Here is a 72089-nt window from a genome sequence, read left to right as displayed (position 1 = left end):
GTCCAATTGTTGATTTGAACCATCCATAAGATGGGGCCTACCTTTGGTTCCCATCTCTCTAAAAAATCACTTTAATATAACTCATTAATCAATTAATAGAAAATGAACAATTCGTATTTATTATTCTAAAAAATAGCCAATCTATGATATGGAACCTTCATTATGTGAAGGCCACCTCTCATTATTTATCCTCTTAAAAATCATTTTGATCAGATGATTCTAATCACTTATTAACAGCTGAGAGAAATGGATTATTTCGTATTTCCTATGGTAGAAAAAAGTTTTGACTATCCATTATATGGGTTCCACTTTTGATTTCCCATAGATATCAAAAGTTACCTTGATTAGATGATGCTAACTATATGAGCAACGGCTACTAATACTAACATTTTGTTGAGGGTAAAGGTCCATATTCATTATCTTAGAAAGGGATATTAATTTCTCATCATGTTTAGTTATTGATATTAACATTTTGTTGAAGGTTAAGGTCCATTTTTAAACTTATTTTTAGAAAGTTCTTGATTTCAAACTTCATATTTAAAAGAATTAGTTTTTTTTTTTGATAAGTTCATGATTTATGCTCTTTTAATAATTGGAAAATTGGTGAATTTAATCATTAAAGAAAAGCAAGCACACTTGTTGGCGCTCGTTTTCTTTCCTATCAGCGGTGTGCCAAAATTGATAAAGTGAATTGATCCAAACTGATCAACTTCGACCCCAAGTGTCGAAATAAGCAGATATGTCCAATAAGAATGTATATGACCAGATTCTGAGAAGATCAATCGCTTACTCAGCCACTCGCATAATTTTTATAATGATCAAGCGATAATCGGAGGGTGGGATTCTTCCTCCGAAGATGAGTTGTTTTGTGTCTTTTATAAGAAAACACTTATTAAAATATTAGTGCAATCAAACAAAAGAAAAAACTCACAAATGGTCACTAGGACCGACTACAAAAATGTATCTCTTAAAAGAACTGCTTGATATTGGATAAGGGACAAATCCACATATGAGCATAAATTTAGATTACTACTAAAACTTATAACTAAGAATGACCGCTATTAGATTATTTCTACTCTTAGAATAAGCTAAGATAAAAGATAAATTGATAGATTTGTTTGGTTCGATTTATAAATGATTGATTATTCTTATGTAGATTTTCACTTCTATTTATAAATTTTTGCTACACAGCTTATACTTCTAGATATTTCCTCTATTACTCCAACGATTACAATAGTAGAAAAGTCTTTCTGTACATCTTTTTTTTTTTTGTTACTTTTTTTCTTCCTAACTGTTTCTCTTCTTTCTGCTAAGTTTTGTTCCATTTTTTGGCCGTTCGCTCCGCTTACACATGCATTTTGGCCGCTCTTTTCATTATTGGATTTCTCTCGGCCACTTATTTTGCTTCCATACGCCTATCAGCCACTCGTTCCATTTTTAGACACCTCTCAACCGCTCGGTCTGCTTTTTGACATCTCTTAGCCGCCTCCTAGATGCCTTTTGGTCACTTAATTTACTTTTGAATACCTCATTGCTCTATGTTTTATCATCCTACTATCTGTGATTCCAAAGTATCTATAGAGATCTTTAACATGTTATATATTTCCCTTTCTATAACACATGCCATTTTCAATTGGATTTCCAAGAACGATTAAAAATGGGGTATAACAACACTAATTACATAATTTATGAACTAAGTCATTCTTGATTTGACATTTGTTGAAAACTTTAAAAGGATAAAGGACCCATGTTGAAAACTTTAAAATGATAAATGAAAGGTCTAAAAGAATGTGGATAGAAATAGTAACAAAAGACTTGATCACCGATGGCTTGATTAAAATTATGAAGATAGTTAAAAAAAGACTGAATGACTAATGATCTCACAAAAATGATGACCCTTGATAGAGTGGAATGGCTGAAAAGAATTTATGTAGCTTAATCCAATAAGTTGGGATACGACTTATGTGATGATAATAGTGGTAATGGCCACCATGAATTCAGCAATTAAAAAATTATCAAATTCATGAATTTGGCCTCCATCTATTCACAATTTTTTTTTGAAATGTGTGAGATGGGTCTCACATAATCTTTAGGATCTCTTGCTCCCATGTAAGAGTGGATAGGATCACCCACATGTAAGATCGGTAGTCCATTGATCTAAATTGTTGCTCATCTGAACCATTTGGTGCCTTAAAGAAATGTCTACGATCAAACATCCCAACCTTTAAATATGTACCTTTCTTGATTAGAAATGTAAACTCTTCTTGCAGTCTCTTTTTTTTTTTTGTCAACTATTTATTTGTTTAAATTGATGGAAGGGCAGTGTTGTCCAATCTTAAGGATATCCTTGGCCATCGATCCCTTTCTTGGAGCCTGCTTTTGTCCCATCTATGAGATTCTTGGACAGCCCTTTCCCTCATCAGATAGATTATCAAATCAACAATTTGAATCACCAAATCATGTGCCAGACAAAAAAGGAATAGTGCTCACCTGACAACTACAGTAATTGGATAATTCTACATGGCCACTCAAGTTAAGGAGCCATTTGGATAGGAGGAATTGAGAGTGAATGGGTAAGAGGTGTGTTTGAAACGAGATTTAGAAGTAATCATTGTGAAATGCGTTGACTTTTTTTTTTTAGTTTTTGGGAGAGTCACATGAGTAAATAAAAGTATTGTTATGCTTCTTATCTACCATACACGTGGCATGTTGGTGATACTCTAAAATAATCCAATTATCAAATGGATCACTAAAATCACACTAATAAAATTATTGAAACCGTCCAAATGTCGGCCATCTAAATGGCATTTAAAAAGCATTGGCAAGTTACTTATTTATGATCTTTATATATTTGTGGTCCACATGAGGTTTAAAATTTCTCTATTTTTATCCAAAGTATATATTTCAATGGTCTTATTATAATCATTCTGTCAAATATTACATATGTTCTAATGCATTTTAATTCTTCTCAATTCACAAACTCCCAACACAAGCCTAAAGGGTTTTTTTGCCCTTCATTTTTACATGCACGTGCACACACCACATGAGTACTCATTCCTATTCTCAATGTTAAAACAGAGTCTATCTACCACTGAGCCATAGAGCCAAACCCAGACCTAAGAGTATATGGATAGTCAATATATATTTCAATAACTATGTACGGATGCATGGAACTGGTGTGTATCACTCTCCTTATGCGGAGGAGGATTGGGATTTAGTCTTATCACTAGCATTTGGTTGACACCCTAAAAAACTATACATTAATGCACAAATCGTTGGGAATTATTTATTTGGATATCATCTGTAACTTATAATACCTACATTTAGTTCCATTATAAGAAGGAAATCATAGGTATGGAATCTAATGACAATCTCAATGATTGGATCATTGATCTAGACAATTCATCATGTGGTCCTATCTTTGGTTAGCTGTCCTTCTCAAAATCACTATAGTTGGGTTATTCTAGCAGCCCAATCAATGACATGGGAATAAGTAATTTATATTGACCATACTACAAATGATGTTAGCACTAATTTGGATCTCTATGATGTGGGCCCACCTTTGATCTTATCTCTCTTAAAAGATCGCTTTTTTAGTTTGATGATCCTAACCATTAAAGTGTAATTCCTACCCTTGATTGCCTGCCTCCAGCCGATTTGATCAACCATATGTTTTTTTTATTAAATATGTGGGGGTATTAATCTGATAATTATAGTGAGACACATTTGTTGGATGGATTAGATGTCTGACACATATCATATGATCTCACAATTCTCATCTCACTACTTCTAAAATAAAAGTGAATGACAGCATTTATGTAAGAAAACTTCATTTTCTCGGCACATTTCTTTAGTACAATCCATATTCCCAAGGAAATATATTGTAACAATCTCTTTTGATTTTGCCTCTTAAACCATTCAAAGATAGATTCTACGCCAAACAATGAAAATGACCCTAAAAAAGCACTGCCACCTTCAGTTCCTTGTGTCATTTTCTCGGTACAATCAGGATTCCCAAAGAGATATGTTGGAATATCTCATGTTGGTTTTATCTCTCAAACTATTAATTGATAGATTCCACTTCAAACAATAAAAATTGAAAAAGATTTTTATTATTTTTATTTTTTTGGTGACTACTTGTATTGTTTAGATAGTAATGGGACAATTATTATATTTTTTAATACAATAAACTAAGTGAGTATTAGGAGAGGAACATGGGCTTTTGGTTTCTATCCAAATAAAAAATTAAAAAACTGAAATCCATATTTCATTAATTTTGTTAGGAGTGACTATTATATTTTTTCCTTACCTTATTTTTAGACCATGCTTGGTTTTTTAATTTTTGTGTAACTTAAAGTAAATAATCTACAATTATTATTTATTAATATTTGTTTAAACAAGAATCACGACTCATAAATCAAAAATTAAGTACACTTGTAAAAAAAAGTAAGTTATATATATATATATATACTAATTATACTTTTACATTATAAAACTACCACCTTTTTTCAGTGATGCCATCTAAAATAAAGTAGTCAAATGTAAATAATGTTATCACACCATTATATGAATAAATAATGGTTATTTATTTCGGGTTGTTTATCATTGTAATTTTGAAAACAAATACAACCTTGAGGCTTTTTTTTTTTTTTTTTTAAAAGTTGGATTAAATGAGATGGAATTGTATTTGGTCCAATGTAAATTTAATGGGTGTTTGAAAATGCTAGAAGTAGGGTTGTACGCGAGTCAAGCTAGCTCGAAAAGCTCACTCGACTCAACTCGAGTCAGCTCGGATCGACTCGGCTTGAAAGGCCGACTCGGGGTGAGTTAAGCTTCTTTTCTAAAGCTCGAGTTGAGTTTGAGCCAAGTTTGACCATGGTGCATTTCAACTCGACTCGACTCAAATAATATATTTATATTATATTAATATTAAATATAATATATATATATATATATATATATATATATATATATATATATATATATATATATATAAGTTAAAAAATATATATAAGTAAAACTTAAAAGTTTTTACTAAAAACTAAAAACTATAAAGTAAAAAACCTTGCCCGGCCGTCTGTCCCCATTCCCCTCTTTCTTTCTCTTACCCTACTGAGCACGAGCAGCAGCTAGCCAGAACGCCGCACGGCCGCGGCCCGCATGGCCGCACCCAGCACGGCAGCTCACAGTCTCTGCCCCTCTCTGCCTCTCTTTTCTCTCATTCTCCTCATTTTTCTGAGCAACTCGCGCCCAATCCCGATTCGGTGACTCTTCTCAGGCTTGCTCAACCTATTCGGCCACCACAAACAAAGGTAGGTGAATGTGATTAATGTTGTTGTTTTTTTTTTTTTTATTTGAATATGTATATCAAATTATCAATATATTATTGAAGATTTTGTTTTTTTTTTTTTAATGTATATCATTATATGATTGGTAGATTAAGTCGGGTTGGGCAATGAGTTGGGTTAGGTTGAGCATTGGATTTGAGTCAGGTAGGGGTTTGGGTCGGGTTGGCGCTGGGTTGAGTCGGGTTAGGGTTTTGGTCGGGTTGGCACTGGGTTGAGTCGGGTTAGCGTTTTGGTCAGGCTTAGGGTAGGGTTGAGTCGGATTGGGCAAACAAGCTCGACTTAAACTCGAGGTAAACTCAACTTAACTCGAACTCGACTCGACAACTTTGGCAAACAAGCCAAACTTCATTGTTGAGCTTGAGCCCGAACTCGAGTAGAGCATGGACTAGCCAAGCCAAGCTTGGCCCACCGCAACTCGACTCGGCTAGGTGTACAGCCCTAGCGGGAAGGATGGGATTAATCCACGTACCATCTAGTCCAACAGGAGATCCCAAGTATACAAGCATGCTCTAAGGCTAGTGGCCTATATCTCTTCCCTCCATAATCTGCATCCCTTAAAATCCACTCTACATCCCAAACATCAAGCTGATCCAAAAAAACAGGTGGGCCACAAGCAAAGAACATCTGGGATGGGGACACCCACCATATTTTGTATATGCCATCCATTCCTTCATAAGATGCACCCCAAAAATCATGATGATCCAAAACTCTGGCCTACCTGAGTTTGGGGTTCCAGGAAGAACATGAAATGGGGCAGTTGATGGACGGAGCCGATGTCATCCACACATCACAGTGGGCCCCACACATGTAGTTCTGGAATAAGCTTACACTCCAAAGTCTAATAACTTTTGGTTTTCTTAACCACAGATATAAATTGGGCCCACAATCTAAACTGTTAAGTTGAGTTAATTGTGCCACGTGTAAATGTTCTGGTGCTCGTGTACCATCCATCACACTCCGGCAGAGTAGAAAGGATCTTTCTAAGTATACGTTAAATCGCAATCGCGTCGGTCTGATATAACTGTATTAATGACATGCTTCTATTTCCAGATACTTCTCCTGCGACCGCCCGCCCTTCTAAGCTCCAGCTATCCATCAGAAAAAAACAGAAATTTGTACGGCTGGCGTGCTCCCATCGTACGGACACACGTGCGAATACATGTTGGGGGCAGTGCCGTCATTTCACAGCACGCTAAGTGGATCTGTTTTCTTTTCGGGCGACTCGAGCGCGTTACTTTCTGTCAAGTCGCTCTCGTCGGTCCCTACCGTTACGAGCTCTTGGTTCGCGCCCACTGGACTCTTGTTGATGGTTCACCACCATTTTGAGAATGGTGGGGGCTCATTTCCTCGGACGTGGGATTTTCGTGCGGCTATCTAGACCGTCCAAATCGGAGTTCGTTTTGTGGATTATGTTTTTAAAGTCAAACGATGAAGCAATCCCAGCCATCCAGTTGGTCGCAGTTAAATGGCTAGAAAAAAATAATCAGGTGGTTGTTATTGGCTTGTCATGTAGTACACAATTGCATACTTCTGCAGAGCCCACCATGATCTATGTCTTATCTACACCGTTCATCTGTTTTATCAGCTCATTTTAGTACATGATCCCAAATTCTAGGCATATCCAAAGTTCAAATGGGCCACACCACACAAAACAGTGAGGATAGTGACATACACCGTTGAAACATCCCAAAGGCCCACAGTGATACTTATTTGTCATCCAAGGTAACACAGAAGTGGGGAGATGGGGTTTGGCCAGTGATGATGCCACTATCTAGGTGGCTAGTAGTCCGTGCTATATGGGTCCACCATGATTTATATATTTTATCCACGCTGTACATCCATTTTATATATATCATTTTAATAATTGATCCCATCAGTCAATGACGCATATCAAAATCTCAGCTAGGGCACACCGTGAAAACACAGTAGTAAGAACATCAATCATTAAAAACCTCTTATGAGTGTAATATTTATTAGACATCGAACTTGCCGATTACCCCATAGAAACTTAGATGAAGGCAAAAAATCAAATATCCTTGATCCAAAACTTTCATAATCCTAAAATATTTTTAAAGGTGAGAGTTCAGCCAATATTATAGCCCATTTGATATTTTGATTTACTTCAATTATGAGTTCATAGCATAAAATTATAAGAAAAAATGAATAGGAAGCATAGATGAAACACATACATTATGTTAGGATCCATGAAGGGCCGATCACTCTGGCCATTGGCTAATGTCATGGGGAGTAGCCAATCCATTCCCTGGGAGATTGTGTAGAAAAATAAAGGTAAGACAAACATGATCAACTTCATCCAAAACCTAATTTCCTATTTTTCAACTGTGGGCATTCAATTCCCACTGTTTCATGTGATGTGGTCCACTTGAGCTTTGGATATACTTCAATACGAAGTTTATGTTTGAAAATGAGTGGAAAAATGGATGGACGAGAGCATGTATAAGAATCATACATAAAGGTGAACCCCATATAGCTTACTAAGGCCTCGTTTGGCCGAGTGGATTGAAAGAGATTAAATGGAATTAGGGTGGATGGCATGGATTTCTAGGTAATGATGGTGTTGTCAGTGGATTGTCATGAGATCCATGGGATTGCTATATCCAGTCTGTTTGGCACGCCCAACCAATTCTGGGATTAAACCTTCCCATCCCTTCCAATCCCTCAAACCAAACACGTCTCAGGCAAATTTGAACGGATTAGGGTGGATTGGATGGGATTTAAAGGTAATGATGGTGTTGTCAGTGGATTGTCTTAAGATCCATGGGATTGGGATCAGATCACCGACTCTGTTTGGCATGCCCGGCCAATCCCGGGATTTAACTTCCAATCCCTTCCTAAGGGCCAGTCGGATTGGAAGGGATTGGATGGTATTGGAAGTTAAATCTTGGGATTGGCTGAGCGTGCCAAACAGAGTCGGTGATCTGATCCCAATCCCATGGATCTTAAGACAATCCACTGACAATACCATCATTATCTTTAAATCCCATCCAATCCACCCTAATCCGTTCAAATTTGCCTAAGACGTGTTTGGTTTGAGGGATTGGAAGGGACGGAAAGGTTTAATCCCGGGATTGGCCGGCGTACCAAACAGACTGGATATAGCAATCCCATGGTTCACAAGACAATCCACTAACAACACCATCATTACCTAGAAATCCATACCATCCACCTTAAATACCATTCACTCCCTTCCTATCCACCATGCCATCCACCCTAATACCATTCACTCCCTTCCTATCCACCGTGCCAAACGGGCCCTAAGCAGGTTGCACCTAGTACGCAATCTGCAGTCTATCTAGTATGATTCTTGGGCTACGTTCCATCTGTAGCTGGGTCAGAGATTTGGTCGGCCTGGATTTTCACGAATCTATGCCATGCCATATGTACGGCTGAAAAGTGACCATCATTTTTCAAAGGGTGCTGGACCAACACAGGATTCTTAGTTCTTGTTTTCTTTTCTGGCACGCGCATCGAGGTCCACCGACACGTACTTCCGTACGTAATTCCGAAGGCGCCCCCTTCGAGCTTCGTTCCAGAAGGGCTTGTTCTAACGTGCGCCGGTGGCGGTGCCGATTAATGGTATGAAGGCCCGGTATAGGGAGTCGTAACGGCGAGGCTCCGAAACCGCTACGAGCCGATACGTGGCTGTTACGTTTTCAAGTAGAGATGATGAGCCAGTGGGATATGTGTATGGAAAGCTACCCATGCACATGGTTTTACTTAGGGCCTGTTTGGGAGCGTGGATTTGGAACCCCCTGAATTCGCAACCCCCAGGATTGGCAATCCTCTCGGTGTGTTTGGCACCCTGGAGTGTGAATCAACTTTAATTCAAAAATACCTATACATGGTATATTTACGGGGGTTTGAATTTAATTACTAAATCAACTTTAATATCCCCAATTAGTGAGATATATAATTTTTGACACTATGGTTGTGATAAGCCCGCTAAAATATATGCTTTGCCTAAAAATGATGAAATTCCAAGTCTCAGATGGACCGCAAGCACAAGATCATGTTCGAGTGACTAACCAACGATTTTTAACCGTTGATTAATATGGACAATGTTTGAAAGGTGCTGGACAATATTTGGACGGTGCTGATCTACATGAACAATGTTTGGACGGTGCTGATCATCATTAGTGGGCCATGTGCCCAGTAGAATGATAGTGTACAGTGACATACATTTATACCTGCAACTATTGAAATGATTTTAGGTGTAATCCAAGCTCTCACCTTAGGATTACAAACCCTCTCAAAGAGGGGATTGGGAACCCCCTGGATTGGCAATCCCCATTTGCTTTATGCTGCCAAACAACCAAGGGGATTTGAAACCCCCTCTAATCCCCTCCAATCCAAGGTGCCAAACGACCCCTTAGATTCTTTAGCATCCTTATCGGTTTATCTGGACCGTCCATTAGGTTTAGTCCACTCTTCCTGGGGTGCCTTGTAATAATTAGATTAATCAGATGATCTGAACTGTTCATCAATTGCAGGTGGAAATGGATGGACAAGATCACTTGTAGAAGATAGGTCCAATCGTATTTCTTGCAGAATAACAAAAGAAGAGCAGACTGGATCTAATGGACGGTCCAAAACGAGCGTGTGGGCGAGAAGCATGTGTCATCCATTGGGCCCACATGCTAAGTCGGTCTGATGATTGGAGCGACCTATGTTCTCGATGCTCCTACGTATGGGCATATTCGAGAACAACCTCCCTACTCTGGCGAACGATAGATGATACGCAGGCAGGAAATTAGTTACAATTTGCACACGTGGTATACAAGTAGTTCAAATTAAAATGTCTAAATTATGAATCCTAGTTCATCAGATGTATCATGAACCAGATGCATATGACCGTCGGATTGGTGGATATTCATTGGACGGTTGAAATTTAAAAATAATAATAATAATAATAATCCTATCACTGCCTGTGAATCCAACCCGTCCAAAATGCTGGCCCCACCATGATATATCCGTACATAAAACTCAGCTACCAACGGATATTCATTGTCTTTATTGTGTGGCCTGCTTGATGAGTTGATCTGGCTGATTTTTGTGTTGCGGATCCTCATAACGAGGCAAACCTATTGGACGGTCAGGATTTCGCATACACATGACATGTTTGAGTTTATCAGCTGGTTAGACCGTCATTTATCTACGTATAGAGCATTTTTAGTAGGACTGAAAGTCGGGCAGGTTGGGTTGGATTGGTGCTCAACCCTAGCTTGACCCAAGGTTCCTATACCTCAACCCAAACCCAACTCAACCCAACATCAACCCAAGCCCAACCCAAGCTGGCTCAGCCGGGTTGGTTGGGTAGATATATGCTAATATTTTCATTATTACATTAGTCTATCTTATTTTTTGTACCTATAATTTTATTAATTATTTATGTAGTTATTTATCGTAAAGAAGTTTAATTTTTCTAAACAAAAAAGCTAATATATAGGACAACTACTTTAAAAGTTGCATTGTGTATCAAGCAATTTATTTAGAAGAGAGAAATCTAGCGTATCTTGTTAGCTTGAGTCATCGGAAATGACATGAACCAATGAAACCCGACGGTATTGAAATTTCCTATGCCTTCGACATAGACGATCCGCATTCAATTATAATTAATTTATAAGGAACTTATATATTGACCAGGTTCAGGTTAAGTCGGGCAACCCAAGATCTCAACCTAAGCCCAATCCAAGTTTTACCAGGTTAGTGTTTGTATGGCCCAAGCCTGAGACCAAACTCGATACATCCTACCTAAACCCAACTCAATGTTGGGTCGATCACGGGTCGGTTGGGTTGAACCTGTCCAACTTTCAACCACAATTTTAACTCATCCATGTTTCAACTTTCAAGCATGGATTGCCGACTCGTCCGAGTCGACTTTGACTCAGTCCACTCCAATCCGGGTCATGAGTTTGCTCAACTCAATGTGTTACCCTCGACTTGGGCAAGCCACGACTCTAACTCGGGATTGAAAGACTAGGGCTGAAAGCCAGGTGGGCTCAACTCTAGCCCAACCAAGGCTCTTATACCTCAACTCAACCCAACCTTAGGTTGGGAATTCTCAACCCAAGCCCAACCCAAGCGGGCTTGGTCAAATTGGTCAGGTGGATACATGTTAATATTTTCATTATTATATTAGTCTATTATATTTTAATATACATTATATTTTTATATTTATGATTTTATTAATTATATTTGTAGTTATTTTCGTAAAGAACTTCATTTTTTTTTCTAAACAAACAAGCTAAAATACAAGATAACTGCTCCTTTAAAAGTCATTTTGTGTAGCACGCAATCTATTTGGGACAAAGAAATCCGACGTATCTTGTTAGCTCGAGTCATTGAAAATGACGTAGACTAATGAGACCCAACAACATTGGAATTTCCTATGCCTTCAACAAAGACGAACTACATTCAATTATAATTTATAACTTATATATCCATCGGGTTCAAGTTGGGTTGGGCTCGAGTTTTATCAAGTTGGTGTTTGTATAGCCCAAGCCTGAGACCGAATCCAATACATCTTGCCTAAGCCCAACCCAATATTGGGTTGGTTGGGTTGAACCCACCTGACTTTCAACCCTACAAATGACTTTGTTCAACCATGGTTTCAAGTGGGGCTAAAAGTCGAGCTGGTTCAACCTGACCGACCCATGACCGACTTGACATTGGGTTGGGCTCAAACAAGATGTATCAGGTTTGCTCTTGGGCTTAGGCTATATAAACATCAACCCGATAAAACTTGGGTCGGGCTCAAGTTGAGGTCTCGGGTTGCCCAACCCAACCTGAACCCGATATACAAGTTACTTATAAATTATAATTGAGTGCAAATTGCCTACGTTGAAGGCATAAGAAATTCCAATGCCGTCGGATTTCATTGGTCCACATCATTTCCGATGACTCAGGCTAACAAGATATGCTAGATTTCTCTCTCCCAAATAGATTGTGTGCTACACACTACGACTTCGAAAGAAGTAATTGCCCTATATTTTAACTTGTTTGTTTAGAAAAAATAAAATAAATTTTTTTTACGATAAATAACTATATATATAATTGATAAAATCATAAGCACAAATAGGGGTGTATGTCGCTACTAGTTGACCTGAACTCGAACTCGGCTCAGCCCGGTCCTCGAGCCTGATTGGCCAGCTCGGCTCGGTTTGGTCAGCAGCTCGGGCCGAGTTCGAGCCAAGATCGAGCCGAGTTCGCCATCGAGGCATTTTCATAAACACTTGAACTGCACCTTCAAAATTTCATTGTATTTGAGATAACAACAATGGTTTTACAGGTATTTTATCAAACACTTTCTAAGCAACATAAAAAATCAAGAAAAAAACGGTGTTGGTTTCATATACATACCACTAGCCACACTTCTTTGAGTCATTTCATCAAACACTTGGTGAGCAACATCAATATCAAAGTAACCGAGTCACCAAGCTTGTTCGATCCGAGTTCAATTCGAGTTGGGATTCGATCCGAGTCGAGTCAAGCTTGAGCAAGCTCAAACTCGGTTCTAATTTTTTTTGAGCTAAAAAAAACACCTCAAACCGGGTTGAATCAAGCTTTTTTGAGTCGAGTCGAGTCGAGCAAGCTAACCAAGCTAGCTTGGTTTCTGTACACCCTTAGGCACAAAATATAATACTTGTACTAAAAATATAATAGACTATTGTAATAACAAAAATATTAGCATGTATCAACTTAACCAACCCGATTAATTTGACCAAGGCCGCTTGGATTAGGCTTGAGTTGAGAATTTCTAACCTGAGGTTCAGTTGAATTGAGTTAGAGTCGAGGTACAAGAACCTTGGATTGGGCTAGGGTTGAGCACCAACCCGGCCCAACCCGCCTGACTTTCAACCCTAGTTTCAAGTGACGTGAATTGCCTGCAACCAGCCCACCGAGATGTTTGTGAGAAATCCATCCGGTCCATCCATTTTGCCATCTAAATTTAGTATATAAGCCTAAAAATGAGCCAGATCTAAAACTCAGGTAGGCCACATGATGGGAAAAAGTAGGGAGGAAAATGACTATCATTGAAAATCGTGATGTTTATAAACCATCCAAACGATTCATAAGGTTATTCCCACTCGATCTCATATCCTAGATGAGGTAGCAAAACGGATAGACATGGTGGATTTCTCACAAACATCACAGTAGGCCCCACCTAGCTTCCGATTGTGTACCATATGACTCAAAACTATACGGTACAAATTCATGGACGCATGTAAACGTATTGCACTAGAATGATCTACTAATACATCTACTGGATGGTTAAGGTGAAAACTATTGAACTGTCCACATCCAATCAGCAGATGTCCATTAATCAAAGGTCAAGATCGTTCGATCAATCTGATTGTATGTTTATTGACTTTCTACATTGGGTCCCATCATTTGGACGGCTAATCTTGACTTACGTGTAGACCGTACATTTCTGAGTCCATGCGCGTGCACCGCCAAACAATGTGGCGGGCCCAACGAGTAGACCCGACAGCTGGGCTCAGGAAGAAAATGTAGGCCCGTATGTTAACGGGCTTGGCTCAGGCCTTGCCTATGATCCCGTAGGCCCGGCCCAGTCCCTTATTAAAATTGTCAAGGGTATTTTTGTAATTTAATTATGTACAATGGGGCCCGGATGACAAATAAACATCACTGTGGGGCCTAGGAAGGTTTCAATGGTGGACATCATTATTCCCACTTTTCCTGTTGTGTGGTCCACTTGAGCATTGGATATGATTCAATTTCGTGATCATGCCCTAAAATGATCTGGAAAAACAGATGTACGGTGTGGATAAGACACATAAACCATGGTGGGCCACAGTTTACTTAGCACGTGGTACGCAATCCATATGCTTTTGGTATTTGATATGATTTTCTTGTTTTCATGCATTGTCATTGGTCCACATCATTACTGAAGTTATCAGCACTACTGCATTAAATGCAGTTTACGATGATGTGGTTCAATCACATTGCAACAATAGAAAAATCCTGTTGGAGACAAGCATAAGATCCAGATTCATATACAAATACACTCCTCCCAAACACTCACATTGATTCATGCTCCCATGCGAAAAAGAGCATGCCAGTCTCCAAATTACAACGTACGCAGTGGGAAAATGTAACTGCAACTGGGTTCATCTCACGCTTTCCAACTAAAGAATCAAAATTCAATTCGATGGTGCATCCAAACATGCCCAAGAATAAGAAAAAAATCATTTTACAAAACAGCCTATATTGCTGCTTTCACTTCCATTTCAACTGTCTCCTTGACTCCCCCAACTCTGCTATTATATGGAAATAGCTCATTATGTCAAACTAAAGAATTGAAATTCAATTTGATGGTACATCCACACGCACCCAAGAAAAGGAAAAAAAGAAAAATCATATTACAAAACAGCCTACATTGCTGCTCTTACTTCCATTTCAATGTCTCCTTAACTCCCCCAACTCTGCTATCTCGAAATAGCTCACTACATCAAACTAAAGAATTGAAATTCAATTTGATGGTGAGCATCCAAATGCGCCCAAGAAAGGGGGGGGGAAAAATCATATTACAAAACAGCCTACATTGCTGCTCTTATTTCCATTTCAATGTCTCCTTAACTGCCCCAACTCTACTATGTGGAAATAGCTTCTGGGCATTACTTGTAGTAACTGGCTTTGATGTCTTTGTAAGCCTTTTGAATGCTTTGGCTGGGTCGAGACTCGGCCTACTCAACTCGGTCGGAAATGGCTTCTTATCTAGAAGCGGAGGCGGCGGCACAATGATGTTGGTGTTGTTGTTCTCGTAGTCTCCTAAGGAGGACCCACTTCTTCTTTCTCTCCTTCTCTTGATCTCATGAAGCGAGTCAGCTCCACGTAGTAGAGCGGACGGTTGGCTCATCGGACGGTTGATTGAGTCCGAGCTCCTCAGAACCAGCAGATCAGTCCCATTAATGGACTCGATGTGCGGGACAGATCTTCTGTCAATTGGGGTGGATTGTAAAGTGGGATGCGGCAGTAGCATAGACTGATGTTGATATTGCTCTTTCAGCTTGTTTTCGAGGTCTGTAATCTGTGTAATGGATAGAAATACAAGTTAATATGTGTATGGTTTCTTTCATTTCTCCAAGAGAATCGAGAGGGCGGGCCATTTGAATGCAACGACCCATTGTCGTATGATCACAGATTCTTATCATTGTTGTTACTTGTGAAGTAGTGTAGCATAGACTGGTTACTTGCTGTTTAACACTATCGATGCCATCGAAGGTCCCATCAAGCGCGCAGAGTTGCATAAGTGCGCAATTTGTTTCCTATTCTGGTTGGGTAATATATCTACCGGGTGTAATCGGGATTAGGGCTTCCTAAGGTGTTCGAATCAGAAAGATCTACTCTCTCTTGTAATTTTGCTTTCATAGTGCCATTACTCATCGCCTTGTGCCATGGTTTTTTCCCGCATGGGTTTTTCCACGTACAATTCGGATTGTCTTCTTGTTGTGTTTGTTTGTGCAATTGCAATTACTTTGCTTGATTCTGCTCCGTGTGCATCCACGAGTCCCAACAAACACAACTTTAGTAGGGATCAAGGCCATTCCCACCATAACATGGCAGGAAAATCAACCTCGTCAGATCATCATGCGAATTGCACATTGGTAAATTTTCAACCGTCTGTTTATTCATGCTGAGTGACCTGCCCAATGAACAGACTGGTCTTATGATATGGACACAGTGGGTCCCATCTAATGAATGGCATGGATCTCTCACACACGAGCCACAAATTGTAAGATGGGGTCTAAGCTCCTCAGGACATGTTTGGGTGTCAGCCTGGAATGATTTTCCTGGAAACAGATTTTTGTAAAAAGCATTTTTTGATAAATTAGTTTCAGAAATCTGATTTTATCTCAAAATGCTTTTGTTTGGGTGTCGACAATTCCCCTCTTTTGTTCACATGAAAATTGTTTTTTTGAAGTGTCACCCAAACACTATGATTGTGCTCTCCATTTGATGGAAATCAACTAAACTGAAATTTCCAACATTTTTAAGTGGCATCCAAACAGGCCCTTAATTTGCATTAAGGCATATATAACAGAAGTTAGTCGTAGCTTTTTCTTAACCGATAGTTGTCATAGCAGATACCTTTTGTTGTAGAATAATAGATTCTGAATGTTGTTGCTCTTTCAGCTTGTTTTCGACCTCCTTGACCTGTGTAACATGTAGAAAACCAGTTAGTACTTGGATCAATGTCATGGTTTTATGACTCGGATGAGTCGGGGACAATCAGATTCGGACCCGATCTGGTTTGATACCACGAAGGTGAGTCATGACTCAAACTCAGGGCCGTACGAGTCGGGTCGAGTCACCAAGTCTTTTAACCATGATCGCCATTTGACAATGAGAAGAAAAGAACAGAAACTAAGTCAGTACTCGTATCATGGGCTCCATTATGGAGGTATCATGGAATGGTTATGATTGTGTTTTTTCAAGTCATGAAGGCAGGGATCAAAGGCCATTCATCAGGTGGGCCCCACTGTAACAACATTGCAGGAAAATCAACCTAGTCCATTCATCATCTGGTCCAAACATTGGTCAATTTTTCACCCGTCCATTCTTCTCATGCAAGTGCCCTACCAAACGACCAGACCAGCCTTATTTTAGACCTTAATATGCACAAAATGGGGCCCATCTCATAAATGGCATAGATCTCACACACATGCCACACATTGGCACATACAGAGTAGTACTTGTAGGATGGATTATGAGTACGGTCACTCTTTTAGCTTGTTTTCAAGTTCCTTTTATATGCAAAAGATATATAACAGTAGTTCTAGCCCTTTTTTAACTGTTGAGATCATCATAGCACTTACCTTTTGTTGTAGAATAATAGATTCTGAATGTTGTTGCTCTTTCATCCTGTTTTCGAGCTCCTTCACCTTTGTAACATATACAAACTAGTCAGTACCGACGATTGTCGTTTTTCGATGAGAACAGATGAATATAAACTAGTTAGTACTCTGATATAGCACACATGCAGCAATCCACATGGCTCAATCATAGGCTCCATTTACGGATGGAGATCTTACAAACTGATGATCTCAACCGTCCCAATTAGTGGCCATTAAATGGGAGCGGATTAGGCATTACCCTTACCATGTGGGGCCCACCTTGATGAATATGTTGTATATCCATGCCGCCCATCCACTTTTTCATCTGATTTTAGGATTTTAAGCCAAAAACTCAAGTAGATCCAAATCTCCAGTGGACCAAACCTCTGGAAAAAGCGGTGAATGAGCATTAAAATCTTTTTATAGACCACAAAAGTTTTGAATCAAGCTGTCTTTGTACTTTTCTCTTCATCCAGGTCTGATTGACCTTATCAACAGGTTGGATGGCAAATAAACATTAAGAATCTGCTTATGGTGGGCCCTGGGAAGTTCTTAACGGTGGGCCTTCAATCGCCACTGTTTCCTGTGATGTGGTCCACCTGAGATTTGGATCTGCTTAATTTTTGGGACGATATCCTAAAGTGGGCTGTAAATACAGATGGGACAGCATGGATATACAACACATCATCAAGGTGGGCCCCACGGTAAGGTTAACACCCACTACGGTGTTACCCAGGTAACACCTTATCCGCTCCCCCCATCAAATGGGCACCTAAAAGAAAGTGGCCAAAAATCCAAATTTTCAATGTGGTAAAATCAGATTGTTAAGTTCATCCAATTAGACAGTCTTAAGTCATGGGACCCACTACAGATGGAGATTTTACAATACAAATATCTTAACCATCCAATACTTCAAAAAGAAAATAGTCGCGATTCAAAAATTCAACAAGCGAAATCAGATGGTTAAGATCGTCTGATCAGTTCGATTTTTGGGACCAGATTTGGGCAGCCTGAATTGACATACATGCATGTTATATGGTCGATGAGTTCCAACCGTTTTGAATATGCACACCGTAGTTTTCTTCTTAAGCACTAACCTTATGTTGAAGAGAAAAACACATTTCTTCCTTCCTTTTCAATTTCTCTGATACTTGCCCGAACTGCCTCTCTGATTGGCTCTGCAAGTCCATCTTCAACTCAATCTGACCTTCAAGATCTTTGATCTTTCATTCCAAACAGACAAAAGCAGAAATGATCATCAGCAGCTATATATCACTATATACTGGTACAAAACCTCAGTGTTTCGCGCATTACTACGAGAAATGATCCAGTGCTCTCTCAGAACACTATAAGTTATAGTCATGTGGTTGTATTTACATGGTTAGACAGTCCAATCCATCGATTCAGACCTTTCATTGGGTCCTACACATATTTCATGGGCTACCATGTAAACATCACACCAACCTGACAAGTTTTAACAATTTGATCAATGGCCTTTGATATGGACGGTCAAGATTGATTACAAAAATAGGTCCAATCAACAATTTGATCCATCTACTTGCTACGGACCATCATCAATTGCGTATGATTCTAAAAAATCACTTTTCTTTCATGGCTTGGAAAAAAAAAAAAAAAAAGGATGGCTACAGAAAATAAGGCCAAATCAAGACTGGATTGGATGATCATCACATCAATGTGATTTTTGCATGGTGGCCCGTGAAATGTGTTCTGGACTAAATAGACGGTTCAGATTAATCGATTGAATTATCCAAGCGAACACATGGAAGTAGGAGCACCAGAACTTATAGTGCTATGAGAGCAATGGAGCATTTCTACATTACACTATTACATGTATTAGACTACCTTTTCCTGTTGGTTTCTAATGAATTGATCTTCGCTTCTGAGCTTGTTTTCTAAGTTTAGATTGCGCTCTTCAAGCTTCCGTATCGATTCATCTTTATATCTTGATTCCTGCCTTGCTTTCTCAAGCTTCATGAGAAATATCAAAGCAAAAAAAAAAAGAAGAAGAAGAAGAAGTCAGCGATACATTATAGCTTCCGGTGCGTTTGGTTGCACCAAACTAGACTGATTAATAATGAAATTTCATGATATTTGGTGCAACCAAACACACCATTAATGACCAAGATACAAGTATAGAATGAAAGGAAGATTAATCTGTTGAGTTGTCTTTGAACCTAACCATCTGTTTTGTTTTTTGAAGCTCGCTACTGTCAATCTGCTTCTTTGCAGGATTCAGCTCAATCCCTCGGACCCGAGTTGCGAAATTCAACGAACTTAGCGTTTCACTAGAGTCATGCTCTGATGGGCTGATTTGCACAAACATCAGAGTTTTGGAGTCGCCTCCTATGTAAGAAAACCAAATAAATCAACTTCTGATGGTAACAGGTATTAACGTCATTTGTCGTCGGGATACTAAGGCCCGCTTTTGAATATCATGGGTTTTTTTGGATTGCACCATTACCAAAAGCCTCCATTGATCAGATGATTCTAGCTGTCTCATCAGGTGCCCATGCAAAATGGACGGTAAGATCCACATTGGTATAATCATCCCTTTTGCATGATCTTGATTCATGGCTTTTGGCCCAAGGCAAACAAATAGTGCCATGTCCCAAAAGTCACTTTGATTGGATGATCCTATAATGCATGGGCATTTTCACACCGAGCTCAAGTGGGGTCGCCCGTGGGATGCAGGGGCACACTCGGGGTGGGCGGGGCCCACGGGAGAGGTCTCGTGTTCGAGACTCCTCACCGAGGGTGATTAATACGCATTTCACACCCATGAGATGTGGGGCCTGGGCTATGAGATAAAGGGATTAATTTGTCATGCTCTAACAGTTCAAGCTTTTAGAGCAAGTGGTTAATTGTCCTGCATCATCCTAGCCATCTAATCAGGAGCTAATGCCAAATGCATGGTAAGTTAGCATTGGGTCTAACCATCCCTTTTTGAATGATCTTGATTGGATGGTTTTTCTGCCAATGCAATCCATGATGGCCCTGGTGCATCAAATGTGGGGCCCACTATCTAGTTAAATGGACTTCTTTCCTCAATGCGACAATGCAAATAAAATTCAATTTGCATAGACTACTAATAGAGATAGTAGTAAATGAGATAGATTGATTGAGGGATACCTAACGAATCTTGAAGCAAATGTGTCAACTTGGAATTCCTGAAAAGATTCAAAGAAATGAATCAGATCACGAATATCGGACCGAATTGCTTTGACGGGCAACAACAATCAGCGATGAACCTGTATGGGATGTGGCTGCTTTTCGTTGCTAGAGCCGATACGACGTCCCCAAGAGCTGAAAGTGATCTGTTGATGTTTTGAGCTTCTTTGAGCCGCTCCCCTTGCACGTCTGTCTTTGCAAGCCTCTCACTGCCTGCCAGATCCACAAGCCAAAGCTTGCTCTTCGTGCACTCCCCATTCATCAAATTCTTAGCTTTTACCATTATACAAAGCATGCTAGATAAAGAGAAAAATAAATAAATAAATAAAATAAAGCTCTAAAATACATCGTGTCATGTTTGGATGCTCGATTCGAATGGCAATAATTCAACTGAATAAATTAGAAACAACTTGGGAAATAGCAATTCAAAATGTTTTAGGGGGTTGGTTATCGTTATGAATTAAAATGTGGACATTTCCATTTTGGTCAATTTTTGTATATTTAATTGAATTGCAATTCATTCCAATAGATCATCCAAATGTGGCATCCAATACTAGAATGATTTAAGAAAAACACGCCTTTTTGTGAATGGGCACAAACCAATGAGATCGACTACTGTGTTCATTGACATTATTAGATCCAACGGCTCTAGCACTGCTTCCAACTTGTAGCACATCCCAGACCTGCTTTATGTTCTCAACTTTAGCCTCGACAATTCCTGGCACGTGATGAGCTCCTTCAGCCGCCTGTCTTATCTCCAACCTGAAAAAGAATCCGTGCCCATGTTTCAACATGTCTTGATCAAAGAGCAAGAAATGCTAAAGACGATAAATGAAAACAAAGAAATGAGAAAAACATCCCAATAAATGCTTCTCTCGGGCTACAGAAGCAACATGCAAAATTGACTCCAAAGAGTAGGATTTTGAATCCCATTGTGAGATATGAGCCATTTGATCCGGTGGGCTCCACTGTGTATGTGCCATAGCCCAAAAATAGCTGTCCCAATCATCAGGTGGGCCACACATGTACAAGAAAATGAACAGTTGAACAAGAATATGGTTCACATTTGCATTTGACATAGACTATCTGACCAACCTGATGACCTGACTGGCCTGACTTTCGGAATGGATCATGGCACACATGCATTGGCACGTGGAGGGAGAGTAGGATTCAACATCCTACCTTCATGAGTAACCTTAAGGGTGCGTTTGGTTGCATCAGATACCATGATAATTCATGATTAATCAGTCTAATTTGGTGAATATATCATGACATTTTGTGAAATTTGGTGCAGCCAAACACCCAAAGAAAAAAAAAAATGCTCCATTGCTCTCAGAACACAGAGTTATAGTCCTCCTAGTTGCATCTGGATACTTGGTACATTCAATTGATCTAGATCCAGCAGACATTTCCCAGTTCACAATGAAAACATCACATTAATCTCACAAATACTAACCATTTGATCAATAACCTTCAATATGGACGGTCAAGATTTACACAAAAATAGGCCAAAATCAACAAATTTTCCTATTTGTTAGAGCCCATCATGGATTGCTAATTATTCTAAAGAATCGCTTTTATTATGCAATCAGAACCGTCCCATCCATGTCTCAGGAAAAGGATGGCTAATCTCACAAATACTAACCATTTGATCAATAACCTTCAATATGGACGGTCAAGATTTACACAAAAATAGGCCAAAATCAACAACTTTTCCTATTTGTTAGGGCCCATCATGGATTGCTAATTATTCTAAAGAATCACTTTTATTATGCAATCAGAACCGTCCCATCCATGTCTCAGGAAAAGGATGGCTACAGAAAATAAAGACAAATCAAGGATGGATTGGATCATCTCTCATAAGTGCAATTTTGGCATGATAGTGCATGGAGTTGTGGCCTTAACGGACAGTTCAGATCAGTCAATTGGAGTGTCGAAGTGAACCAGTACACCTAGGAGCACTGGAGCATATCTCAACATAAAATGCGAAAGATATAAAGATCAAAATTTACTTTTTCGACGATGGGGATGTAGCCAGCAAGTCTCTGATCTGCTCATTGTATACTTCAAGCACACTAACAGAGATGCTGTATGCAAAAGTCTCCCTCCTTTCCTTTGCAATTTTAAACAATTCCTCTACAGTCCTGTAATTCACACCCCTATTTTTCTCAGTTCCCTCCATTGTGAAAGTCTTCCCAGTTCCCGTCTGCCCGTATGCAAAAATGCAGACATTGTAGCCATCTAGGACTGAAATGACCAATGGAGCAGCATCCGCAAACACATCAGCTGTCCACATGAAAATAAAAATCCAACCCAACATAAATTAAAATCCAAACTTTTACTTGGATGTTATATAATCATTGCAATAACTCTAGCAAGTTATTTTGCATGTAGAGAGAGTTTGCTGATTTTACACATGAACATCTGAGCAGTTCACAATAGGTGGGCCATGCATGAATGTTGTAACCATCCTTTTCGTATGTCTGTACCATGGCCCACATGATGTGGTGATCTGGAGAAGATCTCAAGTTTAACTAGTTGGACCACAAGGTACGCTCACCACCCCGCAGATAACTTCCAACCTATCAAGTGCATGTGACATCCAACCCTCCCATTAGGTTGGCCCCATGATAACGATCACCAAAGGCAAAAATCAGCGCTATACACTCATCAGGTTGGCCACATCATAGAAAAAAATTCTAGCCATTGCTAAATAACAAAATACAAGTGTAGTCCACTAGATGAGTGCATATGGATGATTTTTGCGTAAGGTGATCCTCATTATAGGGCCAACCTATTGATCGGGTTGGATGTTGCACACGCATGAAAGGTTGAAAGTTATTTGTTGGGTGGACTATAATTCATAGTCCAACCAGTTCGAATTGAAACCTTCTCATTGATCTACTTGTTAATTAGGCCAGGCCACATACACAATATAATGCAGGGGCATTTTCACACTGGGCTCAAGCGGGGTGGCCTATGGGATCCAAGGGCACACTCGAGGTGGGTGGCTCATGTGAAGTAGAACCCATGTGAAATGGGGCCCACAAGGGGGGTTCGGCCGAGGTCCTAACCCATGGGATATGGGGCCTGGGCTATGAGATAAACGGATTGATTCACCATGCTCTATCAATTCAAGCTTTTAGAGCAAGTGGTTAATTGTCCTGCATCACAATGGGACTCACTTCCTGATAGACAGCTTGGATCTCATATGTGTATTCCCACATTAGCATGTAGGGCTACTATGTGTATAGAACTAACAATCTTCATATCATGTATTGTATTGATCAAACTAATCATCATCCATGCCTTGATTGTCCTTTGGAGTATAAACTCGGTCGAATTTGAAGATTTTCTTTGTGGACCCGCCGCCGGTCAGTACCCCAAGATCGCCATCCTTGGCTGCATCAAAGTCTACGGCCAATGCACAACCAGATGAAACCTCTTCCTTACTTAATGGGCGGCATCTACAAAACACCCTTATATTCCCTGAAATAAGAGTAAGAAAGCTTCAATAACTTCAGTTCGCATGCCATGAGCATAAAAAGAAGGCTGAAAACAAAATGCACATATACCTTTTGTTTCCAAAACTTGGTTATATAGCTTCCTCCTCTTGGCCAGCTCTTCATTGTACTTGACTTTAAGTTCTTCGCACTGCGCAACTGCATATATGGCGATATACACAACTAAGCATTTTTTTTCCCGGATCCACTGTACATTTGGGGCCCACCTTTTGTTGATCCCAAATGTGGGTGGATGGAGAATGGATTGGAGATACCCAATACTGTGTGCAATTGTTCCTTTTCTTTGGATGGCTAGGATCAACTGCATTTTGCCAGGCCTAATAAACTGTACATGTGGGACCCACACTTTTGGGTGATCCAAATGTGGGTGCATAGACAATGGATGGGAGATAACCCAACATGGACAACTGGTGTTGCAATTTGTTCCTTTTCTTTGGATGTCTAGGATCAACTACAGAGGAGATGTTATGGTGTGGCCCGTCCCATGATGGGTCCCACCCATATCAATGGCTTAGATTACTGAAATGTGGGCCCAATCTGTACAATTGTTTCTTGAACATAAAAACGCCATTGTTTAATTCAAGTGCCATATAAATACATCAATTTCAATATCCATACCAATCAAGGACATTCAGACTTACCCAATGATTGCACTGCAAAGACCATTTTATTTAATTCAGGAACGGAATCGGCACAATCGTGAGCTTCTTGAGAAAGTTGGGCATGCTCCCGTTTCATCACCTACAAGAAAAATCAAGACTTATTCTAATAACAAACTAACTTTCCAAGCTAATCAGTTTTGAACTCGTTTGTCAGAAACAGAACCTTCTGTCTAAGTTGCATATAAATTGCATAAGAAATACATCTTTTACCTTCATTTTATCTTTCAAATCATTGATGGCGGCAAACCAAACCTTCTTACCACGTTCATACTGGTTGGAAACATCCCTCAATTGCACTGACTGCTTCTCCAAAGCTCGATCTAAAGCGTACAAAAATACTATTAGACAATAGAAATACTTTGATACTCTAGTAGAGTGTGGTGGATGATATGCATGTAATGTCGTGTATTTCAAAAAATACAAAGAAAAGGAGTTTGGAAAAGCAAAAGCAACTTTGCTTGGTTTTTCCTAGATTTACAGCTATCTTTTTTACTCCTTTTGGTTTTATTGTGACTGTTGGATGTGGCCCACTTAATAAGGTTGTTTCCATCATGTGAAATGCGCCTCTTAACTTGCAGGCACATCTCAATCATCTTGACGGTTTTTCACTCAACGGGTTAATCTTGTTTTTTTATTAAAGGGGCTTAGGGTTAGGATTTCATTTTATAGAAAATCAAAATCCCCTCTCCCGTTTTGCTATCTCCTCCCTTTCTAGTTTTCCTCTTTTGGGCACAGAGAAGGTCAAGTTGTTGTTGTGTTGGTGTTGGGACTTATAGACATATGCATTCTATGCATATCCATCTGTTAGGGCATTGTATGCTTGGAGATAGTGCGTCGATGACCTTATGCACTGGTTCAGCACACTGAGGGGTACAAACTATCTCAAAGATAGCGACCACGTATGTGCCTCGACCCAACAACCATTACCAAATCATCATTGATTGTGTTTTGCCCCTGTCACAGATCTCCAATTAAGTTGTTGTTCCATTATTCCATTTCGTTTTATTCCTTTTTTTCCAATTTCGATTGCTTGAGATTCAACAATGTAGGTTGTTAGAAATTGCTTACATGACATACAAATAAATAAAACTGAGCTATCCAACTTACAGGCACCAATTTAAATGCATCACGAACCAAAAAAAAAAAAACTACTCTTATTTGGTTATCGGAATGTTAGATTGATGGACATTTATTGGGCAGTTAGAAATGAAAAATATCCAATGGTGTCTTATTTCAAAAAACAAGTGTCCACGAATCAAAGGTTATGATTGGCAGACCAAACTGATTTTTGTACTGTAACTAAATGACAGGGGGTTCCACAATTTAACCATTAATTCGGGTTAATAAACACCACATGTACCATTTCTAAATGCCTTCATATCAAGCGTCATATGTGGCCAGAGTATCAAATCACTCCCCATCAGAGAAAACCTTACCCAAAATTAACTTTCCATGTCATGATAGTGTTTGGATGCAACCCCAAATCATGATATGATTGAACTCAGCTGAGGATTTTGAGTAGACAGCTCCGGATGTATTTCCAAACGGGCCCTTACCTAGTGACTCGCTGTGCAAGAAATGGTTGCTGAGTTCCATTCTCAGCTTATCTAGCTGATCATTTGCAGCTGTTAGAGACATCCAAGCCTCGTAGCACTCGTCTGTTTTAAGCTGGCACTGATGAGTAAGCTCTTGTATTTTCTTCTCATACTTCGAGATACTTTTCGCAGCTCTAGCCCTATCCTGCAAACAGATGATAAAATGAAATAAACATCATACATTTCTACCAGGGGTGTGCTGCAGTGGTACTGGGCAAATGTGGGATCCATGTGATGCGTGAATAAAATCTAAATGGTCCATCCGATGAATCAGTGGATGATACCCTCAGATCCCAAAAATCAAGCTGATTCTTGAATCAGATGGACCACATGACGGGGTGTAAGGTGGGAGGGAACACCCATCCTTGATTTGCGCGGAGGGCCCACCATGTTGTGTGTGTGGATTCAACCCTTCATCTGGCCTGGATGAAGGGTCTGTCCAAAACTTGATCTGTTTCGAAATTCAGGTGGGCCACTGAAAATCAAGGGCGGGTGTCCTCTCTCAGATTGTTCCGTGTTTTGTGGCCCACTGAGTGTTGGATCTGGCTGATTTTTGGCACCTTCAGGTAAAATGAGGTGATGCATCTGATGGACTCATTGAATGGCCTGAATATATCACGTGGGCCCCACACCTACCGGGTATCAGCATAAACTTATGGTTGTACCGATACCACTGGAGCACGCACCTCTCTCTTTTATAGACACTTGCATTTTGCAATTGGTGATACAATTCTATATTACTATATTACTGTATTGCTAAATGTAGAAAAATGGGGTGTATCTACCAAAAAGGGTGGGTGTAAATAATGTATGGATTTATCCAACTTAAATTTCTCAACCTGAATTGTGAAAACTTCTCTCAGTGGAACAGTTGTTACAAATGAGATACTCATTTGGCAACGCAAATTTCACACAGAAACACCCTTGTTTTACAATAGACATAGTTCGAAAACCCGAAAAGTCTACTAGACTCAATGTCCAGCCAAGTCAGGTTGACTCAAAGACAAAAATGCCCCTGCATTAATCAGGCCCGTTGAGAAGTCTCGAACACGAGACCTCTTGCTCTGATACCACTTTGATGAAGGATAACTAACCACTTGCTCTAAAAGCTCAAACCGATAGAGCATGGTGAATCAATCCCTTTATCTCATAGCCCAGACCCCACATCCCATGGGTTAGGTCGTCAGCCGAGACAAAAATGCCCCTGCATTAATCAAGCCCGTTGAGAAGTCTCGAACACGAGACCTCTTGCTCTGATACCACTTTGATGGAGGATAACTAACCACTTCCTCTAAAAGCTCGAACTGATAGAGCATGGTGAATCAATCCCTTTATCTCATAGCCCAGAACCCACATCCCATGGCCACCCCACTCGAGCCCGGTGTGAAAATGCCCCTACATTGACCCAGTACCGAGTTTTGCTGTGAACCAGCTTGGAATCTCGCCGAGTCGAGTTAATTCAGCCAAGTCAGTGAGTTTTAGAACTATGGCAATTTGTAATGTTGCTTTGTACTTACTGCATTACCAAATGTAGAAAATATAGTGTGGTGTGCATTTCAATCAAAAAGTTTGGAAATTCAAATCATCTATCATAAGTTTCTGACCTGAGTTGTGGGAACATCTATCTTGGTGGAGCAGTTGTTACAAACAAGATACTTGGATTTCACTGAAGAATCTGAAATCGAGATTGAGTCAGCTCAAGTGATGAAACTACACGAATAACAGACTAAAAAACAATGTACAATACCAGATGTCTTTGGTGCTTTTCTGATGCAAATCCCACAGACAATGGGACTTCCATGAATCCCTTCAAACCTTATTGCCATCGCCCGATTCTCCTCTACATGGACCCTGGCATCGACCAGCTGAAAAGGTTGATTGGCTCCGACAACCGAATATATATCAAATTCAGACAGAACCTGCAATTTTTACAATGAAACAGACATTCCACAATGCATCAAAGATATGTTGGATGGTGGAAAAAAGACGAATTAAGGTAAGATGCTCAGTTGAAAGAAATGGCAACTTTTTTTCGTTTGACACAGAAATGGGATAGTAGCACCCCACATTTTGGCAATGTGAAACACTAAAGTGGTGGGCCCCACCATCAGTGGGCCATGCCCAATTATATGCCCTATAAGATGATTGTAGGACCGATGGAACTGTTCCAATCGGATAGTTATTGTCGTCCGATGGAGAGATATTTGTGGTAACTCCATTCACATGTATGGGGCATGAACAATTTGGATCACTGGAACATGGGCCCCACTACTTCAGTGGTTGATGTTGCCAATGGTCCAATTGGTCGAAAGAAATGGCGCCATGTCCCAATATCTTCCCTACAAGATGATCCTAGAGCCAGTGGAAAATGGACAATTGGAACCAACGGGCAATCACATTGTGTATAATGCATGAACAAAATGGATGACTGGACGGTGGGGCCCACATGTTAAGCTTGTTGGGACCGAGCAATTGCTCCATTGAACATCGTATATTTCCTCGAAGAAAAAAAAAATATCACAGAAAAATTGCTTCTTGCCTTCTCTTGCTGCATGAAGACATTGAAGACCCTCATCCCTTTAGGCCCGTTTGTGTTGACAATCTCCGCGAAATGCAGATCAACGAAATAATCTCCAGGTGCGAGATCTTCAAACTGGTAACAGAAGTTTCCATACCGGGCGGACTGATAAAGAGATGGGCAATCACCGCCATTGACTATATTCTCATTTGTTCTTATAACATCCCCTCCTTGAAAACAGAAGTCGCTCTTTAAATTCACCTTTGAATCTAATCCTGTTATCGTTCCACCTCCAGAATTCACAAGCATCACAATATCATCTGTGACAGGAAAAAGGGTAAATGACCATTCAAATTCCATTTAAAAACAAAAAGGAAAACCAAACTCTATTGAAGTGAAAGAAAAAAAATAAATTGTCCTTTGTGCCAATAAAATGGTCTGCTGTGGTGCACTCGGTCTGGGTACATCATATAACAATCTGTTATATGGACCATCCATCAGGTGGGTCCCACCATGGATTCACACCCATTGAACAACCTGCACGGTGGACCATTTCCTGTTCAGTGCTGATCACAGCCAATTGTATTTTCTACCATCCTTTTCCACCTGTACATCAGATGCCTGAGCTCATCTAATCAGTGAGAATTTTCTACTGCGGCCAATTCATTGAGACTTTTGTACTGCTCAGGTTGGAAATATCACACAATGATTCATGATACGGACCATCCTTCACGTGGGTCCGACTGTGAATGGACCACCGACTACAAATCACACAGATTGAATGACCTGCTTGATCACTGCAGGTGGACCTTTTCCTGTTCAGTGCTGATCACTGCCAATGGTATTTTCTACCATCCTTTTCCACCTGTACATCAGATGCCTGAGCTCATCTAATCAGTGAGAATTTTCCACTGCGGCCAATTCATTGAGACTTTTGTACTGCTCAGGTTGGAAATATCACACAATGATTCATGATACGGACCATCCATCACGTGGGTCCAACTGTGAATGGACCACTGACTACAAATCACACAGATTGAATGACTGCTTGATCACTGCAGGTGGACCTGTTCCTGTTCAGTGCTGGTTGCTGCCAACATTATTTTCTACCATCCATTTTCAGCTCTACAATGAGACGCCTGAAATCATCTAATTGGTGAGAATTTTCTACCCTGACCAATCCATAGAGATTTTTCAACCACTCAGGCTGGAAATTCACACGATGATCCATGACCATCTTAATGTGGGTCTCACTGGGAGTAGACCACTGACTACAAATCACGCAGATTGAACAACCCGATGATCTGATGTAGAGCGGGTCACAGACACTTTCATGGCAAAGACGCACCAGAGAAGGCCCAATCGGAGGCGGAAACAATCCAGACAGTCAGAACTTTAAATCAGTCGTATCTTGCAAACCGGGATGAGTTTTTCAACATATTATATATGATTTTGGGGTAGTAGAACCTACTTAAGCCAACCAACCCCGCTATGTCAGGTTGCCTGTGCCGGATTTGCGAGATTCCATCAGATCGACGGTCAAAAGTCCCATTTAGTTTCGTTTTTACTATAAATAATAATTTTTAATTCGAGTATAACTTTTGATCCTTTGAGTTGTAGAAGTCATGCCCAACATGAAAAGGGCTTCGAAAAGTTAGCAGAATAAAGTGGTTGGGCCAAATTGGACACTTACTAATTTTGACTGAAAACCACAAAGTCTGAAAGGAATAGAGGTCGTCTATAAATAATAAGTTTACTATTTGTAATAAGTTTTTAGGGTGTTTGAGTTGGAGTCTTAAGTCTAAAACTCCTAGATTTGAGCTCATGTAATTTCGTTTTTTTTTTTCTCATCAATCAAATTATTTCGAATTTATTAGGAATTATTCCTGCTTTTATCCCTACGTGAGAAATCCAGAAAACTCCGTGGATTCGGAGTGGTTATCCCCTGAGGCATCTGAGATCATCCAATCAGTGAGATTTTTCTACAGTGATGATCCATTGCATTAAAGGCCTATTCAAGCGAAACACTCCAGACATTTAACTTCTTGCCCTCACCTTATGTTCGATTAATCAAGAAATTAGACCCAGAAATCTAGTCCATATAGACTGGAAAATTCGAGATCTGAAAAACCCATTTCATATTGGTAGGGTTTAAACGAATAAATCCCAAATCTAATTTCAAAAACCGAAAATTCATCCAATTCAGATCAATATAGACAGAAAAAAACCCAAGATTTGAAAAACCCATTTCGTATTAATGCGTATTAAACAGATAGATCCCAAATCTAACTTCGAAAAACCGAAAATCACACAATTCGAATTAGTACGTTCTAAAGAAACTGACCGAAAAGCAAGATCAAAACCCAAGATCTGGAAATTTTCATTTCGAATTAACAAACCTGTGCAGTTCGCCTGCTTAAACCCGGTCTGAACTAGCCTCGAACCAGAAATACAGAGCACCGAATCAACAGAACCTCTGTCTTCGTCATCGTCAACACCAGCGCTGAAATCTTTCCCACGAATGTACGAAAATAGATCATCTTCGACAGAAGAAGACGTGATATTCTGTGAATCTTTCTCCCAATCACGAACGAGAGAATCTGGGATTTGGGTGTTTGGGTCATGATGAGAGGTCTCTTCCATTGGATCGAGAATTTCCACGGGTTGCGGAGAAGATCGAGATCTTTGGATGCAGCAGCTGAGGAGCTTTTCGTTCTTTTTTCTGTTTACTTTGCTTTGTCTTTTTCAAATTTCAAATATATGACCGTTTAAAGGACTTCCATGACTCCTCCAACGGCCCCCCTCCGACAGAGAACGCTGGTACTCGCGAGTAGGAATGCAATGGACCCATACCAGACGAGACGCGGATTGCCTACTGACAGCGTCAGCAGCGATGTGGCTACTGACAGTGCTCTGTGGGCCTCACCATCATGTATGTGTCTTATCCACGCCGTCCATCCATTTTTTTCAGACTATTTTATGATATGAACCGAAAAATGAGGCATATCCAAATCTCGTATGGACCACACCATAGGAAATAGTGATGATTGAACACTCACCGTTAAAATTTTCTTAAGGGCCACAAAAGTTTTATATTAAGCTCATATTTGTATTTTTATCTTCATCCAAGTGTGCCTGACCTGATCAACAGGTTGGATGACAAATAAACATTACAGTGAGCCCTAGGAAGCTTTTAATGGTGGGCATTCAATGGCCACTGTTTCTTGTGGTGTGGTCCACTAGAGATTTTGATCACCCTCATTTTTGGGCTCATGCTCTTTAATGATCCGACAAAATGGATAGATGGCGTGGATAGGACACATACATCACGGTGGATCTCACAAAGCATTGACAGTAGCCACCTCATTTTTGGTCTCATACTCTGTACTAGAGCAGGGCAGAAACCGACCCAATCCGGCGGATCCGACCGTTCATCGGATTGAACTCGGATCGATGTCAATCCAGACCAATTCGATCCACATATATATATATATATATATATTCTCTTTTACTTTTTACCCTACCCACCAGCCGCACCCGAACCCTAAATCCCCAAAATCTCTTTTTCTACCCAAACGAGCAGGCATCCATCTCGTCATCTCGATCCCGATCCGGCCACTCCACTCAGCAGCCCAGCCCACTCATCAGGACACTCCTGATCCCGATCTCGATCCACATCTCGATCCATCCACTCTACTCAGCAGACCCGAATGAGTGTCGCACTTGGTCATCTCGATCCGGCCACTCAGTTGTCCGGCCCACTCATCATCACTGTTCATCATCTTCATTCATCCGGTAGGTACCTAGGTTTCATTTCTATTTATATATATTTTTTAAATTTTAGGCTATATTTTGTACTATTTTGGAGCGGTGGCCCACCCTGTCTCGCTGGTGGACCGCACTAGCTCGTTGTGCGGTCATGGTTCGTTGGCCGGCCATGGGCCGCTAGTGATCCGCTCGCCTTGGCTAGCCGTGCGGTCCATTGGATCGCTGTTGGTCCCATCTGCCCACACCCGGCAGCAACCCGAACCCTATATCCCTAAATCCCTAAAATCGTCCACCCGCCCTAGCTCGTTGATGGGTCCATTGGATCGTTGGTGATCCGGTCCGCCCGCCCTGGCTTGCTGATGGGCCTATGGATTTTTTAAAACATCATCAAGGTAAGGAATGGAATTGTATTAGGACCATTGAAATAGGACTATTGGAATTGTATTAGGACCGTTGAAAACTTGAAATAGGATTGTTGGACTGTTCTGTTAGATGGGATTAAATGGTATGGAATTGGTATTAGATGGTAATTGGTATGGAATTGTATTAGATGGGATTAAATGGTATGGAATTGTATTAGATGGGGTTAATATGTTTGTATAATTAACTAATTGTATTATATTGTTTATACATTGTATAGTTAGCTTAATATGTATTACATTGTTTTTTTTTTTTCTTAGATTATTATCGTGACTTGTGACTTGTGATTTGTGATTGTGATTTGTGAGTTAGATAATTAGTTATCCATTTGAAGATTTTTATGTGGCCATACATAAATATAGTATATTTTTTATGGCATAAAAATCGCTCAAATTGTCTCATTTTGGACAATTCAAGGTTAAATGGATAATATGCTTTCATATAATCGATTTAAATATTCATGCCTGATCCGCAGTCCATCTCCTCATTTCGCTCTAGATATGTTTCTTCCGTTTCATTTCCAATGCCAAATATCTTCACATTGCTTAGATATTTGGCATCAAAATGTAACAGAACATCAACTTATCTAGAGAGGCATGAGGAGATGCTGCCGGATTTTCGGCGTGAACGTTTAAATGGGAATATGAAAATATTATAATCTATCTAACCTTAGATGGGTAACTAATTTAGGATTTAATATAACTCTATTAGCATTAGATTGCTAATGCTAATATGATTTAGTATATTTCAACTATCAGCTGGAAAGTGAGGGTCTTTTCAATACCCCGGGAGTTCGGTTAATTACATTGCCAATGATCCTTGAAGATGAAGGATTAGGTTTTGAAACTGAAGAGGTGCCCATTGATACTAGTACCTCACAGTTACATATTGCGGGAAAAGCGAAAAAGATATCGGTAGTGTGAGACGATTTTGAAGAAATAACCCTAGAAAACGACCGTGAAGATACAATGCAAGTACTGCTAGACTCTGTATGCTAAGCAAGCAGATGGTTTGACCACGACTCTGAAGAAACATATTTCGAAGTGTTATAAAAAGGTGAGAACTCTGGTAAGGTAACAAACACTTTCATTTACGTAATTTGCAGTGGGTCCGTCGGAGGGTATATTGTCCATCTACAAGTATAAGAAAGAGTCGGTGAATAAGTTGACAGTCAAGTTAATTATTACCAATGAAAGACCATTTCAGATGGTAGAGAGTCCTACTTTTGTCGAACTATCAAGATGCCTTAACCCCATATACGAAGGTCTCCCGTACAACAATAAAGAGAGTGTGCATGAAGATATATGAAAGTGAGAAGCTCAAGTTGAAAGGAGAATTGGAAACGATTTTCTGAATTAGCCTGACATCAGATTTATGGATGACATCCAATCAACGAAAGAGATATATGTCACTAACTGCTCACTACGTTGATACCGAATGGAGGCTTTGCAAGAGAATCATAAACTTTCATTATCTTGCGTCTCCTCATAGTGGCTTGTTGATTTCAGACTGCATCTACATATGTCTTGTGGAGTGTGGAATTGAGAAGAAGATCTCCTCAATAACTCTAAACAATGCATCTGCAAATGATAGCGTGATAACGAATTTGCGCAACCGATTTAGGGTCACCGACGACCTGTATTTTAGTGAAAAGATATTTCATGTTAAGTGTTGTGCCCACATCCTAAACTTGATTGTACAGGATGGCCTTAAAACAATTGATCTCACAATCGATAACATAAGAGAGAGTGTAAAGTACATACGGGGTCACCTTCACAATTACATACATGGAATGAGATCGTGAAGCGGTTGCATTTATTAACTCAGAGAACGATGAAGCGGGACGTCACGACACGTTAAAATTCAACTTTTAAAATGTTGGATTCAGCGATAGCTTTGAGACATGCATTCTCTCATTATGCGGAGCATGATAGTACATATATTTGGTTGTCTTTTGAAGATGATTGGTCAAGAGCTGAATCAGTTCCCAAGTTCCTTTCAGTTTTTTACAACAATACGAAGAAATTTTCGGGAAGCAAGTATCTAACAACAAATATATTTCTACCAGAACTTTGGAAGGTAAAAGATGCCTTGCGCAAAAGCAATAGTGGACTAGACTTTTTACACTTAATGAAAATAGGTATGCAAGTAAAGTTTGATAAGTATTGGTCTGAGTGTAATCTGGTAATGGCTGTTGTAGTCATTCTTGATCCCCAATACAAGATGATGATGATTTATTTCATATGTAGTAAGTTGTATGGTGTAATGGCTGTCCCTGAGGCCGAAAAGATTCGTGATGCAGTCAGTGAATTGTACAATTCCTATGTGTGCACCACAAAAGAAAAATCTCCTCAAGTGAGTTCTAATTCTACTGTTGATGAACTGCAAGAAGAAACGGTAGGTGATTTTATTTCTTACGTGGCACAGCAGAAAGAGACTCAAATGCAGACGCCTAGATCAAAACTTGAAGACGATCTCAAGGAACCACTTCTAGTTGTAAAATCAAAAGGCGATGAATATGATGTTTTAGACTAGTGGAAGATGAGATCTGGTAATTTACAATACCATATGCTCTCGTTAATGGCACGAGACATATTATTAATTCCAATTTCAACTGTGGCTTCATAATCTGCTTTTAATACGGGGAGCAAAGTCGTAAGCAAGTATAGAAGCTCACTTACACCTGAATCGGTTGAAGCGCTCATTTGTACACAAGATTGGTTGCGTCTGATATAGGGGAAAGGGAACTCTGTTGATGAGGAGTTCAATGAAGAGGAGAGTGACAAGCATGATGAGACAGCACCTACGGCTGTAAGATGAGACACTGCCTTCTATTTCTATTGCATTTGTTTAAAAGTTATATCATGATATTTGTAATTATTTTTTAACGGTTAAATTGTAATATCATGCTTATGAGTAGATGGATATTTCTCTCTTTTCGTTTGTACTATTCAATTAGTTAAAGTCGTTTAAATCTCTTATTATATTGTTGGGTAATTGCGTTCATTCATGACTTTAACTTCTTCTTTTTTATGTTGTTCTAACCTAATCAGATATACACTTGTAGATATGTCATTGGAAGATAATGCATCAATAAATATTTGGGATTATGGAGTCCAAATATACTCCCAAGATGGAAAGAAAAAGTTATAATATAAGTTATGTGGAAAGCAATTTGTCAACAAAACAAATCGGCTCAAATTACATTTGGCTTGTTGGGAAGGAAACGCTACACTATGTAGCAAAACTCCTCAAGAAGTCCGAGATTTATTTCGAGTCATTCTCGACTCAAATACAAAGACTTCCTACACCCCTCACCCTACAACTACAACCAATACAACCAACCAAAAAATATATAGAAGTATGCCTATTATAAATGAAGAAGGGTTAAGCAGAGAAACTGCCTCTATTTCTAGACCTTCTACAATTAGTAGAGAATAAGAACAAGAGAGAATTTTAAGGGAACAAGAAGAACGCGATTATAAAGAAGCCGTTAAAGAAAGCTTGCAAATGACATCCAAATCAATGAGTATCAAACAACAACATCCACCTCCAAGACAACATGATGTTGAGGCAGGCACGAGTAAACCATCAAAGTTTCTTAAAAATCTTGCAGCATTTTATAGGTGGTTAGGAATCCCGTACAAATCGGATTGTAAAAAGCGCATGAAAAAACTTGTTGCATCTATGACTAAGGACAATGGGAAGGCATCCCCACCATTCGATTCAGTAGAGGTGAACGACCATTTGTTGGACTCATCTAGCTTGGAGTCAGCCCAGAGTTCTCCTGCAGTTGAATCCGTAAAAAGAGAACCGAATGATGATTCTAGCGACGAATGTGGAGGTGAAGGAGAGGGTTACTATTACAGTTATGGACAAGGTTCATCTAGTTACATGCCACAAAGGCATTCATCATACAGAGGGTATTAAATGTATGAAAGTTTTACCTAATCTGTATGTCAGTATATGCACATTAGGTTTCTTTACTTTTGATTTTGGACAGGGTTTATTTACTTTGTTCATTTTATGTCAGTATGTAGACGTTAGGTTTATTTACTTTTGATTTTGGACAGGGTTTATTTACTTTGTTCATTTTATGTCAGTATGTGCATGTTAGTTTTACCTAATCTGTATGTCAGTATGTGCATGTTACCCTTAATTTCTTATTATGATTTATGAGCCACACTGTGGATGAAACATATCTCTTAAATAATAAATATGTTAGCCATATTATCAATGGTTATTCAAATGGAAAGATCAAGTAATTAATATTATCGTCTTAGACTCTTAATAAAACTTTTAGGCCATGCACCATCAATAGTTAGGTCGGCAACTTTGACGACTTAGATTTTCATGAAACTATACCTTCTGTATGATTTAAGAATCACCACCATTTCGTTACAATTTTTTTTTAATACAATTTTTAGAATTTTTTTGTTTTTTAAAAAATTTTCAAAATAATAATAAAATTAAGACCGATCTGAACCATACCCAATCCGATCTGACTCGGTTTCGCTGACCGAATCGGACTTGGATCAGATCAGGCCAGCAGTAGTTCGGATCGGTTCAAGTCAGATGACCTGGACTCGGTCCCGGATCGGATCGAGTTCAGGTCAAGCCATGTAAATTTTGGACCGAGTCGAGTTGGACCCAATCCGATCCGACTCGACTCGATGCCCAGCTCTACTTTGTACTGATCTTACAAAATGGATAGTACAGATATTACAAAATGGATAGATGGCATGGATAGGGGAAACAGATTGGCTACTCCCCCTGCCACCAGCCAATGGCTGGTGGTCGGTGCTCTGTGAGCCCCACCATAATGTATGTGTTTTATCCATTCCGTTCATCTATTTTTCTAGATCATTTTATGGTATGAGGCCAAAAATGAGGTATATGCCCATCTCAAGTGGACCACGTTACGGGAAACAATGTTGAATGAATGTTAACCATTAAAAACTTTTTTGGGGTCATAAAAGTTTTAGATCAAGCTGATCTTTGTTTTTTCCCTTCATCTAGGTCTGTATGACATAATAAACAGATTGGATGTCAAATAAACAGTACATTGGGCCTTATGAGGATTTTAATGGTGGATATCCAATCACTATTGTTTTCCTATGGTGTGGTTCACCTGAGATTTATATTCCTCTCGTTTTTTGTACCAAGCCTTAAATGATCCGTAATAATGGATGAGCGGAATGGATGAAACACATATATCATGTTGGATCCCATGGATCACCGACCACCACCCACGGGGCTGGTGGCAAGGGGAGTAGCCAATCCGTTCTCGTGGATAGGACACCTACATCATGGTGGAGCCAACGGAGCACTGTCAGTAGCCACATCGCTACTGACGCTGCCACCGGATGACTTACTCCGTGGTGGTAGGATTATGTAGGGTCCACCACGATATTTATTTTATCCACGCCGTCCATCCGTTTCTTCAGCTTCTTTTAGTCCATGATCCCAAATTGAAAGATACTGAAAGCTCGAATGGACCACATCACAGGAAACAATGAAGATTGAACACCTACTGTTAAAATTTTCTTAGGGTCCACGGAAGTTCTGGATCAAGCCGATTTATGTTTTCCCTTCCTCCGGATCCGTGTGACCTTAGGAACCGGCTGGATGATAAATAAACATAACTATGGGCCTTAGAAAGGTTTCAGCAGTGGACGTCATTAGCCCCACTGGGTGTACTTTAATTTTGGGCTCATGGCCTAAAATGATTTGAAAAACGGATGAACGGTGTGAATTAAACACATGCATTAATTTGGGTCCCACGCAGTCCTGCCACTACTGAGGCGGATGCTAGGAGGGTCGCCACTTAAACCGCGTCAATTAGAGGTGTACAAGATTTGAACTAGTCGAGCTTGGCACAGCTCGACTCGGCTTAGCTACTAGATGACTCCAGCTCGAATTCAGCTCGGCTCGGTCCTCCAACCTGGGTAGCCATCTCGGCTTGATTCAGTCAGCGGCTCGGGCCAGTTCAAGCCGAGTTCGCCTGTGTAGCATTTTCACAAACACATGGACTGCACCTTCAAATTCTCGTTGTATGTAAAACAGCAGTGGTTTTGCAGATATTTCATCACACACCTTATAGGCAATATCAAAATTAAGAAAAAATGATATTTGTTTCATATAAATACCTTCCTTGACCCTAACCTACACTTCATTGAGTCATTTCATCAAACACTTGGTGAGCAACATCAATATCAAAGTAACCGAGTCACCGAAATGGCTCAATCCGAGTTTGATTCAAGTTGGGGTTCGATCCGAGTCCAATCGAGCTTGGGCAAGCTCGAACTTGAATCGAAATTATTTCGAGCTCAAAAAATCAACTCGATTCGGCTTGAACTCAGTTTCGAACCGAGTCAAAGAAGCTTTTTCGAGCCTGGTCGTGCAAGCTAACCGAGCTAAGTCGGTTCGTGTACGGCCCCACGTCTAATGCTTTTTGCCTCGAGTGGCGGATTAGTTGTTACCCAGGTAACACTTTCGTGATTGTTAACGTTAGTGTGAGGCCCACCTTGAATTTGTTGTATATCCACGTCGTCCATCCATTTCTTCGGCTAATTTTAGGATGTTATTCCATAACTTCAGCATATCCAAATCTCATGTGGACCACACCATTGGAAAATGTGGTAAACAACTATTAAAAACATTTTGTAGGTCACAAAAGTTTTGGATCAAGCCTATCTCTGTATTTCCCCTAACTCCTGGTGTGGTTGACCTTGTCAACGGGTTGGATGGAAAATAAACATTACGGATCTGCTTAAAGTGGGACCTGAGTAGGGTGTTAAATTAGCATTGTTTCATGTGGTGTGATCCACCTAAGATTTTGATCTGATTAATTTTTGGGACACCGTCCTAAAATAGTCTTAAAAAGCGGATGGACGGTGTGGATATATAACACATCATCAAGGTAGACCCCACAATTAGGGCAACAACTAATAAGATAGGTCACCTGTAACACCCCGTATCTTCAATACACGGGTGTTACCTTTTAAACCCACACTAAACTAAAAATTTCTTGGGTTAACCAAAACGTAAACTCGACATGCGCAGGATGGGGATTCCCATCGACATTAGAGCCATCCATCAGGGTCTCAAGGAGCCAAAATACTCCCTACGACAATCAGGAAGGTAAGACCACTCGAACACTCAAAGTTAAAGCCATTATGCTAGTTGATTCTGGTGCAACACACTTGTCACTAACACTTTAGAATTCGTTAGCGACAAATAAAGCCTCCATCATAACTAATACCCTATATTAACCGTTGAAAAAGTCTATCAGGCCCACCTGATCAACGGATCTCGACCTATGGGCCAATGATGGCCCAAGGATGTATGTAACGGGCCGCCCAGGACTCACTATCAACCCAAAGTGAACCAGGATCCCTGGGCACTGTCCCCCAATGCAAATGAACGAAGTAGATCATGGTAATCACATTTCAGCGGACCCCTACACAATGCATATACACAAAGGGTGCTTGGGCACGAGGTGTACTAAACCCACTAGCTCGGTCAAACTAGCGCTGACCGAGCATTTTGCAAATATCTTCCGCTCTCTGTTTCAAACCGACCTACTTCAAGCCTGTAAGTGGGCCACCACAACCGTTTTCCGAGCGTTATAAACCGTTCAAATCTTTCATGGGACCCACATGATCAAAACGGTATAGCCGTTTGATCATTTGTAAATGGACGAAGGAGATTGAACGCCACCGTCCAATCCATGCCAAAAACAGTCCGACCGAGGGCCTGTGAAAAAAGAGAGAGAAACCGCCCTTCCTCTCTGGGAAGGACAAATCTCAGCCGTCCACGGTAAGGACGATCACAACCGTCCGTCCCTCTCTCGCTGACTATAAAAGGAGGACACGGTAGCCCTTGAATTCGCACCAAGTGAGAAGGAGAGAGTGCGGAGAGGAAACCCACCCCCCTGTTTTAAAAATAAGTAAGACAGGCAGCAACTGCCCCTGGAAAGCCGTCTTCTCTTTCGTTTTTTTTTTTATTCTTCTTCTTCTTCCTTATAGCTTCATGTCATATGTCTCTGAACCGGAACCATGCCAAGCAAATGGTTGGGTTCGGTCCAGCCACAGTAACGTTGGGACGAGCCAAACAATGGCCGTTTCAGACCACATTACAGGCCTCATGACGAGTCTATTTTGAGCTCTCTGTAGAGTTTCGAAACTAGCTCGGAGGGCAAGCCAATCAGTGGCAATAGGCGGACTGTTGAGACTATCGTTGAGTCCCTGTTTTGGTCTGGAACTGAGCTGATCCATGGCTCTGTTTCAGTGGGGGAATCCGACCCTATTACAACACCGGTTTCGGCCCGACCTGAGCCAATCAATGGCAGCAGGGTGAGCTGAGAAATCGTTAGGATGAACCTCTGTTTTGGAGCTTGAAAACTGGCCAACTAATGGCCATACTTTCAAGGTGTATCAGTCCAGCAACGGCAGCATTTCTTGGGTTGGAGAACAGTTAAGAGAAGGCCCTGTTTTGAGTTGAAGCTGAGCCAAACGGTTGCTCTGTTTGGAGCTGAACACTGGCCATCCATTAGGCCACCGAATGACCCTGTTTCGGGTTTTGTTTGAGCTAAAAATGGACGCCAATGGGAGCTCTCAGATGGCCCTTGATCAGCTTCAGTGCGGCCTCAAGGACTGACCGAGGATTGGGTTGTGAGGGGGTCCCAAACCGGACCGCTGCAACGAGTTCTAGAGAAGAACTCCAAACGCATGCAGAAGCACCTGTTCACGTGAAACGATGGTGGGCTGCGCCATTTTTGGGCCCTGCATAAATGCAGGTGGGCCTCACCCACCGTAAGTGGGCCAACCCTGACTGAGAGCCCTATATTGACCGTGGGGCCCACCAATCACATGGGACCCATCTGTGAAGTGCATAGGTGGTGCATGTATGCACCAGGACGTGGAAGCAGAGGACGCCGAACGCTCCTCTGCCAATCGCGTAAGCTGATTTGCAAAAAGTTGAGATCTCATCAGCTATGATGAGTCTGGGAAATCCGAATGGTCCACATGAAGCAACACCTCATAAAACCCCTTGGTTTTAAATTTTACTTTAAACCGAAACTTTAGTGGGCCGCAAGGAATGAAAACAGTTTCTTCCTTTAATTTGAAATTATTCTTGCTATGGCCCACCAGAATCTTGGGTCATGGTGAAAACTCATGCCCAGAGGTTTCTAAGGATTCTACAGCTTATGGACCGTTAGGATGTGACACCCATGATTACGCAGTACCCACACGTGAAGTGAATTGGCTGTGCATGCATGCGCCAGGGAGTGAAGATACGTAAGTTCACTTAAGCCACTGCAAAATTTCGAGATCTCCCCATGGCTGATGAATCTGGAAAATCTAAATGGTCCACTTGGAGCAGAACCTCATAAAACCCCCTGGTTCCCATTTTTACGTTGAACCGAAACTTAGGTGGGCCATGGTTAATGCAAACAGTTTCTTCCCTTGAAAGTGCATTTATCTTTGCTATGGCCCACCAGAATCTTAGATCAGGATGAAAATTTACCTCCCAGGGTTTCTTGGGATTCCACATCTTATGGACCGTTCGGATTTAGAACCCATGTCACAAGTGTGAAGGAACGCACGTATATTCATATTTGCATGGTGAGTCCTACATGTGTGTGGGACTCACTTTTGTGCACGCTGGATACAGACCGTCCCCGGGACTGAATGTGCTGTGCCTGGACACACATCCACACCGTCCACACAAAACTCGAGTGATACATGTATAGTACACATATATATGTACATACGTACTGTAGGTTGCAATATCATATACATAACTGATATAGGGATACATTGTGCGATGCATATGTACTGTATACAGTGTGTACATGTATACCACGTGAGATGTTATGTATTTGGTGTATACATTATATGCCATGGATACATACCTCAGATATATAAGGTATGCATATATATATATATATATATGTGTGTGTGTGTGTGTGTGTGTGTGTGTGTGTGTGTGTGTGTGTGTGTATGTATATATATGCTATGTGCTACGTATGTAATGTATACATGTATATTACGTGATGAACCCGTCCTAAGGATCTAAGGAGAAGGATGAGGCTGATCTAGTGATCAAGTGGGCCCTGACTGGACCCAGTTTAATTAAAAACAAGGGTTTATGCTTAATGAGTTTGATTGCTTTGAGTACAGCCTAAGACAACCTCGGTCCAGGGTCTTCCTACCCTCCACCTATTCTTATCTGATCAAATTGGTGACTCATTATTTATTATAAATAAATTACAGGGAGTCACGTGAGTGGTGTAAAGTGCACCATCCCCCCAAGGAAACTTGCCCCCAGGAGCATTCTACGAATTGACTAGTGATGATTCTTCCCTTTGAGCTTTCCATCTTCTCATTAGCTTAAGTTATAGTTGTTATTTAAATTCATGATTAATATCTCTCTTTATAATCACATGTGTTAGCTAGTGAAAATTGAATTATTGTATTATATGCTTTATGATTATCCTGTATAACTGTTCATGCTTGTGGATTGCTTATGGAACTTAAACTGGTACATTAGTGGAAAATTCCCACATATGAATGTACACCCATACTTGGGATGTAACTTGACAAGTTGTGATCGTAATGGACCTTCGACTTGGTGGTTATTGAGCGGTGGTCTAGATGGACCATTGATGTGGGCCTACCATCCAAGGTTGTTGTGTCCAATGGCTTTCAAGGATGGTCTTTTATCGCACAGTTCTGATACTCGCCCTATGTGGCCTACTTTGATATCGCCCTATGTGGCTTTGTTCTAGTATTTTCCTATATGGGTTCGATGTTTTATTCTGTGCAACCATGCGATGGTAAGCCCCATATATTGTAATGTGATTGGTCACTAGTCGATGGGGTTCCATTAAACATCCTAAGGTGGTAGTCTCATGGCTGGGGATGGTGGCAATGGGACACTATGCCCGAGCTGCTACGCTGGGCCATGTGCTCTCCGTAGTGACCTTTGAGCTTACCTAAATTGGTTGGTTGTAAATGATTAATAATAGCTTGGCTAATCATGCATACATCGCACTATATTTCGATGACTTGGATCACTTTGCCCTGCGATTCGCTTGAAGTTGCGCTTATGACCAGTCATTCGATGACGATATTGACTTGGATCACTTTGCCTCGCGATTAACCGAGTAGTTGCGCTTATGACCCCATTCGTCTGATGATATTGACTCGGCGATTATCATGTACCTGCGATTACCGAATGTTCGTGATTGTTACCATCTTATTCTGGTGACGACCCCAATGTCCGTCCGGATGTTTTTCCCGGAACATTGCCCGTCTGGATGTTTTACGCGAGTCGGATTTACCCGGGTCGATCATTACATTCATGCATCCATGCATCTAACATGAACGACATTTACTCTGTTTTGGTTGATATATGTTTTTATACTATTTCTTACCTAATGCGTGTGTAATCTTGAGGGGAATTCACAAAGTTGGTCACTCAACCATTAAAAAAACCGTACAGGTAGTACACGTGGCTTAAGTGATATGCATGTTCGGACTTGATGAGGAGTAGGGTACGATCGCCGGAATGCATGACTATATGCTTGGAGGAGTGTGTGATCTTGCGGCTCATATTTATATGCTTTCTATTATTTCTCATGTGTTAGATCATGTAATTCTTGTATTTGTTAATGTTGGAGACATTGGTTTGTATAAGTCATTTTGGGCAGCAATTGTATATTCTAATGAAATTTGAAATTTTCCTTTATGCTACTTGTCCACTCTACGCTCATCTGCTTACTCTGATGAAAGAAAAATATTATACCTGACCATCCTTTAAGGTAGACCCCACAATTAGGGCAACAACTAATAAGGTGGTACCCGCTTAACACCCACTCCATGTTTTTTCATCCAAATGACATGTGCTGGGATGTGGTCTTCGCCGGAGCCCGCACATATCAAACTTAATGCATTTACAGGCTTGAGTCCATTTTTTTTCATTTTATTTCTAAGGATGAAAATGTCCTTATGTGACGGTTGTGCTTTGTATGGGGAGCTCTAATCTTGAAAAATATAAGGTCCTCTAAGGATATGGGCCCACCCAAAAAACTAAAATTTAGCCCAATTATCAGCCTAGCCGATTCGTTCATTTTAATCACACAGTCGTAAACTCGGAAAAAGATTTTTTCAGTTTTCTGTTTGAGGTTCTCTATGATCCACAACTACAATGTTTTCCGTTAATTATGAATTATTTTCTTATATGTGGTCCATCTGCAATGAGTTTTGCTCTCAAACTTGGACTGATAATATGAAATTAAAAAACCCTTTATATGTGGAATAGAAGGATTTGCTTCAAGACAATCCAGTGGGCCCTACATAAGGTATGGATGAGTTGAAAATGTAGGACCCAAACTGCACGATACCATTTAGCCATTTCTTCTTCTTCATTTTTCTTGTTTTTTTTTTCTTTTTTTTTTTCACTTCCACTTCGGACCAAAGATTATGCGGCAGTTGGTAGTTGTACAGCCGGAGTCCACCCTCTCTGGACAACGACAAAAATCTCAGGTAAAGTTCCAACAAAGTTCAGACCACTCTCCCGCATTATATATATATATATATATATATATATATATATATATATATATATATATATATATATATATATATATATATATATTCTTTTTAAGTTTTCCAACCACAATCTCCTAAGTGGAAGTTATGGTGAGCAAATGTAAGTTTTTTATGTTCCTTTATTTTGTCTTTGTTGGTGGACATGAATGGTGTGAGTTTATAAAAGAGAAGAGGGTGTGGTAGGTGTTTGTGAAAGACAGGAGACTGTGGTGGTTCCTTTATAGATGTTATAGGTTTTTCTTATTGTATGAATGACAGGAGTTTGTGAAAGGGCAGAGAGTGTAGGGTCCCCTTTTTTGTATGAATGGCTAGACCGCATAGATAGCGAATATTGACTATGGACCAATAATATTCATTGTGGACCGTGGATAATAATAAAGGACTATTGATATTTACTGTGGACCATAGATAATATTAGCGGGCCATTGTTAATATCCACGATCCACAGTGAATATCAGTGGAATTCACTGTGGATCGTCGATATTAACGGAGGACCACTGATATTCTTTTTGGACCATATATAATATCAGCGGGCTACTGTTAATATACACCGTCCATGGTGAATATCAATGGAATTCACTATGGATCACCAAAATTAACATAACACCGATGATATTCATTGTGGTCTGCGGATAATATCAGCAGGTCATTTTTAATATTTACGGTCCACTGAATATCCACTGGTGAATATCAGTGGAATTCACTGTGGATCATCGATATTAACGGAGGATCACTAATATTCTTTTTAGACCGTATATAATATCAGCGAGCTACTGTTAATATACACAGTCCATGGTGAATATCAGTGGAATTTACTATGGATCACCAAAATTAACATAGCACCGATGATATTCATTAACATAGCACCGATGATATTCATTGTGGACTGTGGATAATATCAGCGGGTCATTGTTAATATTCGCGATCCACTATGAATATCAGTAGAATTTATTGTAGATCGTTGAGATTAACATGGCACCGTTGATATTCACTCTGGCCGCAAATAATATTAGCGGTCCCTAGTTAATATTTGCGGTCCAGAGTGAATATCAACGGTCCACTATTAATATCTGTGATTTACAATGGTACTTTGTCAATATAAGCATGTCACTGTAAATATGATTATTTTTTAATCTAATACTTTGTCATTCGTAATACTACAAAATCCTTTGTCGTTCGTATACTATAAAATTCCTAAAGTGCTCGTCTGCATTTGTTAATGTTGTGAATAAGGATTTTAACAATTCCCCTGCCATGAGGGAGATGGTTAGGAAAAGTCAATTTAGATATCTTCTTGATTTTGATGAAGTGAATGAATGGCAAATGGACCTTTTAATGCGTTGCCATCATACATAGTCCGATCAGAATTCTCCGAATAGTTTTGCCATCAAATATACTTCGATCAGAATTTCCTGAATAATGAATTGGAAGCTGACTATAGTGGCAAAATACAAGCATGTGTCCAAAATTTTTAAGAATGTGTGGGTAAGTTGAATTATCATTTCAAATTTGGTTTGTTCGTTTCGTATCATCATGATCAGTGTTTCTAATATTACATACATTGTTGCAGATTATGATTAGTGGCGAACTCATCCCCACGGAAGATGAAGCAAAAATCGCCTTTGTTCAACAAGTTCTAAGACTTGTTCAAGGGAGGAAAGAGAAGATGAAGGGAAAAATAGATTCTGTAAGGGAGATACGATAAGGAAGATTTAGAGAAGAGGGATGGTGAAGGAGATGTAGAGTAAGAGGAAGATGGATGCCGAGGTAGATACAGGAGAAGAGAGTAAGGCAGAGAAGAAGAAGACTGGGGATAAAAAAACCCTCTCAAGTAAAATTAAAGAGAGGGGAGAGGAGAACATAGAATAAGAATATACTATGAGAGTCAACTAAAAAGAATTAATATATGTATGATGAAGTTATCTAAAAGGGTTACTATATTGGAAACAGAAAATGAGAGACTACGTAATCAAATTTACTCTCTGCAGGTCGAGGCAAAGACGTTGAAAGTATTTAAATTTTTAATTGTTATATTGTGCATGCCTAGTTTACTGCGAACTAATCAATATATGTGATGCTCTTGCAAAGTGCACGTCCCACGATAGCATGGGCCGAAGCTAATGACATAGATGAGGGATGGGGGGACAATGTTGATGACACGAGCGAGTCTAGGTCCCACTCCCCCTCATTAGATCAGGCATAGGCCACAACGGATGGCATTGATGAGGCGGTGGCTAGTCCCGATTAGGTGAGGGTCAGTCCAAAGACGCAGACTCACTCCGAATGTGGTGCGCAGGGATCAACGTCATCATTTCTGGCACCCCACCAGATTCTAAGTGAGGTGGTGGATGAACATAAAGAGAAGTCCGTACGTGATAGATGTCCTTCAATGTGGCTTCTCAATCCATACATGCCCCACGCATTGCGAAAGAAGACATTTTAGCTGACGAATCTGCATTTATGGACCTATTGAGAATGCTTACCCATTGAGAATACAAATTTGTTAAGGCAGCTTATGATAGGCACAAGCACGAGTGACTTTCATATATATGAGAGGATGCATGGGTTAATGATCGGATAAGATTGTGGTGCAAAAGTTATTTAAGCACTTCACTTTATATTTTTCATGTTACTGATAATTCAGGAGCGTGTCATAGGGGATCAACTGATATATGGATTTTTTTTTACCGATCGTCGCCTACAACATCCCGAAGCGTATCCTCAATGTTATATGTTTGTGATAGCATTCTTCTGGGTAATGTTCATTTAGTAACATGTACATTTAACTTATATTGTAGTCAGTATATTTACAAAATCTTAATTCCTTTGTAACAGTTATCATTTAGGAAAAATGTGGAGCTCTTATGAGAATATGGCATCGATATGCACCAAAATAAAAATAGAGATGAACTTTCGAAGAATATTAATAGTGGAATTTTGGCTATTGTTAAGGCAGAACGCCTACACATGAAGAAGTAAAATTTTGAATGTGTAAGTTTGCTATTACATTTCTCATTACTTAATTGACTGAATATTTAAAGTCTAATTTGCTTTAGATGTATTTGTAGTGATGTTTATGTGTTTTGTAAATATACTTCTTAACTAATACTCGAAATTAGAATTGATTTTTATCGTCGTACACCCCAAAAAATGACTAGTTCGATTGTTTAACAACATTCATAGTGAATGGATAGACAATGGACAACATTCATAGTGAATGGAAGGTGAAGTACGATAATAAAGTGCCTGGCTTCACTAAGTGATTGGGATGGCTATTCCATCTCTATGACGGTGGAATGCATATTGAAAAGTCGAATGGAAATTTTAAATGGTGAGCAAGATACCACAACAAATTAGTGGTCGCGAATGTAGGATTGTTATGAAATACATCAACTTCTTGTCTTGCGAGATAGAGATTATATTTAGCCCGCTAAGCTTCTTATAGCATCTTTCTCAGTTTTACGGTTCTGGACTTTTTATAATCCAACTCAATAGAGAGAGAGAGAGAGAGAGAGAGAGAGAGAGAGAGATGCCGGTGGCGATGGGTATAGACGAGAGAGAGAGAGAGAGAGAGAGAGAGAGAGAGAGGAGAATGGAAAGAGGGCTGGGGCGGCGTGAAGAGATTAGGGTGTTTTTGTTTTTTGTTTATTGTTTTTATTATTTGTTTATTGTTTTTTTAAATATTTATCACTTGGGATGGTCCGATTTCAAGTTCCATTCTATGGTTCAGTTCAGTTCTACATAATCCCAAACTGAAAACTGAATGGAACCAATCGGTTCTCTGATTTTCGGAATCCGAACTTAAGCCGATGCACTTTAGAACAATGCAGTTTGGTCGGTTCCAGTCCGGTTTACTGGTTTTAACGGTTCCATGTGCACCCCTAATATTTCCTGGGACGGACAATGAGACCGGTCTGCATATCAGGTGGACCGCACGTCAATGAAATAAATGAATGGCTAAAAGGACGGCACAAAAGAATCATGATTTGGACGGTTGCAATTGACATGCACGTATCCCATGCATCCGTTTCACGTCTTTCTCAGGGACCCAAAAAATAGCTCCAATAAGGAAATCCTAAAACTGTGATGCGTGGCCAGGAAATTAACGGTTGGAAATAATTGGGCCAAGATCTACACTGAACAGCCAAAGTCGTTCATCAGATGGATGGTTAGATTGTGCCGGCGATCAGATTTTTGGGATTTGGGCTGGCCCACTGCCTTTTCTCAAGCGAGGGGATCTTACACACGTTTACAGAAATAAGACCAGAAATATTTTTAATTTTAACGGCCCAATAAATATCCACCAAAAATCATTATATAATTAAACAATTGTTATTTTTATTAAGATACATCTAAACCATTGTGAATTACTTATATGCTACATGCCACGTGTACAATTTCTGGGTGACGACCCCAATGTCCGTCCGGATGTTTTTCCCGGAACATTGCCCGTCTGGATGTTTTACCCGGCTCAATGAATGTTTTACCGGGTCGATCATTACATTCATGCATCCATGCATCTAACAAGACCGCATTTACTCTGTTTTGGTTGTCTATATGTTTTTATACTATTTCTTACCTAATGCGCGTGTGTAATCTTGAGGGGAATTCACACGAGTTGGCCACTCATCCATCAAATATAAAATCGTATAGAGTACCGGTGGCTTAAGTGATATGCATGTTCGGACTTGATAAGGAGCAGTGTACGATCACCAGAATGCATGACTGTATGCTTAGAGGAGCTGTGTGATCTTGCGGCTCATATTTATATGCTTTCTATTATTTCTCATGTATTAGATCATGTAATTCTTGTATTTGTTAATGTTGGAGACATTGGTTTGTATAAGTCATTTTGGGCAGCAATTGTATATTCTAAATGAAATTTGAAATTTCCCTTTATGCTACTTGTCCACTCTACGCTCATCTGCTGATGGACGGTGTGGATATATAACACATCATCAAGGTAGACCCCACAATTAGGGCAACAACTAATAAGGTGGTACCTGCTTAACACCCACTCCATGTTTTTTCATCCAAATGACATGTGCTGGGATGTGGCCTTCGCCGGAGCCCGCACATATCAAACTTAATGATTTATAGGCTTGAGTCCATTTTTTTTCATTTTATTTCTAAGGATGAAAATTGTCCTTATGTGACGGTTGTGCTTTGTATGGGGAGCTCTATTCTTGAAAAATATAAGGTCCTCTTAAAAGGATATGGGCCCACCCAAAAAACTAAAATTTAGCCCAATTATCAGCCCAGCCGATTCGTTCATTTTAATCACACAGTCGTAAACTCGGAAAAAGATTTTTTCAGTTTTCTGTTTGAGGTTCTCTATGATCCACAACTACAATGTTTTCCGTTAATTATGAATTATTTTCTTATATGTGGTCCATCTGCAATGAGTTTTGCTCTCAAACTTGGACTGATAATATGAAATTAAAACCCTTATATGTGGAAGAGATGGATTTACTTCAAGACAATCCAGTGGGCCCCATATAAGTTGTAGATGAGTTGAAAATGTAGGACCCAAACTGCACGAGACCATTTAGCCATTTCTTCTTCTTCTTTTTTCTTGTTTTTTTTTTCTTTTTTTTTTTCACTTCCACTTCGGACCAAAGATTATGCGGCAGTTGGTAGTTGTACAGCCGGAGTCCACCCTCTCTGGACAACGACACCCGATCTACGTGGGAGGTAGGACTAAGTTCGTCCGCATTATATATATATATATATATATACATATATATATATATATATATATATATATATATATATATATATATATATATATATATATATACATATATATATATATACATATATATATATATATATATATACATATATATATAAGTTTTCCAACCACAATCTCCTAAGTGGAAGTTATGGTGAGCAAATGTAAGTTTTTTATGTTCCTTTATTTTGTCTTTGTTGGTGGACATGAATGGTGTGAGTTTATAAAAGAGAAGAGGGTGTGGTAGGTGTTTGTGAAAGACAGGAGACTGTGGTGGTTCCTTTATAGATGTTATAGGTTTTTCTTATTGTATGAATGACAGGAGTTTGTGAAAGGGCAGAGAGTGTAGGGTCCCCTTTTTTGTATGAATGGCTAGACCGCATAGATAGCGAATATTGACTATGGACCAATAATATTCATTGTGGACCGTGGATAATAATAAAGGACTATTGATATTTACTGTGGACCATAGATAATATTAGCGGGCCATTGTTAATATCCACGATCCACAGTGAATATCAGTGGAATTCACTGTGGATCGTCGATATTAACGGAGGACCACTGATATTCTTTTTGGACCATATATAATATCAGCGGGCTACTGTTAATATACACCGTCCATGGTGAATATCAATGGAATTCACTATGGATCACCAAAATTAACATAACACCGATGATATTCATTGTGGTCTGCGGATAATATCAGCAGGTCATTTTTAATATTTACGGTCCACTGAATATCCACTGGTGAATATCAGTGGAATTCACTGTGGATCATCGATATTAACGGAGGATCACTAATATTCTTTTTAGACCGTATATAATATCAGCGAGCTACTGTTAATATACACAGTCCATGGTGAATATCAGTGGAATTTACTATGGATCACCAAAATTAACATAGCACCGATGATATTCATTAACATAGCACCGATGATATTCATTGTGGACTGTGGATAATATCAGCGGGTCATTGTTAATATTCGCGATCCACTATGAATATCAGTAGAATTTATTGTAGATCGTTGAGATTAACATGGCACCGTTGATATTCACTCTGGCCGCAAATAATATTAGCGGTCCCTAGTTAATATCTGCGGTCCAGAGTGAATATCAACGGTCCACTATTAATATCTGTGATTTACAATGGTACTTTGTCAATATAAGCATGTCACTGTAAATATGATTATTTTTTAATCTAATACTTTGTCATTCGTAATACTACAAAATCCTTTGTCGTTCGTATACTATAAAATTCCTAAAGTGCTCGTCTGCATTTGTTAATGTTGTGAATAAGGATTTTAACAATTCCCCTGCCATGAGGGAGATGGTTAGGAAAAGTCAATTTAGATATCTTCTTGATTTTGATGAAGTGAATGAATGGCAAATGGACCTTTTAATGCGTTGCCATCATACATAGTCCGATCAGAATTCTCCGAATAGTTTTGCCATCAAATATACTTCGATCAGAATTTCCTGAATAATGAATTGGAAGCTGACTATAGTGGCAAAATACAAGCATGTGTCCAAAATTTTTAAGAATGTGTGGGTAAGTTGAATTATCATTTCAAATTTGGTTTGTTCGTTTCGTATCATCATGATCAGTGTTTCTAATATTACATACATTGTTGCAGATTATGATTAGTGGCGAACTCATCCCCACGGAAGATGAAGCAAAAATCGCCTTTGTTCAACAAGTTCTAAGACTTGTTCAAGGGAGGAAAGAGAAGATGAAGGGAAAAATAGATTCTGTAAGGGAGATACGATAAGGAAGATTTAGAGAAGAGGGATGGTGAAGGAGATGTAGAGTAAGAGGAAGATGGATGCCGAGGTAGATACGGGAGGAGAGTAAGGCAAAGAAGAAGAAGAATGGGGATAAAAAGACCCTCTCAAGTAAAATTAAAGAGAGGGGAGAGGAGAACATAGAATAAGAATAGACTATGAGAGTCAACTAAGAAGAATTAATATATGTATGATGAAGTTATCTAAAAAGGATGCTCTATTGGAAACAGAGAATGAGAGACTAATCAAATTTACTCTCTGCAGGTCGAGGCAAAGACGTTGAAAGTATTTAAATTTTTAATTGTTATATTGTGCATGCCTAGTTTACTGCGAACTAATCAATATATGTGATGCTCTTGCAAAGTGCACGTCCCACGATAGCATGGGCCGAAGCTAATGACATAGATGAGGGATGGGGGGACAATGTTGATGACACGAGCGAGTCTAGGTCCCACTCCCCCTCATTAGATCAGGCATAGGCCACAACGGATGGCATTGATGAGGCGGTGGCTAGTCCCGATTAGGTGAGGGTCAGTCCAAAGACGCAGACTCACTCCGAATGTGGTGCGCAGGGATCAACGTCATCATTTCTGGCACCCCACCAGATTCTAAGTGAGGTGGTGGATGAACATAAAGAGAAGTCCGTACGTGATAGATGTCCTTCAATGTGGCTTCTCAATCCATACATGCCCCACGCATTGCGAAAGAAGACATTTTAGCTGACGAATCTGCATTTATGGACCTATTGAGAATGCTTACCCATTGAGAATACAAATTTGTTAAGGCAGCTTATGATAGGCACAAGCACGAGTGACTTTCATATATATGAGAGGATGCATGGGTTAATGATCGGATAAGATTGTGGTGCAAAAGTTATTTAAGCACTTCACTTTATATTTTTCATGTTACTGATAATTCAGGAGCGTGTCATAGGGGATCAACTGATATATGGATTTTTTTTTACCGATCGTCGCCTACAATATCACAAATTGTATCCTCAAGACTGTATGTTTGTGACGACATTCTACTAGATAATGTTCATTTAATAACATATACATTTAGCTTATATTGTAATCATGATATTTACAGAATCTTGATTCTTTTGTGATAATCATTATTTAAGAAAAACATTAAGCTCTTATGAGAATATCATGTTGGTCTGCATCAAAATAAAGCTAGAGATGAACTTTTGAAGAATATTAATAGTGGGGGTTTTGGATATTGTTAAGGTAGAACACTTACAAAGAGAGGTGTGAAATTTCGAATGTGTAAGTTTGCTATTGCATTTATCATGACTTAATTGACTTAATGTCTAAATTTTAGTTTACTTTAAATGTACTTATAGTATTGCTTATATGTTTCATAGGTATACTTCCTCACCAATGCTTAAAACCAACATTAGTTTTTTTATCGTCGTACACCCCAAATGACGACTAGTTCAATTGTTCAACAACTTTTAGAGTGAATGGATGTGGAGGTACGATAATGAAGTGATTGACTTCACTGAGAGATTGCGATAACTATTTCATCTTTGTGCTGAAGGGAATAATTATTAGGAAGTCGAAAGAAAATTTAAAATGATGAGCGAGATACCACAACAAATTGGCGGTCGCGAACGTGGGATTTTTATGAAATACAGCGACTTCTTGTCTTGCGAGATAGAGATTATATTTAGCCCGCTAAGTTTCTTATAGCATCTTTCTCGGTTTTACGGTTCTAGACTTTTTATAATCCAACCCAATGGAGAGAGAGAGATGCCGGTGGCGATGGGTATAGACGAGAGAGAGAGAGAGAGAGAGAGAGAGAGAGAGAGTGGCTGAGTGAGGAGGAGCTGCGGCCAGTGTGGGTCGGTGGGCGCCGGGTGGTGGGCGGCCAGTGGCTGTCTTGTGAGAGAGAGAGAGAGAGGAGAATGGAATGGGGCTGGGGCGGCGTGAAGAGATTAGGTTTTTTTTGTTTTTTGTTTTTATTTTTTGTTTATTGTTTTTTTAAATATTTATCACTAGGGATGGTCCGATTTCAAGTTCCGTTCTAGGGTTCAGTTCAGTTCTACATAATCCCAAACTGAAAACTGAATAGAATCAATTGGTTCTGTGATTTTCGGAATCCGATCTTAAGGTTTTAACGGTTCCATGTGCACCCCTAATATTTCCTGGGACGGACAATGAGACCGGTCTGCATATCAGGTGGACCGCACGTCAATGAAATAAATGAATGGCTAAAAGGACGGCACAAAAGAATCATGATTTGGACGGTTGCAATTGACATGCACGTATCCCATGCATCCGTTTCACGTCTTTCTCAGGGACCCAAAAAATAGCTCCAATAAGGAAATCCTAAAACTGTGATGCGTGGCCAGGAAATTAACGGTTGGAAATAATTGGGCCAAGATCTACACTGAACAGCCAAAGTCGTTCATCAGATGGATGGTTAGATTGTGCCGGCGATCAGATTTTTGGGATTTGGGCTGGCCCACTGCCTTTTCTCAAGCGAGGGGATCTTACACACGTTTACAGAAATAAGACCAGAAATATTTTTAATTTTAACGGCCCAATAAATATCCACCAAAAATCATTATATAATTGTGAATTACTTATATGCTACATGCCACGTGTACAATTTCTGTACCTTATTATCGTCCATCACACTACAGCGTATCCAAGTTTTCATTGTGTTTTTGGGAAACCAATGTAACGGACTGTTATTCAATGCCGACATCTCAGCCGTTGATGTGACACCTCTACTTTGGGCACTTAGATCTAACGGCAAACCATGTTAAAGGACCAGAGGCTATAAATTGTTGCGATCGGATGGATCATTCTAGCCGTCCGTCTTGCAACATATCCAAACTGGCACTAAAATCAAGATGGTTCACTCAAAAAGTGGGAGACGGTACAAAAAACAGATGGACGGCTGGGAAACAATCGGTTAGGCCTCCCGTCTTTTTTGGACACTCTGGCCTGCCTGAATGGCGAACAGAACCGGTTTTTGGACCTAATGAAAGCAATGTAATCCACCTCATGGAAAGGTCAGAAAAACATACACGCGCCAAATGGCACTTACATTTGCAGATCTGCATACGTGTGGGCTTAGCAAGCCTCATGAATGATACGGAGTAAAACAAGGTTTACCATACCACCTTTTCCAGTATTAAGAATCCAATACACTCCTATTTGATCGAACTCCCATCCAATTCACTCCAATTTCTGCTGCGGAACCATTGAAACCGTTCATCCCATGGGCCCACCATGGGCTGATCACTGAAAACGCTTCATATATTCGAATTCACAATAGGGCAGGTTTCTATACAACTTAATTGTAGAATAAGCTTATTCATCTGTTCATTCACTGGAAGCGAATTGCCTGTAATCCCTCTATACAGTGGCCCAATAAAAAGTACAAAATGCAGACGAGGTGAGGCCCACAGCGAGCAGCAGTGATTCCCCTATTTGAAATGATGATGTCACCCTTTTTAACGGGGCCGCATTTGAGGACACATGACACTTTTTCATTGGACCACATTAGAAATTACGAGGGTCAATTTGCATCCTTATACGTCAATTTGCATCCTTATACGCTCTTGCATATGTAGGGCCCAGCATGTTACATGTGGCCCATCTAACCTGCCCATCAGATGCATCCAATAATTTGGTGGTGCCCAACAATGCAAGAATCAAAACCAATCGGATGGATCCAAGCTGCCGCACACACCCATGATGAAAAAGAAGGTAAAGAGATAAAAGACATGCCCAGACAGAGCCATTGCATTGCTATTTGATCTGTTCATACATTTTATTTATTGGGCCCACAAGCATAGGAACACTGATCAAACATGTGTAATGCGTTTCGATTATGCTTTCTGTGATGTGGGCATCGCCAACGATGCTCCCTGCCCTGGTAAATCCTTCCATTGTTGAGTGACTGTCTTGATCTGAGTGTAGAACTGTACACCAGCCTTACCTGCCATCACAATTCACAGCTATCTCTAAGCATCTAATCCAAGAGGGAAGGGGACGCAGCGATGCCTGATCAGGTCTACTAAAGCGATGGAATGCGATCACATCATCGAATTCATCCTTTGCTACGGTGGATAAATCATCCATGTTTCATCCACTCTGCAAGGGATTACAGGATCCTAGATGTGAGGCTTTCTACATTGTACTCAGGTTTTCATTTCTAATGAGTGGGGGCCATGGCTCAATGATCCAGACCATAGGTCTGTTTTCCATTGTCCACCCTAACCTTGGCGGATGGTCTTATACAGGAGATTTTCAAGGCATACTCTACCCATGGTGAGGCCCAGCAGATCAACGGTCTGGATCACTGAAAATCCAAGTAAACTGTACATAGCCTCGAATTGAGGGTCCTATAAGTCCTCTTGATGAATAACCCCTATATAGCTGCTGCTGATAAAAAGAAAAGAAAAAATAACAGATGGCCATGAGATATCTTACCATAGAAATTCAGATCACCTGCAAAAGATGCCTTTGAGCCAGTGAATGAGAAGAAGGGCAATGGAACTGGAATTGGGACGTTAATGCCAACCTTGCAGAATAAAAAGAAACGGCAGTATTTTTAAAGTAAGATTGAGAACTGTGAGAAATGCTTGAAGCATAACTAAGCATGACCTTGTATTACAGTAGACAAGGCCTTATAGGAACTCACATGCAGCCCACTAGAATTGGTTGATGATTTTTAGTTTTTAATTATTTATTTATTTTTGTTGATTCTTGAAAATGATAGGCATACCTGGCCTGCTTCGATCTCATTCTGGAATTTCCTGGCAGCTACACCCGATGTGGTAAATATTGATGCTCCATTGCCATATCTGCAAAATAACAAGATGAAAAGGAACATGAAACCATTGTTTTCTGAAAACTGAGCATCGGGTGCGTGTAAAGTCGCTTGTTTTTTAAGGAATCTAAAATCAGCCGAGTATTTCACATACTCATGGTTTTCGTTTTTATGTAAAACCCAACTTCTGAAAATAATCGACCGAGTTGATAATTGACCAAGCGAGTTTTCTACCCATATTTTACTTGTTGATGCATAAGCTTGACCATCGACTCGGCCAAGTCAGTTTATTTTTATTTTAGTATGGCTTAAGACAATTCCAACTCGATCTTTGATATTTAGTATGTTTATTTGCACCTAATGTCATGAAATTTTGCAGTGAATTAGACTGATTTAACATGAAATATTGTGAAATTTCTTGATATTTGATGCAACCAAAGTACCAAACACGCCCTTAAACTTGAATTAAAGCCACTGCAACCCTACAAAAATGGTGCATCACATGCTATAAACATTAAGTAAAAGAGCAGAGAGAGTACTTATTTCTGTTGACAATGTCAATGGCCTCTTCCAGGGTGTCAGCCTGTTGGTGGACAAAAACAGAATATTTCTCACACCTCCAATCTCACCCATAGTAATTTCAAGTGAAATGAAATGGACCGCCACTAGAATACCTGCATGCAAAGGAGAACTGGACCGAATATTTCCTCCTGCACAATACCACATAAATTACCATCAATTTTTTCTTCAAGCAAGGTCATGGAAGTTTCTACTATGCAACTACAACAATATCCATGGCCAGTTAATGGGATGAGGATTATTATTCAAGACTATGCCAAGGGCCTGGATTCAGGCTTTCTTCAATCAAGAGTTAAAAGTTTTGCTCTTCCCAACTGCCATTCTCAAACGGTAATAGTGCCAATGGGCAGGTCTGGGGTCAGTAGGGGGCGGCTTATCAGGCTTGGAACTAGTGGTAACAATGGACTAGGCAGCCTGATCCTACTGGGCCAGGGCTTTGGCCCCTAAACTGGACACATGGACTGGGCCCAGGCATGAAATCTAGGCCCGCTGCTTGGGCCCATGCCAGAGATGAATGGCTTGATACAATCAACAAGGCCACCATTAAACAAAAAGAATGGGCAGTTTAAAGACACCTGTGAGCTGTTCCTGTTCACCATCAAAGTGTAATTTAAAGTAGGGGTGCCCATCAAACCGGTAGAACCGTGGAACCGGACCGGAACCAACCAGACGGTCCGGTTTGGTCCGGTTCTAGAGTGCACCGGTTCTGGTTCCGGTTCCAAAAATCAAAGAACCGATTACATCGGTTAAGTTCTCGGTTTGGGGGTATGTAGAACCGAACCGTGAACCGTTCCGTAGAACCAAACTGTGGATCCGAACCGCGGAACCGAACTTGGAACCGGACCAGGAACCCTTTAATTGTTTCCATATTTGACTCATGATTTATGGTTTACAAATGCACCATTTGATTGTTTCCATAAATGTATTTTTGCACACCTTATACAATATTTAAACCATTCATCAAATGGATCACAACACGAATAGACATGGGCTAGATAATAAAATAAAACATGCAATTGGGCTGGATTATAAAAAGCCCAGAACCGTGGAACCGAACCGGTTTTAACAGTCCGGTTCCGGTTCGGTTCTAGGGTGCTAACGGTCCGGTTCTGAATATCCTAGAACAGTTGGGAACGGTTCGGTTCCGGTTTCACCCCAGAACCGGACCAAACCGACCCGTGTGCACCCCTAATTTAAAGACATCGGATTTGGGTATTGTTTCAGTGATCCAAACCATTTATATGATGGGACTTGTCATAGATGGAGGATATCCAAAAAAAATCTTAGCTTGGACTGTTTTGAGATCATTTAAATCTTTTTTCCTTACAGGGCTGGCCCATAGGGCCAGGGCCTTCTGAGCCTGACTAGGGCCTGGGCACTAGTCTGGCCCACCGCCAACCCTGGACCTGTGGATGAATCGGGCCTAAAGAGAAAGGTTGTCAAACCTGCATCCTGGCAGATTATTTGGTGGGGCCTGAAAATTGATGGACTGAGCATGGACACCCAGGGCAGCCCATTGCGAATCTATTAAAATATAAAAGGCACTGACAGTATGGACAGGGATCATACCTCGTAACACTCCATGTTGCTTGTGACGTCAGCTAAGACAGTGGGGCCAACAAAGTTGCCATCCTCATAGCCAGGGACCTGTTGAAGTTCAAAGAGACTTAAATAGTTGAGCTCTCTGGAGCAAGAGTCTGAAAAAGCAGACTAGCTCCGTGGAAACTTCAAGGAGCAGCGTTGGACTTACCACGAAATCATGTTTTCAGTTTGATGTTTTTAGGAGAAATGCAAAACTAACATGCATGAGTGCATTACCTGCATGCTCCCTGCCACATGTGCGGCATGGCATGTGTGAGATACCCAAGCTGTCCATCACTGGGTCCCCATCAAGTACATGCCCAGCCCAAAAATCCAGCCTCACAGCCCACGCATGCATGTTGAATGTGGACTGCTGGTCACTACTTTTCATGTGAGGCCCATGTGATTAGCACAGTGGCCTCATTTTAGGGGGAAGGGCATCTACATGTTTGGGCATCTTGATGAGCAGCTGGGATCTGCAAAAACATCCAATTAGTAAGTGTTGCATGAGTCCTGTCAGAAGGGCTCAGTATTTAGTCATGGCATGAGACACTTCCAAAAACCTCATCTCAATTGCCAGATGCACCTTAAGAGAAAACACAGAAACATGAAATATAAGAGGATTGCAATCCTACTCTTCAGCAGGGGTAACGTCCATCATGTGCGACACAGTAAATTGTGAAAGGACCACTGACATGAACAAGGGAAGTACAGACTAAATTCATGTTCATAGTTATGACCACACCAAGAAGCCTGCAGCGTGATTAATATTCAGACCTTTCCTATCGTAGAAGGCGTTGAAGATTGATTGAAATCCAGAAGTGGACAGAAATGTTTAATTCTGGACCAATGAAAGTAAACCCACGACCCAAGGCCTTATCTGCTTCCAGAAATGAGACAGTGCATGATGTATCCTATCCCTAGCTGCATTTTGTATTAACCCCCCCAAAAAAAAGGTGTCTCCCCAATCTCTAATAGGGTTGTTGATGGGCCGGGTTAGGGTCGGGCCAACCTCTGTCCAAGCCAGGCATACAATTCTGAACCTAAGCCCAAATCCAGCCTGGGCCTGTAATGGGCTGAAATAGTCCGGCCCGAGTCCGGCCCGGGAAATTTAAACAAAGCCCGACCCAAGTCCGCCCGAGCCTGAGCCCTGAATATCTTTGTGGATAAATGATATTTTGGTGTGCCTCATGTGCGAGAGAGGGAGAGAATGAAAGAAAAGAGGGAAAATTAGGTTTATAAAAGACGTATCGGGCTGGGCTGGGTTTATGGGCTTTTGGGGTGCTAGCCGAAGCCGGCCCGATTCACAATTGGGCTCCTGATTTAAGCCCGAGCCCTACTGTCGGGCCTGATATGGGCCAAGCCCGAAGGCCTGTCGGGACTACCCGGCCCATTGACAGCCCTAATCTCTAAGAACGCCCCCGCAACCAGAATGCACGGGTTACAAAACAAGCTACCATTACAAAAGGAGATTACAATAACCCAAATGAAGGGCATCCTATTAATCAAAATGATACACAATTATCTAGCTATCAGGCAGAATATGGTACATATTTCGATGAACAAAACATCATAGAAGGATAAATATATATATAAGTCAAAATCATACCACACAATGTCTCCCATCAAGCACAAGCCTAGCACCATTTTCGACACCACTTTGGATCAATCTGCAAATGCGGTCCCTTGCCTATGGGTAAAGAAAGCATGTCAAAAGCAGCAGAGAATTACAAAACATTCAAAATATTTAAGCAATGTCAATCCAAACTATGTATTTCTGGGTTTTCCTCAGCAATAATCCTCGCAAACTTCATGGTCAGTAGACAAATGCACACGACATTTCATTTGCGGAAAAACCGGAGGCAAGCATGGCTTTTTGAGAAACTCGTATAATAGTTTTAACTAACATGAGGTTAGCGAAGGTGGATGGAGTTAATCAATGGTAAAAAAAAAAAAAAAGCAAGAGCGAAAAAACAAATAAATAAATACATAAAAACAAAAATAAAAACAGTAAGCAAGCATGGTATAAATGCAGAATATTGCATGGACTGTCACCCAGAATGGACCACTGGATCAAATCCAGTATGCAATATGTACTCAGATTCAAAATTTTGATCAAAAAGTAACTTGCTGATGCTGTACAATGCACAATGAAAACATCTTTTAATGGATGACAAATGTACATTGTAGAGGAAATTATTTCTTTTTCCATAGTATAATAACTTGGTTACAGAGCAAGTTGGTCTGAGACCTTTTCTGGCATCTAGCAAGCATTTTATTTGCACTTGCAAGCTATCTCATGAGGCACAGAATTTCAGTTTCAAACATGAATAGAGGGTATGATGTAGAGCGGGTCGCAGACAGTTTCATGGCCAAGATGGATCAGAAAAGGCCCGGTCGACCTCATCACGTTCATCCCTGCATCAGGGTATCCTGTCTGGAATTTCTGAGGGGTTGCTTGGGTGGATGGAACCATAAACCATGGAAAGACCTCCTTGGAAAGGCAATCCCTGGAAAGATACCATTTATCATGTTTGGGTGATAAGTTTTGAACTACATGGAAAGATCAGTTCATGTATGGATGGCAAGTTTCAATACCTCTTCTCAAAACAATAGGCATTCACATAAGCAAACATTGAAGAGGTGAATTGCCAACATGGCACTTGTGCATGAGATCTGAGAAATTCATCAGGCGAGGTCCATTCTAATATTGAACACACACACACCAAAAAAAAAAAAAGATGAAGATGTAGAAGAGGTAGAGGAGGCTCATGGTTCAATAATCCAAACCCATATCAGAGAGGCAGAGTGGACAAAAAAAGATGAAGTGAATTGTAGACTAGATAAGTAAAACAGGGGTGATATGCTCGTGAGAATGGGAAGAAGGATTTCTGGAAATTGAACATTGCATTTTGTTGGAGAGATGTGTGACTGCAAGATCCCATCTCCATGGAACTTGCATTCTTCCTTCTAGCAAGGAAAGCAAAATGGGGGAAAATGCCGAGACACAATCCACAGAGGAAGGCATTCCAACCTCCCAGTGACTTCCAAACAGGAGAAATGACCAAAACATTTCCAATAAGCCGTCATTCCCGCACATAAAACTGATCAACTAAGAGTAGCTGCATGAACAGTGTACAGCCATTCTATATTCAAGTTAAGAAAGTTCTTAAATATTCAAGGAAAAAAGAGAACACTATGGGACTGTTTGGGTACAGGAACAGTTGTGAAACTCGATAACTAAATAAATTTAAAAAAAATTAAAAAAATATAAAATAAACAGGAAGACGAAGACAAGGTTTCCTGTAGAAGTTTGTTCTGGAGGAGTCTATTCACTGTTAGGGGAACAGTGCTATTCTGGAACAATTTTGTAGTCTGTTTGGCAAACAAGCATTATAGTTTCCGTCAATAACCTACAGAATGGTCCGAAATCTCCAAATAAACAAATTCAGGAAGCCAAGTGACTTCAATCTGAAAATGAATGCCCTATATATTAGTCAAACTTATTTTTTCACTTAAATATAACAACACACCTGTTTGCTGATCACTGGACCAAGGTCTGCACCAGGCTCAATTCCAGCACTTACCTTAAGTGCTTGTGCACGCTCAACGAGTCGCTCCTCCCTGGACAAAGAAGGTTATTAGTGATCCAGCCAACAGATTAGTCTTGACCCTTTCTGGACGGATCAGCTTAACTTCCATAAATGAATTATCAGACCTTCAACTTGACAGCTAGATCTAGAAAGTGGATTTTCAAGAGAAGTCCAACCTCTAAACAGGACTTCCAGCTAAGGTTATCTTGGCCAGGCTAACCCAGGTCACACCATGGGCTAGACTCCAGTCACTTCTTCAGGCCGACAGGCTGGGCCAGGTTGTAAGCCTGACCAATAAATGGGCTGGGGCAAGATTTGAAAACGTTCCGTTCGCACATGACCTGGGCCTCAATCCAGGCCCATTGATACTATCATGGACCAAGCCGGACCTAAAATTGCAGGCTTGAAAATTTAAATGGTCCAGGCTTTGCAAGCCCAGCCCATTGACAACTTAGTTTCAGCTTCCTGGCAGTGCAATATATTTCTACTGGTCCACTCATGCAGAAACCATAAAGATAGAGAACTGCTAGATGTGCATCCATCAAACTGCAAACACTTCCGTGGACAAAATATTTGACAAAAGCACAGCTACCAGAAAGGAAAATACAAAAATTGTTCTGCCAAATGAAAGTACCATGATTTTGAGCCTCCAACAAAAACGGCTGTGCTGAGTGCCATGCATCTTTGCCCAGCGGCACCAAAACCAGCAGCAACCAGAGCATTCAAAGTAGCATCCAGACTTGCATCAGGCATGATGATCGCATGGTTTTTTGCACCCATGTTTGACTGAAGCCAAAGGTTAGTCAGCTAGCTAATTCACCTAATAACTTCAAAAAATGTGGTATAATAGAAAGAATATTTCTCTGGAAAAGATGAGCAAATGATCATTATTTCAGTGGAAGAACAGATTTACCTGAACGCGTTTCCCCTTAGCTGCTGCTCTAGCATAAATGTGCATTCCAGCCTTAGAACCAGAGGGTAACAAAGTTAATAATGCAAATAATAAGTGTCAGGGGACACCACCATACCAGCATGCAATAGTTTTAGAATTCAAAACATCAGATTCTATGAGGACCACCAAGTAAGACCCAAACTGCGTAAACGAGAGAGAGAGAGAGAGAGAGAGAGAGAGAGAGAGAGATTTAATTTTAGTATCATCCTACACACACACACACAGATTTAATGTTAGTATCATCCTACTCGTAAGAGGGTTCAAGGAAAATCTAGAGGCTTTAGTACATGTAGTGAAGCAATAGGTAGATCCATAGGCCCCATTAGAATCACACAATTATGTTTCCACTTTCCTTCTTTCCTTCAATCCATCACATCAATTATCTTTCTCTGCCCAAAAACAGGGTGGGGTACTAAAGCAATGTGGTGACATTTTTGGCTTGTACAGTTCCATTCGTCAAATATAAGAAGCATAGAAAGCATATTTTTTTACTATGAAAAATGCATTGAAACCACTTCATTCTTTGCATTTTTAACAAAAATAATTATTAGAACTTTTGTTTGAATAGAATGATTCATAAGGCGCCATGATATTTGCAACTGTACCATTTTATCCAAACAATGGGATCATAAGATTAACAGTCTTGCACTTGAAATAAAGGTGTCTTCACCTGAAAGTGAGAACATTTGACACTGCACACAATCTTTCTAGAAATAAAAGTATCATCTAGCAGGTAACACCAAGAAGAGTAAGTTGATGGTGAACTTACAGTATTTGAACCAACGAATGATATAGCCTTAATATCGCCGTCATCACATATATTATTGACAATGTCCTGCCCAAATTGTAAAAACCAAGCAATACTTGTAAGAGAGCTCATTCTAGAAAAGGGAGAGAGAAGAAAAACAAAGAGGATAATGACATGCAACCCACCCCATAGGGAGAAGGGTGTAGCTGGAACACCTCTACTAAAGCCAAGAGTAGAGAAGGTACATTAACAGAAATGGAGAAGCAAAACAAGAATGTCAATATGTCAAGACAAGAGAACATATTGGCTAGCTCTAGCACACAGGACATGGGACTCACGAGTCACGAACCAAATGTCCTAAGGGGAGATTTGGCACTGCAAGGCACTTTTAAATCCAGGATTTTAGGCAGTTGGGAACTGAAATCCAGAAACTTGTAAATAATGTGATGTTTGGCACCCCTGAAAATCCTAGATTTCAATTCCAGGGTGGATTCGAAATCATAGATTTCCCTCTTTTCAATTCCAGGGGAGACCCCTAGATTTCAAAGTCCAGGATTTTAAAAAAGGCTGCAACGGTTTGATTTAAGATGAATCGCACCAACCTTCGCCTTCACAGCCACCGAGATGTGGGGCCCACTAAGATGTCCATGAGAAAGCAAATTCATCCATCAAGTTCGCTATGCACCAAAAAATGAGGCAGATCCAATGTCAAGTGGGCCACAAGACATGAAACAGTGGCTATGGAAACGCCCACTTTTGAAACCTTCCCGTGGCCCACCATGATGTTTATATGCCATCCAAACTGTTCATAAGATCATGCCCACTGGGATGAACTAAAAACACGAGTATTAATCCGATTCAAAACGTTTGTGGCCCCAAGAATATTTCAATGGTGGCCGTATAATCCCCACTGTTTCCTGTTGCGTAGCCCACTTGAGTTTTGGAGTTGTGTCCTTTTGGACTCATGTAATAAGATGAGTTGCCAAAACTTATGGACAGAGTGGATGTTACATGGGCATCACGGTGGGTCCCATAAAGTGTAATTCAGTTTCTCAAACATCTAGAGGTTTGCTTTACATTTATGAAATTAGTAGCCACACTTTTGTGGGCCACCTAAAGCTTTAAATTGCCTTATTTTTGAGCCAAGGCTCTCTTACAATGGGCTTCGTACCATGATTGTCATACATGTTACATACATATGTCATATTAGAATATTTAGAATCATTTAACTCATCACATTCATTTTCCTATGAATATACACAAAATAATTCTAGGAATCCCTAATCCCCTATAGTCAAAATCCAAGCTCACAAAATTATAAAATCCAGGTTTTCAAAAATACAGGCTGCCAAACACAACTGAGTCCAGGATTTGAAATTCAGGTTTTGAAATCCAGAGTTAGAAATACAGGATGGCAAATCCATGCACCCAAATGACTCGTAGAACAAAGCATCCTGTTTCTTTTGGATGGAACATATACAATAGATAATATAAAATTAAGAATTGAAGGAAAACTTACATTGGTGCCATGAACGATATTTAAGACACCAGCAGGTAAACCAGCCTCCATTGCCAGCTCTGCAAGAATCATAGAAGCTCCTGAAAGAATAACAGAATAACAGATTTTTAGCCATCATATTTTTACTCGGTAATTTACCTTAGCCACCTCATGAATTGGGAGGAAAATAAAAAAGATTCCTGTAAGTATTGTAGTTGGATTTGGAAAGTAGAGGTTTATCACTACAACCTGTCACCAGCTTACAGTTAGTTACATGCATAAGAATTGTAGTAGAGAAGTTCTAGGTAAATGACTCCATCCTTCTAAATCAGACGTTGAAGTGATATATGGGAAACTGAGTGCTATATAGACAGCAGAATATAGTTATTCATTTATACAAGGTAGAAATTTACACCAACATGGTGTCACGGGTTAACCCGGTTGGGCCAGTATGAACTGGACCGCCCACTAAAACAGTTCTGCCTCTGGACTGGGTTTTAAGACATTGATTTACAATTTTACATAGTAAAATTGACTTCCACATATCTTACTAATTTTCATATGACATACATTTCCAATATTTATTGGATTCCAATTAATATTAGAATATACTTCCAAGACCATACCTTTGTTGATTTGTTTGTCATTCTCAGCTTCCTAGGGTTGCCAATAGTTTTTTTTCCAAGTTATAGAGGCCCATGTTACAATGATTCTTCCATTAATAAAAGATAAATAAACCATCACTTGTTTGAGTGGAATGATGTAACAGGATTTGTGTAGTTGATCCTAATTAGCTGGGATGAGGGTTAGACAATGACGATGAACCATTACATGTTCCTTGAGAGAATCTTCATGGAGTCACAGGTCTAAATGACAAAGACGGACATAAATACGGTATCAGGGAGAAACCATCACCTGGATCTTTCTCTGATGGCTTTAAAATAAATGTATTGCCACATGTCACTGCCATTGGGAACATCTACACAAACCATAGAGCAGGATATTCAGAATAAAATTTAGATTATCCCAAAGTCACAAATTTGAGCTGGTCTTGGGATATGCGATCACCATTCACCAATCTGAGCATCTTCATAAGCAATAATAATTGGGAAAAAAAAAAAAAAGGACCCAAGTCACCAGATCAAATATCCATCAAATAAAGCACAGAAGGACAATAAAAGAAAAAAGAAAGCCTTACCCATAAGGGGATCATAGCAGGAAAATTGAATGGACATATCCCTGCACAAACACCAAGAGGTTCCCTAACGCTATATGTATCAATGCCACTTGATACATTGGAAACAAATTCCCCCATTTGCAGACTAGCCATTCCACAAGCATGTTCCACCACCTCTACAAGAGAATCCATGAATTTACAGGACATTTAATCAAATGAGCTGAGTCTTCCAACCAATGATCAATGATGAATGCTATTATCCACAACCCAACGAAACTTATGTATCTTCAATTCTCATTTTATATGTGTAAAGCCTGTGGTCAAGTGATCCAGATTGTTATTACGAGGGCCCCACCATGGCTGTAACATGACACAAGTATCTCCCCAATGAAACAAACAACTCTTCAGTCATGGCCACCTTTCAAAAATAACTCTTCAATCATGAGCTTCATAGTTAAGAGAAGGAAGAATCAGTCTACATTCAACTGAAAAAGGGCCAAAGATTCTACCAATCTAGAAAATTCTCAGGTATGGTCCATCCACAGTGGAGTCCACCATAAAAATGATCTGAAAACTCAATAGCAGCACAACTTTGCAAAACAAAATGCCATTGATATTCTTACCTAACCCACGGAATACATCACCCTGGGCATCACGTAATGTTTTCCCCTGTTCAATAGTTATATTCATGGCAAGTTTATCCTGAAACAAGTACCAAAATAATTTACCACCAGCCCAAACCTCAAGGAACATTATGATGCAGCATTCTTAGATACTTACCATGTCTCTACGTATGAGTTCTTGGAGCTTGAACATGACACGTTGGCGAGCAGTGACAGGTGTATTCCTCCATGAAGGAAAAGCCCGTTTCGCCGCACTCACAGCAGCTTTGAATTCTTCATTGGTAGTTAATGGTATTTGAGAAACAACTTCTTGTGTTGCCTATTAAGAAAGAAAGAAAGCTCAACAATTCTTTCTGTTGCTATATAACCATAGAGCCAGACTATGGTAGGGAAATCCCTAGCACATGTGGCATACATGTCCATAATCCGGACCATCCAAATCAAGGATGCTATCATGAAAGGAGAATAGGCCAAAAATTATCACTGATAAAACAATCTCAACTGTCCAACTTTGCCTCTTGAACATTCACTTTAAACCATTAATTTGACGGACACCAATCAGAATCTAAATATCGTCCAATCAGCGTGATTTTCACGCTATGCTGCATCCACAACAGAGCCTACGATTTCAGCAGCAAACCGACACTACATGCATGACAACTGCAGCGGTTGTGCTGCTATAAAACAGTAGGAGAAATCCCTAATACAGGTAGCATACATGTCCGTCAATCCAGATCATCCATATCATGGCTACTATAGTGGAAGAAGCATATGCAAAAATCAGACTGATCAGGCAGTCTTAAACCATTCAATTACACTTGTTGAACATTTTCCCTTAATAGTCCATGTGATCACAACCAATCAGAAGGTAAAGACCGCCGAACATCATGATTTTTAGGTATGCTGCATCGACAACAGGGCCTAGGAATGCAACAACACATCAACATACAAGCATACCAACTGTAGCGGAGTGCCGAAAGGCACTAACACTCGCAGTCTAGCAAACTCACACTATAATCTAACCCTATAATTATGTTAAAAAAGAAGGAAAAAAAAATGGTATTCTTCAACACTTACAGGGTTTAAAACATCGATCGTGGTATTTGATTGCGAATCCACAAACTCTCCTCCAATGAGATTCCGAACCCTCAGCTACAATAAAATCACAAAACAACAACAACAAAGAATTGATATTTCTGCCCCCTAAAATTGATAATTGAATCATCATGGAGGTTGCGACAAGCACTCGAAAGGGAGGAAACTAATGATTATGGAGAAAAAAAAATTTACCCCAATAGGGGTGGAAACATCAATATTAGGGGGTGCAAATATCACTCCCCTGGAATTTTCCAAAAAGAAAAAGAAAATTTCCACTTCTGTATGGGTGGACTTCCGTCGAACACCTAGAAATCGAATGAGAAATCAAAACCCAAGATCATGTTCCTATATGCAACGATTACCGGAGAGGATCGGTGACTGGGCGATGCATCGGTGGCGGTGGAGAAGCGGAAGATTCCTAAAGCGCAAGCCTGTGATTTCCATGGCTGGATGCCTCTTCTTGCTGCAGAAGCATAGAGAGAGAGAGAGAGAGGATTTGAGGAGAAGAAGAAAGGGAAGAGAGAGAAATAGAGTTTATGGTATGAAAGATTTTTCTTTCTAGCTTACCTTTCGATAGAGAAAATGCCAGCATTTTCCAGTTTTGAAATGAAACCTCTGCGTGAAGACCGAAGAATGCGAGAGACGGAGACGATTCACATCAAGAAAAAAGACACGGCAGCTGTATCATAACTTGAGAGAAAGTCACTACTTTCCTATAAGATATCCTACTCTCATGGGATCTAAACCGTCGAAATAGTGGTCCATACCATCAAAATCATTAAAAACGAAAATCAAACTTATCCACGATCAATATAGACAAATTATCTGATGAAAAACAATATAACTCACCTACTATGTTGGTCCAAATAATGAATAGATCAGAATAATTTTCATCTAGCATAATTAATATAATAATATCTACATTTTTATTAGTTTTGATATTATATATACGTGATATATTATCTAAAAAGTACGACTATATAATAATTTATGATACAGCCGTTGTATCAGATCATGTCCCCGTTAATAATATAGGAGAAATTGTTAGGCACTGGCATCAATACCCTAAGCATCCTGTGCTTCTCCTATTTCTCTTCCAAGTATTGCATGTGTGGAAAATCTTAATCATTGAATAGTTTAATCCATAAATAAAATATTATATTATGAAATAATAAAAATTTATAATTAAAAAAGACTACAACTATCTATAAGCTCAGATCGACGTCCTTAAATTCATATCAATTATCTGGATCATCAGATAAGTTGAACGGCCTGATTTTTGAGCTAGATGATTTCTATGATGTTTCCAACCTTTTTAGACGAATAGGATGTCATATAAATATAAAAAGTAGTACTGACTGCAGTACTGAACATTTATTCCCTTAGATTCCGGTAGATACGGCAGTACCGAGTTTGTTAAAGTTATCTCACCGTTAGCACGTGGAAGAGAGAAGTATCAATCTGGACCGTCTATCTAGTGTTCCAAATTTCAATTTGAAGGCCAGTTATCAGATGGCTGATATCATCCAATATTTGTATACTTTTAATAATTTCACATCCATATTAGGGTAAACTATCTGGACGGTCTAGATTGGTGCATCACCCTGCCATGTATGCTGTGGAGGCATGGGTCTACCATATTTCATTTGCACCGGCTCTTCTACATCTTCTCTCCGGATGATGATAAGCCCCGTCTATAAATCTCGTAGTGATAATCTCGTTCTCGGCAATTTGTCGGCCCAGTAATTTCTCCATTGATCTGCATATTTTGACGTTTTTATTGCAATATTTTCAAAAAATAAATTAGAAATCAAAATGAAATATTAGAATTTGTTTATTATAAATTTAAAATATAAACATTCAAAATAATTTATTCTACTCCTAAATCATTTTACTCTTAAATGAGAGAGTATTACTCTATTTCAATATTGAGATTACGGGATTAAGTGCTTGTATGGTTTAGGGGTGCACATGGTTCGACCTGGTTTGGTCTAGTTATGGGGTAAAATTGGAACTGAAGCATTCCGAACGGTTTCAAGAAATCTAGAACTGAAATTGAAATTGGACTGTTTGCACCCTATAATCAAATTGGAATTGGACCATTAAAAAATTGTTTTATTTATATGGTTATGAGCTTTTTATAATCTAGTTCAATTACATGGTTTTTTTTTATAATCCAGCCCAAGCTCCTTTAATGAAAATTTTCACATGGAGTAATCTTGTCATGGTTTGTTTTTATAACCACTTCATGTTCCCAAAATAATTTTACAACCAATATCTATTTTTATTGTGATCCATTTGATGAATGATATAGTTTTTAATGTTAAAAAAATAAAATTTAAATATTTATTGACCAAGGGGTCTAGTTCCAAATTCGGTTCTATGGTCCGGGTCAGTTTTGCAGTACTCC

At 39.9% G+C, this 72089-nt stretch overlaps 2 protein-coding genes across 2 annotated transcripts; both read right to left on the bottom strand.

Annotated features, from left to right (window-relative positions):
* Positions 1 to 14732: 14732 nt before the first annotated feature.
* LOC131218719 (kinesin-like protein KIN-14R) lies at positions 14733 to 31503 on the bottom strand. The gene is made up of 19 exons (XM_058213449.1): positions 31115 to 31503; positions 28737 to 29035; positions 27945 to 28116; positions 27802 to 27872; positions 26159 to 26342; positions 24813 to 24922; positions 24582 to 24681; positions 23992 to 24078; positions 23726 to 23905; positions 22429 to 22702; positions 21017 to 21178; positions 20497 to 20712; positions 20378 to 20415; positions 19428 to 19591; positions 19091 to 19216; positions 18325 to 18450; positions 17210 to 17275; positions 16482 to 16547; positions 14733 to 15420 (listed from the first exon to the last, which is right to left on the bottom strand). Exons 1-19 carry the CDS (start codon positions 31356 to 31358, stop codon positions 14944 to 14946), a joined length of 3162 nt encoding a protein of 1053 aa, XP_058069432.1. The 5' UTR covers positions 31359 to 31503; the 3' UTR covers positions 14733 to 14943.
* A 25270-nt stretch (positions 31504 to 56773) lies between these two features.
* On the bottom strand, positions 56774 to 70386 carry LOC131218717 (methylmalonate-semialdehyde dehydrogenase [acylating], mitochondrial-like). Its single transcript, XM_058213448.1, has 19 exons — positions 70247 to 70386; positions 70042 to 70142; positions 69659 to 69733; positions 68739 to 68900; positions 68582 to 68660; positions 67980 to 68134; positions 67697 to 67760; positions 66803 to 66882; positions 65305 to 65370; positions 64497 to 64547; positions 64218 to 64369; positions 63524 to 63614; positions 61600 to 61680; positions 59979 to 60056; positions 58505 to 58540; positions 58370 to 58413; positions 57786 to 57864; positions 57491 to 57581; positions 56774 to 56996 (listed from the first exon to the last, which is right to left on the bottom strand). Exons 1-19 carry the CDS (start codon positions 70269 to 70271, stop codon positions 56887 to 56889), a joined length of 1620 nt encoding a protein of 539 aa, XP_058069431.1. The 5' UTR covers positions 70272 to 70386; the 3' UTR covers positions 56774 to 56886.
* Between the last annotated feature and the right edge of the window lie 1703 nt (positions 70387 to 72089).

The sequence above is a fragment of the Magnolia sinica genome, chromosome 11, assembly GCF_029962835.1.
Source record: "Magnolia sinica isolate HGM2019 chromosome 11, MsV1, whole genome shotgun sequence".
In the NCBI taxonomy this organism is placed as follows: domain Eukaryota; kingdom Viridiplantae; phylum Streptophyta; class Magnoliopsida; order Magnoliales; family Magnoliaceae; genus Magnolia; species Magnolia sinica.
The sequence above is the reverse complement of the archived record's forward strand: the minus strand, read 5'-3'. Positions and strand labels throughout refer to the sequence as shown.

Bases quoted from the DNA above. Each gene is read 5' to 3' on its own strand.
- LOC131218719 (XM_058213449.1), bottom strand. From the start codon at position 31,358: ATGGAAGAGACCTCTCATCATGACCCAAACACCCAAATCCCAGATTCT. The intron at 29,036-31,114 runs GTTTGTTAATTC...TTCCTGTCACAG, and splicing joins TAAGCAGGCGAACTGCACAG to ATGATATTGTGATGCTTGTG. The intron at 24,079-24,581 runs GTAAGTCTGAAT...CCATATATGCAG, and splicing joins CTTTGCAGTGCAATCATTGG to TTGCGCAGTGCGAAGAACTT.
- LOC131218717 (XM_058213448.1), bottom strand. From the start codon at position 70,271: ATGCTGGCATTTTCTCTATCGAAAG. The intron at 64,548-65,304 runs GTAAGTTCACCA...TCTGGTTCTAAG, and splicing joins CATTCGTTGGTTCAAATACT to GCTGGAATGCACATTTATGC. The intron at 60,057-61,599 runs GTATGATTTTGA...GAACTTCAACAG, and splicing joins TTGATGGGAGACATTGTGTG to GTCCCTGGCTATGAGGATGG.